The 70,656-nt window shown below is 34.7% G+C and overlaps 2 protein-coding genes across 2 annotated transcripts; both read left to right on the top strand.

The window, feature by feature from the left end:
• Nucleotides 1-14,904: 14,904 nt before the first annotated feature.
• On the top strand, nucleotides 14,905-20,831 carry LOC123267942. The gene is made up of 6 exons (XM_044732829.1): nucleotides 14,905-15,106; nucleotides 15,167-15,544; nucleotides 16,908-17,458; nucleotides 17,504-18,842; nucleotides 18,928-20,308; nucleotides 20,357-20,831. The coding sequence occupies exons 1-6, from the start codon at nucleotides 14,905-14,907 to the stop codon at nucleotides 20,829-20,831; spliced, it is 4,326 nt and encodes a 1,441-aa protein (XP_044588764.1).
• A 38,152-nt stretch (nucleotides 20,832-58,983) lies between these two features.
• LOC123267941 lies at nucleotides 58,984-59,823 on the top strand. Its single transcript, XM_044732828.1, has one exon. It carries the CDS (start codon nucleotides 58,984-58,986, stop codon nucleotides 59,821-59,823), a length of 840 nt encoding a protein of 279 aa, XP_044588763.1.
• Nucleotides 59,824-70,656: the final 10,833 nt, after the last annotated feature.

The following is a 70,656-nucleotide window of genomic DNA, read 5'->3' as shown; positions in this document are numbered from 1 at the left end:
GATAATCTGACTAGATACTAACAGCCCATTAACAGTGTAAGTAACTAATTTATTACAGGTGGGACATTTAATTAGGCCAATCTTGCTGAATATTCTTTTGCAGTCGAAGCATTTGAGTGAGGCAAAGATAAAATATTCAAAAAATTTTGCCGATTGCTTAAAATTCCAAACATCATTGGTATCACTATACATATAGACATTATGCCAAAAGCTGTCCACAGGATCATGGTAATTTTGATCTTAGCTGGTAATTCAAAATTGAGGAAATATTCTCCATTGATTATCAATGTCTTGAGCTTGAGATGAATTTGAATAATCAGGAGGCAATTTATTCATCAGAACTTGCAACAATGATGTTGGAGTAGTTTTAAAATTTTTTTTGAGCCATTGCTTCGGAGGGATTAATTAATGATACATTTTGCAGCAAAAAATCATCAAACTTAAATCTTTTTTTGATTTCTTCACATCCTTGTATCATAAAATTCCTGCAATTAGTTAGAAATTCTAATTTCTGTTCAAGAAGAAGGGATTTGACGAATTCAGGTTTATTAAAATAGTTAAAAGCTTCAATCCTAATATAAATGTTGTGGATATTTATGAATTTAGACTCATTTGACGGATTAATACTACTCAGAGCTGTTTTGTTTACATAGTCGCTATCCATATAAGTTTTTAGTAAATCTACGTAAACCAGAGTCATTTTTTTATGAATAGTAGCAATTAACGGCTTGTCAGATTGAAATAACTTGTTCAACTCAGTAAATTTCGGCAAAGCCCACTTTAGAAAAGTATAATATAATTTAAAATAGGATCTTGTAAATAGTTATTGATTTTCATGATTTCTGACTCCGCGTTTTCTTCTAAAACTTGTTTTTCAGTGGTATTTTTTCTTCTTAGTTAATTTCTTGCATTCTTCATCAAAATTTAAATCATTGAAATATAAAACCAAGGCATCCCATTGCTCAAAAGTCGTTCAACAACTGCTGAAATAGACAGCCAACGTATTTGTACAGGTCGTATAATCTTATGATTTTTGAGATCTAAAATTAATTGAATCCCTTTAAATGCAAATTGTCGCTTGGAACTTGATGAAAAATGGTTATAAATAAGATGAGGTAATTTTTCACAGTCTGATGGTAATTTAGAGCACGCTTTACCAGCGCAAAGGTGTAACGAATGACATATACATTTCATAATGTAGATGCCAGGACATTTTTGTTCGGAACGTGTACGCACAGAATTTTTGTCGCCCATCATTGTATTGCATTCATCTGATCCAAACCCAATGATGTTTGAGAATGGTACGGAGTATTTATCAAACGACTTTTTAATGCAATTGAAAATATGTTCTGCCGAAGCTTCAGTACAATTATCTTCATCATTAAAAATTTGATATAGCTCTAAAACGGCTAGTAACTTTGTCTTCAACGGAGTCATAAAATCTGACGATAATGCAAAAGATTCTGAGTTCGTGATATATCTGTAGATTCATCAATCATTACACTAAATAGCACATTTTTTCTATTTTATTTCCAAATCTTCTTTTCAGTCTTACCAATATCATTTAACACCATAGCGGCACATTTTGACGATTAAAGACGCATATCTTAAATAATTTTTGGAATCCGGGAAGCAATCTTCTAATAGCGGAATCAAATGGTCCATTAAGTGAAATGGAATGTTATGTTCCGCTAAAAAATCGCTCAAAAAGTTTTCTTTCTGCTCTTGTAGTATTTTGATCACATGGCAATTCCAAATTTTTTTGAGTGAAAGACTGAATTGATTTTTGGTGAAAAATAGAATTGATCGCATAATATGTAGCTTTTGCATTTAGCATGGTTTTGATAACCGTCAAATCCGCAGTCAATCCACAGATTCGGTAGAATCTGGCGCCAAGATTCCGTTCAAATCCGTTGTAAACGGAGCGCCGAACTACCGACTATGTTTACCGTAAGCAAGAACGGTATTTTGAGGTTGCAAAATTTTATTTAATTCTACGGTACTTCTTGTTCCTAAATTTTATATTATAACAGTAATTCATGCTTTATTTTACTGATATTAATTAATTATATTCAATTATAGTAATTAATCTACTTGAAATTATTAAATTTTATCAGCACAAACTATAACAAGCTCAAAAATTCCGATCCTGACTTTTTTTCTATGTAAAAAGTGACATGCCACAGACTGAATAATTCGAGAATGCATGGTAATCTTCCAATAGATGGGAAACTACAGTTAAAAATACATTTCACAGCTTGCATCTACATCCCGCCAGGGTGCGCTGGAATTGTTTTACATAAACTGTAGCTTCAAGAGGATAGTTTGCTATAAAAAATGCAGCCAACGCGAGATTTAAGTTGGTACCAATTGTAAATTTTTATTATAATTACAAAAAATACTAAAATCCGAACAAAAACAGTTTCACTGTAAGAAAAAATCGCGCCAAGTCAACTTTCATAAGACAATTAAGAAAAAAAAATTTCTTATTTCTTTACAAAAAGATATAAAATAAAAAAAAAGGCCATTCGGCATCCGAAATGGAAGTAGATTTCGTATTGAAATATAAAAAATAAATAAAAACGAATTCCATAATAAGATAAATGCTAAGGTATTCAACTCAAAAAAATTTTTCACTTTTTGTAAATGAGTCGTCTTTATCTTCCGATATTCTGACTACTAAGCGAACTCTATTGAGTTCTGATTGCATAAGCATGTTTGTTGTGGTCTTACTTACTTTTTAATCTTGTTTTATACTTGCTTAGTTTAAATAAGATATCTTAAGAATTGTAGACGCTATCGGTTAAATTGAATTAGTTGTAATTATAATAACAATAATATATTGATGAATGTATATATTAATTCTTCTTAATAATCTTAGAATATATAAACGAAAAATGTTCAATATTTTTATAATAATTTGAAGATCGTAATTACATATTGACGTATAAGCTAACAAAAATTACTAATACCAACATTTTATTATTTTTTAACCGTCAATTAAATATTTCGGCGAACCATTAACTATTGAGAAATAATTCGAATAATGTGAATTCGAAGTTTTAAATAATTTTTTAATCATGTTAAATTTAATAACTATATTCTTGTTGAAATAATATTCCTAACTTCACAGAAGAAGGACTAAAAATATAAAATTTTCAATTTTTCAAAATTATGAAATGCTGTAATTTCTAAACTAATTGACCGATTCAGCTCAAATTTGAACTCGACCTTCGTAATCGTCCATAAAATGAGTATGTTAAGTTTCATTAGGATCTCTTGAGAATTGTAGACGTTATCGTGCTGACAAGCCGCGTCATATCTAATATATATATATATATATATATATATATATATATATATATAGCATATATATATATATATATATATATATATATATATATATACTAGCTGACCCGGCAAACGTTGTTTTGCCATATAAATAATTTCCTAGTAATTTCTAGTGTAGACAAAAATAGCTTACTTATTGTAAGTATGTATGTATGTTAAAATGTGTATATTGTATGTATGTAAGAATATGGTATATGCGTGAAATAAGCATGGAGCGCTGTGAACGATGAGGGAATATAAAAATAACAAAAGGCAAACATTACTTTTAAGTTATTATAATTTATTCCTTAAAATTATATATCATTAATTAAACAATTACCACAGTAACACTATTAAACAATATCAATCTCTTAATGCTATAGCGTGAACAATATTTTTTGTTAGTCCATCTTTAGCTAACACAAACAAACTGGATGGTTTACCCACTCGAGAGCATGCCACGTATAATTGTCCGTGTGAAAAACATGGTGTTCTCAAATCTAATCCACAAACAGACATCGTTTGACCTTGGGATTTGTTGATAGTCATTGCAAATGCCAATCTAATCGGAAACTGAATACGTTTGAATTGAATTGGCACATCTGTAGGTATAATAGGAATCCGTGGTATGAGTATATTTTCATTGTTGGTCATTTGTTCTTCGTCTATTGACTGTGAAACGGCGTGATTGTCGTTGTTCTAATCTTCTGACTTCATTGCGTTCAGCTCGTGTATCTTCTGGCTCTTCTTGATGCAATTGCGCCATTCTAACACGTGCATCAGTATTTTGTTGCTGGATTTGTTCTTCTGTTGTAACGGGGTGGTTAGCCCTGTCCAATTGGTCACCCTTTCCTCTTTGAACAGGGCGCCACTGGGATTTTATACTCGGTGTCCCAGAAACCGGGGAACATGAGAAGGAAAGATCGGGTCGTGAGAAGTTGAGAAAGGCTGAAGAATTAATACTGAGAAACAATTATTAACAATTTAATTATTTATTCAATGTAAGCAATTTTATTTTAACAAAATTCCTTAATAATATTACCCTTAAAATTAACCTATCAATTACTTAATTGTGAGGACCTCTCACCTACGCAGGCACTTGCCAAAACTTTCAACTAAATATCCTCAAATTCTTTCAACTATAGATCATTACGCATCTATCTTCTTGATTTCTTAACTCTACATAGACCATTACGCATCTATCCTTAATTTCCTAATTCAATCATAGACCATTACGCATCTAGATTCCTAATTTCTAAATTTAATCATAGACCATTACGCATCTAGATTCTTAATTCCTTAACCCTCGTCCAACTGACGGAATAACAAACAGCATATTTTACCCAATAAAAACTTCTCAATATTTCGTATTTTCCAAAATTCCAAAATTACGCCTAACAATTTCTTAACACAAAATTCCTGACCTTCGATTTTAATTCATTAAATTCATTAATATATCTTCTTAACTAAATTCATTTCCCAAATTTTCTTAAATAAAATTTTAACCAATTTTCCTTAAATAAATTTAATCTCCAGATTAACTAAATTTACCAAATTCACCAAATTTTCTTATCGAATTTATCTAATAAATTATCCTTAAATTCAATCAATTATTTAATAATTGATTTAGCACTTTTCTAACTTAAACAATTCAATTACATTTATCCACTGGCCTAAATTTAATTTTCCAAAACTTTACAATACTATCATAATCTACTAAATTTTACGCCAACACTTGTTTACTGCAAATAAATTTTACTACATTACATAATCACTAAATTTCTGTACTAGTTCACTTACTAAATTTTCTACTAATATTTTCAATTAATAAATTCTACTGAACTCATTACAGGATTTACTAAATTTAATCTTCCTAAACAAAATTCTAAACATCAACTATTCGAATCCTAAGCGTCTCAATACAACTCTTAACTACATACATTCTAGAATGACCTTCACTGACTTAATTACGCATTTTCATTTCTTATTCAAATTTACTTTTCTTTATATCTCGAAAATTCTTAACTAAAATTAATTTATCATAGCCAACAGGCCTATAATAAATTACTTATAAATTCTCTACAGTAAATTCACAAATAAACTATTAATCTCATTCTTTTTAAAATAAATATCCAATAACAAAAACTAGCTAAATGACCTTGGCGCATGAATTTCTAAAGTACAAAACTTGCTAATATAAAAATGACCGCTCGAGAAATTAATTTTAATTATTTCAGCCTCTTAATTAAATTAATAATCGATTTTGGCCTAAAAAAATCGAAAATACCTGGAGACTCAATTATTGTTTTATCCAACGACGACTGATACTCCGGTCCAACTTGGCTGGCTCCGCCGCTTGGCGTCTTGTCGTCTCAAACCACTATGTTAGCTTCCGGTCAGGGCTTGTCCAATTCCAAATACCGTAATAAACTCCTCAGTAGTTGCTTTCTATCATCAGCGTTCAAAACTGCACTCTCTTGACTTATCTAATGTCAACAAGGTCACTGATTCACAAAAGGCAAAAGGCCACTGGCTTCCAGAAGAGAAAAAGCCTCGATGTTTTTCGTGCTCGCTCTTTTATAACCCTCAGCTCAGGCTCTCGAACTTTCCTATTGTTACGCCCCGCTTCATTTTCCGGGAACAGTAGTGGGGAATCTTGATTAGCACGCCCGGTGACAAGTCGAAAGTCTTGTCAAAAATCGAAAAGTAAGGGAAAACCCTTACCTACCGTGCGTCAATTATCGGGGTCGATATAGACTCCGGGAAGTTCGATTTTCCCTGTTACACTGTTCTTTCGGATCTGCTATTTCGCAATTTTCGAGCTTTACTTGTACTGCGGCTCAAATCAGCCCCTTTGCGTTTTCTTGGCATTGCTCACTGTACAAAACATACATAAATAGAATTAATGAAATTATTTAATGATGAAAAATGTTAAAAGTATAATTAGGGCCAGGATTTTTGCCGCAGTTTTGAAATGATTAGTTTTAATTTATGAAATTATAACAAAAATATAAGTTTTATGGAAAAATTTTTCAAACAAAAGTAAAAAATTAAATTTTATGAAAACATTGTCTCTTATAATTTTTTCATACAACCAATATTTCCATTGACATTTCAAAATAAAGATTCATAATGATTGATTTTTTGGAAACTATGAAAATCTTAATTGTTCAATTACATTTTTTTAATAAAATTAAATTAAAATTACATTTTTATAAGATTGACAACATTTTCGATATAAATAAAAAAAAGTATACTTACAACACAAAATCCGTTGTTATTGGAAGCTCGTGTCACGTGTTGAGTACTTTTGAGGTTATAAAATCACTTGATTAACTAATCGTGCAAAATACACTCAAAATTGATAATTTAATTATTATTGATAAAATAGGAATGATTAAAAGTTAATATGAGAGTTACACTGAGATAGCAAAATAATAATTGTCAACGTTACTACTACACTTGATGCATAAAAATAATGATGGCCGACAACTGTGTGGGGAGTGAGAAAGAAAGGAGACCGGCTTCATTTTCATCCCTACTCCGTGCTGTTTACTGGGTCAGAAGTGACACCTGTAGACATCTGGCGGGGATAACTAATTAAATGACGATTGATCAGTTTTCGACCGGAGAGGAAAAATGATTAAATTACTAAAATGGCTATTAAAAAATAAGGGTTGATCGTAGAAGGGTGAAAATTGAGGATTGTATGTATTTTTGTATGTTGTATCATAAAAAAATAGAAATTAAAAATTTTGTCTAAAAAATAAAAAAAAAAAATTTAGGGGTGGACTACCCCTAACATTTAGGGGGATGAAAAATAGATGTTGGCCGATTCTCATAGATACCGGATAAGCACAAAAAATTTTATCAAAATCGGTCAAGCCGTTTCGTCGGAGTATGGCAACGAAAACTGTGACACAAGAATTTTATATATTAGATATATATATATATCTATATATATATATATATATATATATATATATATATATATATATATATATATATATATATATATATATATATGTATAAATACATACATAAACTTTTGAACTATATGTATTTTCTGACTCAGCTCGTCGAGTTAGGTCGGAATATAGCAAAATTTTTCAGAAGTTGCGGCATGAGAACGGTTACAATAGTTAGATTTTTATGAAATCTACTAAAAATTTAAAAATCCAAGTAACCGATATGATTGTATTTGATTTTTGGAAATTAAAAAAAATTTTATTGTAAATTTGAAAATTAAAAAAAAAATGTGGAACGTACTTGGTGTGCGTCATTGTGTATTTCAATTTTTTTAAAGTTCTAGTAAATAAATTTTATGAATTTCATTAAAAGTTAAATATTTTGCAACCACGCACACTAAATACGTTCCAAAATTTTTTTTTTAATTTTCAAATTTACAATAAAATTTTTTTTAATTTCCGAAAATCAAATACAATCATATCGGTTACTTGGATTTTTAAATTTTTTTATTTTATATCTTTTTGTAAAGAAATGAGAAATTTTTTTTTCTTAATAGTCTTATGAACGTGGACTTGGCGCGATTTTTTCTTACAGTGAAACTGTTTTTGTTCGGATACTGTATAACATACGCTGCATTTGGCTTTGTACTCATCTGAAGTATCTGGCATCAACCAATTATTCAAATTGGGATCTTTCAACCACTCTTTTAAAAATTATTGTTTCTTTCGTGCACTCAGTCTCGGTTTTTAAGCTTTTAAATTTCTAGGTGGAGTATTTTCATCTGAATTTATATCACTCATTTTGCACAAAGACTTGGGAACTTGAAAAATGTTTTTCCATGATTCCCGGATGTCAAAATCAGTTAAATGCTCATCATTTCAATATACTTCTTCATATGATATTTCAGATAATACAGTTGAGTTGATGCTGGTATTTGGACTTTGGTCTTCAACTTCGATTTTATTAGATGATAAAGGAACAATTACACCACCTGAATGAATAAATAAATTGTAATTAAAGGTTAAATATTAAATGTAACTATTCAAAAACATTCAATTTTTCTATTAACCGGTTAGTCGTAACCTGGGTGAATAACAAATAAATATTTTACTGATGAGCTTTTTTTTATTTCTCCGGATTCATTTCTAACAGGAGTCAGAGTTTTTTCTTCGCGGGCTTCTTTTTTTTTTATTGCTTTTTGAATTTCTGTCTGCCATTTACTTTATTCTATTTATCGATGAGCTAACATGTATTAAATGTGATTTCCAGTTGCACTTAAATATTCACAATAAAAAGAATAAAGCAAAGTGATAATTCATTTGAGAGATAAAACATTAAGCTAGGTTAGAGTAAATAAAACTAGGGAGTGTTATTTTATCATGGAAACTTATAAGTATAATTATACAAAGTGTATAAGTCTTTTATACATCATGTATAAAACATGCAGCTAAAAGCTGAAGACTCTAAGTTCACTGAAGAGGGTAGGATATACATAATACATATAAAAATTTCGGCGTTAATATTTGAAGAAAAAATTATCAGGAAATTATGTTGAGTTTACTAAATTATCATGAAATGGTGTCGTATCGTGCATATCATATGTTCAATCGTACAACACTCTGAATTATGTGTTTTGTACGATACGTATGTGACGAATGCTATCACTGGGGTTGAGCTGCTCCAACTTGTAGGTGAATACCGGCTGTTGGGGAAACAGCGCAGTAACAGTCAATTCTCTAGGAGCTGTGGACACGTAGGTGATGGCATTGGCTGGAATTTCAGGTGGGTCATAACCACCTTATACGGTCTGCCCCATGGATCTTTCTCTACTTCTGCGACCAGTCCCTTCCAGCAGCGTCTTTTGCTTCCTTTAATGGCTCTGTTTAGTTCTCGACGGGTCTTTTTATACTCTGCCAACAGCTCTGTGGAGTTAGGTTGTCTGTAGCCACGCTGAGACTTTCTTTTTTTTTTAAGACACTCTGAACGTAGAATGCTAATGTGATCGATCCACCAGTGCACCGAAGGTCTTGTATTCATGCCACGTTTTCGAGATATACTGGCGTCACAAACCTGGGTGATTCTTCTCATTAGGTCCTTGGTCTTCTCTTTAGCAGTTTCTATGATGATCAGATCGCACTATAGGGCTACTACTAAAGCAGTGAGGTCGAGAGATTTAACTTTCCACCCAATCGCGCTAGCGTTCCTGTTGACTCTTAGTAGATTCTGGCCAGTTGATATTTCCCATAGTATCGCACTATGGTCACTGGCTGTGTAGATGTTCAATAGTTTCCAAGAAAAACCTCATTAGCCGATCAAGAAAGTCTTCAAACTGTCCATTAGAGAGACTAGGTGGTACATAGCAAGTCTAGAAGCGGAGGCTATCTACCCATGCTGCTACGAAGCCGGCTTCTTTATTGTTGACTGTTCGCTGAAAAGGACATTTACCGCAGGACCAAATGACGGCTTTGTTAGTGCTGTAGAATTCCCAGGGTTGGTTACTCAGGTGTCTATAAGGCTCACTTATAAGTGCTACGTCTGCCTCTAATTCGTGCACAGTTTGCATGAGCAGGTCATGCGCGGCCTCACAATGATTGAGGTTGAGCTGCAATATCTTCATGTTCTTGGCTTTGTCATCTTCTGGTGCGCTTCTGGGAAGACGGGGCATCTGTTCGTGCCTGCATGGTGAGCCGCCTTTTCTACGCCGTGCTGTTCAACACACAGTGCACATTTAGCTAGATTTTTACAATCAGCAATTTTGTGTCCTTCTTTTTCGCACCTTATGCAGTGCTTAGACCGGTCGACTTCGCTTTTGCACTAATATGCGAAGTGCCCAAAGTGCCAGCATTTGAAGCATTGTATGGGTCTCTTCGTTGCTCTCATTCGGCAATTAACCCAGCCGATCCTTATTTTGCAGTTTCCTACCAGTAACTTTTGTGCTGCAGCTTCTGGTAGTAACACTGTGGCTGTCTGCGTACCCCTAAAGGGTTTACGGATCTTGATTGCCTCTAGTGGGATTTCACAACTTTCTCCAGCTTCCCTCTTTAGAGCGGTCTGAATATGCTCTTACGTCGTGTCGTCGATGGTCTCGGTTCTCGATGGTCTCCTGTGGCCCTTTGCAGATCACTTTGGCCTCCTCCTTAAGGATGTCCGAGATTGTCTTTTGCAGCGATTGCACTTTGTCAGTGCTTTTCCTCGAAATCGTAATCAACAAGTCACCACTTCTGGTCTTGTTGATCTTATCCACAGTTGAACGAACCTGCTCATCTGGGACGTCCTGTTTTATGCGACGCAGAATCTCGGCATACTTTGTTTTCTCGGCCGGGCGGATGATCAGTGCGTCGGGTCTGATCCATTTGCGTGGTTTTTTTTTTCTTAGGCTCTGGCCTGGGCTCCTTCGGCGGCTGCTTTGAGACTTGCTCTCTAGCTAGCTTCCTCTCCTCCTTCTCAGACTGTACTTTTTCCCAATCAGACGTCTTTTTAGGTTCGTCACTCTGCTCTGCTACTCGTTGCGGAGGGCTTTTTTTCAAGTCCTTCTTTTTTGTGACTTTGTCGGTTGGCTCCGGCAAATTTCGGTCCTTTCTCTTTTCAGGCCTTGTGTCAGTTTCACCTTTGTCCTCAGCAGCAGATTCACCGTCACCATCGGCTCCACTGTCCATTGCTTCTTCAGTCTCAACTTCACTTTGAATGCGTCGTCATGATGACTGCCATTTCTCGTCCAGTTTCTTGAATCTTCCAAGAGAATTGACTACACCGATTGTCTTGGTATTTATCTCCTTGTGAATATTGACCATTGTTTGGAAAAACTCTTGCAGCTCAATGGTCAGCTTTTCAGGGTGCTCCAGCGCTTGCGTTCTCTTCATTTCAGCGCTTGCTTCAATCGCTGCTTGTTGGGCATGGAGCCCGTTTCCACTCTTGTTTGTTTCCTGTAAATTACTCATACTTTTTGATTTACCAGCGCATCGTACGGAGTAGAGCGGGTTTTTATAACTCGGAATGGGTGTACCCTCGGAGATAGTACTCCTACCCCAGTTCCCTGAGGCCTAGTCGAGAGTTAGCCAGTCCCGGAATACACGGACGGACTAGACTCGCTCGGGGCGGTGGAGATTCCGATTTCTAACACTCACTGTCGTGCAATTAACTTTTTAATGCTCAAAATTACAATGCTATGTATCTGCATAACTTTACCTTTTTTAGAAGTTGCATAAAATAGAAAAAAAATTTTTTTTTTAATTAAAAAATTCATATTTTTGAAAAAACAAAAAACACAGTTCTAAAAATCTCAGGATCTTTTAAGATCAGTACAAGGTATTATACAAAAAAAATTTAGCGAAAATTTTAATGTCGACCGTCATTTTTGACCATTTTTAAAAATTAAAAATTTGACAAATTTAACATTTTTCAAAATTTTTTTTTCAATAGCCCTAAGTGTCCCCTTTCAAACAAATGAAAGGCCATTCCTATATTTATAATAGCGTTCGAAATATTAGAAAAACAAAATTGAAAAACTGGAAAAATCGCAAAATTTTGAATTTGCATATCTTTTGAAAAAAATTTTTTTATATTTTTTCCTTTGGCAGAACTTTGTTATATGATAAAAGAAAACTTCTGACCAAAATTCATCTAAATTCATCCGATTAATCGAAGGGGATCGATTCCAAATATTAGTTGATTTGACATGGAATGACCCAATGGAATAAAATACAATTTTTTGATTAGTATAAAATAAAGCTTAATTAATTATAGATCGTAATTGTTAATAATTTATAATTTATACCTATAAGAAGACTTGACAAATTTCCAAATCGAAGTAAATAGTAAATAGCAGAATATTTGAGAAAGCCCAAGACCAAGACTAAGTACGCAAAAACAAGACCAAGACCAAGACAAAATATGCAAGACCGAGACCAAGACCAAGATAACAAGTATTTGAGGAAGACCAATACCAAGACTGGACAAGCAAGACCAAGACCGATATCAAGACTGTCCTGGTCATGGTCTTGGTCTTGTTTTGCTCATCACTAATTAACAATGAAAATTTTTAATTTTCAAGCTATGACTCTTACAGATTCTAAATTTTGTAGGAAAATTTTTGTACGTGATATAAAAATAATTTATGAACGAATTTTACAATATCCTACCTCAAAAAGGATTGCAGGGGCGTTAACAATAAAAACTTCCCGTTTTCAAACTATAGCTCCCATAGACTCCAAATTGGTTAGGAATTTTCTGTAAGAGATGTAGAAATAATAAAGAAACGTATTTTACGATAGCTTACCTCACAAGAGTTTGCGGGGGTGGGTATTAACAATTAAAATTTTAAATTTCCAAGCTGTAGCTCCTATATACTTCAAATTTAGTAGGAATCTTCTATATGTGATATAAAAATGATCTAAGAACGGATTTTACAACGAATCACCTCCAATAAGTATCGCGGAAGTGGGTGTTGACAATAAAAAATGTTAATTTCCAAAATATAGCTTCTCTCACGGAGTTCAACGGAACTATCTCCGTCGCACTCCCAACAGCAGAGCAATCGCAGTTTCGATTGGTTTCTCGAAACGAATAAAATTTTTGAAAAAAACGCTTTGTGGTGAAATAGTTTATTAAATTATCTATTATCTCTAAAAACGTTTTTTCAAAATTTCCATTCGTTTCGCTAAGCCGATTGACACTGCAATCACTGGTCTTGGCTGTTAAGAATAAAAATCTCTCTTTTCAAAACGATAGTTTCTATAGACTCGAAGTTTTGTTAGAATATTTTATTTATAATATAATAATCATCTCGAATAGGATCTTACGAAATTTCTCTCTCAAATAGGAGTACGGGAGTGATAGTTGTCAAAAAATTCATATTCTTCAAATACAGTTCCTACAGATATAAAATTTGAAAGAATCACACGAGAAACAGATAATTACAGGGATGGCCTCCAAGGCCAACGAATTAAAATATTTTCTTTTTTTAATAATCATATTTTCTGAGAACAATCGTCTCTATGGCAGCGCCGAAAACGTCATTATGAGGTTTCCAAAATTTAACTTTACATGTAGCTATATAGTCAACGGACTAAGTATTTTGTATACATTTTATTTTTGCTGATCACTCTCTTAAAATAAATCAGTGGAATGCCACTGATTCAACCAATGAATGACAATTTTATTGGTGAATCAGTGGATTTCCACAGTAGTTAAACAGAGGAAGATAGCAACCAACCCCGAGCGACACCTAGCGGTGACCACCCGGATTTTCGATGAGTTGTTTACCCTCTGTCGGTACTTTATCTAGCGTTATCAGGTATATTGACGGGTGATTATTTGTTATCGATATCTCTGAGCGTGAATTAAGAGGGCGATTTTGGGCCTTATATGAGGTGGGGAGAGGTTGTTTTTGAATTTCGGTGGGGTTATTGGTGGGGGTTATATTATTAATTAATATTCTTATCTCATGAACAATTGTTATCTAATAAATTTTCTTATCTTATGAATAATTGTTATCTAATAAATTTTCTTATCTTTATGAGTCAGTAAATTTCTCTCCAATAATTTATTTAATCTATTATATTGATCAGCATACTTTTACAGTTAATCATCATTTATTTGAAAAATTAATTATTTTATCAAATTGTTGATCAGCTTATCAGCTTTGTGACTCATTTTTAGTAACAAATACCTCCAATTTTCATCTATTTTTGGTGGGGATTCGAGCTATAAGACCCAACAATACTCACTGCATATCTATAGTTCTAAAAATTTTTTCCTTGAGTGAAGTAGTTCAACGGATGGTACTATGTTTGTAGATTAGTTTTTTAAAGTGTTTGGTATCGAATTTCTTATTGAAAACCACGACTTGTTGGATGTTCTGAGAGACTTGACTGTTTGTCCCAGCACACTCCAACCCATAGACACCCTTGATGAGCTTATCGAATTACTCAAACATTTGAGAAATCATGAAAAGGATATTCTTAAGTCTCGCAGTTGTGTATATGATGCTATTAACGATTTAGTCTATCCAGACTACAGAATTAATGTTGACAACCACTCAGAACATTCAGACCCTTTTGAATTGCTCATTATTTATTCAACTGCGAGCATCTTTATTCATCAAGCTCGTGAATTTGCTCAAATTATTACGGATATTATAAAATTATCTGCACTGAAGAAGCGTATGACTCAACAGGAAATTATCAAACAGATTTCAAAATTGGAGCTATCGAAAAAACGATTAGCGGAGAAATAGACAAGATGGAGATCATCTTGGATATCACAGGGTTTGAAATATGTGGTGAAGAGTTTATAGTCAAAGAACTAATTAAGAGTTTATAGTCAAAAAACAATTAATATTTCTAACGTATAATTCTATATAAAATATATATATTAAATATGTCTATCGCCGAAGTCAATAATGTTCTTAAAACCATTGTTGAGGCATATGAATTATTGTCTCAGCTCGATTCAGTGAGCGAACAAACATTTTTAAAGTGGATTGATATTTTCGATTGTACTCGACAACAATTCAGCGATTTACTTCTTCACCCCAGAACTATGGTTTCTGAGAAGAAAAATCTCCAAGCTTACATTTCTCTCTTATGCTGATATAGTAATAAATTCATGCAATTAAGCCGAGCAGTGATTGGTGCTGCATTGAACACTAATAATTTAATCCACTGGCAAGATTTGGAGAATGCTTTTCAAAATCGCATAAAAACCGGAAGTATCATCAATGAGGGTCATATTGACTTACAAAACTTTCTATATGATGCTAAAAAAATACTTATCAATAAAATTCAAACTACTCTAAAAACTGAAGAGAGTATTAAAGTAAGCACAACTTTAATATTCAAATTTTAAAATTCAAAAAATAATCAACGAGTTGAGGAGAATAAATCTTTTAACACTCCAACTGTTGATATTTTACCCTCAACATCATTCGAAAATTGGTTCAAAGAAGATGTTTATAATACCGTTCTCCAAAAAATTGAAGAATTTAATGAAAAGGACTCCGGATGGAGTTTAAGTGAAGTTATAAACCTGGATGTTAATATCTCCCGGTTTGCTCCGATTCATGTTGGTTTTTCAAAGTTCATTTCATTACCAAAGAAGATAATGGATACAGGTGGTATAGTGAACATTCAGAATAAGAATATGTACTGTTTTTCATGGTGTATTAAAGCTGCGCTGTTCCCTGCAAAAGATCATCCGTATCGTGTTTCATCATACAAAAATTTAGATGATAAGTTTAATCTTAAAGGTATAAAATTTCCGATTTCTTTGAAAAACGTTGCAAAATTTGAAAAATTAAATAAATTAAAAATAAATGTTTATGGTATTGAAACGGAAATTTTTAAAGTTAAAAATAATCAAACTAATAAGAATAACGTAGTTCCATTATACTTAAACAATAATATCTCAGATAGAAAAACAATTCATCTCCTAATGGTAGCGTCTGGAAGATGCTTCTATGATGATAAAAATAATGATAATGATATAAAGTATGTGTTCGGTGAACAAGGCCCAGTAGCGATTAACTCGCTCCTGGGGGACTCCCAAATTCAAGAGACGCACTTGTCCACCGCTAGTTCCCGCAAAAATCGAACCGCCAATAGAAAATCAGCCTCTCGATCACGTCATGAATCGACCGCTTTATTGGCTGATCGCTCCCACTAGACATGCGCAATAGCCTTCTTCCCCAACTCAACGAGGAAGAAGACGAACTATTATTATTATCTTTCGCTTCTACGCTTTCGCTGCATCAAGTCGCCATTAGTTTTTCTTTACTTTCGCTTTTCGTTAATAAACCGCATTTCGCTTATTTAATAATTCAATTTGCTTAAATTAATTGTTAATAATTCGCTTTAGTTTGTTTCAGATAAGTTGTGTTATTTGTGCATTTTTTTCACCGCTTTTTTAGTGCCGACAAAGTGTTCAACCACGTGTCAACCGGCTTCGCTTTTGCTAACCACGCTGTAATTTATAAATTCGCTTTTATCTTAACAATCCGCTATTAAACATATTAAATATTGAGTGTATTTAATGTAAATAAATTCCTAGTGTTATTTTTGATAATAATTTACGCGTTTTAATTGAGATATCCAGACCTAAACCTGATCCCCGCTTTTCCGCTCTTTCAGTAATTATTCATTGGTCCCTCGAGCCGGATCAGGCTGGCTCTATCTCAATTAAATTAATTAATTATACCGCTAAAAATTGTGCTGTGTTAAGTGAAGTGTAATACCGCTAGGAAAGGTCGAGTGTCAGGAGCATCGCAGAGCACATCGGGTGCTGCTCCTGATAGTCATTCGTACACCGGTACGCTGAACTTTCCGTTTATTAAGACTGAAAACTCGACTTCGGGCCTTAAATAACCTCGCTATGGAGAATTACACAAGATAGTTGAAAAATGCAATTTGTGCTTCAACTTTCGTGTTCCGCACCGCGCCGCAGATTGCAAGACCACTCAAGATTGCCGAAAATGTGGTCAACGTCACTACATGTCCATCCATTTTGGATGCACCAACGAAACCAGCTTCACCGCAGTCTACATCTTCCGCACAGGCAACTAATCGTTCCCTTTAGACCGTTTACAACTTGAAATTAACTGTTGATTATTTCAGATTCGCTTTCCGCTCAAGTATTGCTAGCTACCGCTTTAGTCCAGGTCCGCCCACATCATGGTAATCCAATCACCGCCAGAGTGTTGATTGATCAAGGTTCAGAGCTCTCATTTATGAGACAGTCGCTCTTCAAAAAGCTTGGACTACCGCTACAGCGTGACATGGTCATGCTCAAGGGCATTGGCAATGTCTCCGCAGGAATCTCACTAGGTGTGAGCACAATTGAGCTTCGTTCGCTGTGTACGACCACATCATTGCATGTCAGCATGCATATTCTACCAACACTGACGGTAGATCTTCCATCGTTCGTGATCGCTGATCCGAAATGGCCGCATCTTGAGAATCTTAAGCTCGCTGACCCGCAGTATCTACAGCCACGCCCTGTAGATATTATTCTAGGTGCATCACCAGCCGCACAGATCATGAACGCAGAGATTCAACGAGGACCTCGCAATGCTCCTATTGCACAATCCACCACGCTCGGTTGGATTGTCTATGGAGCTGTCACCGCTAAACACGCTTCAACATCACACGCAGCACTCCATGCGTCAGTAGATACTGAATTACAAGACGCTATCGCTAAGTTTTGGGAATAGGAAGAAGTTCCATCAGGAAATTCATCGCTTAACACCGCTGAAGAAGACGAATGTGAAATTCACTTCCGTCAAACGCATTATCGACAGCCTGATGGACGCTACGTAGTGAGATTACCGCTTAAAGCCCTCGAGAGTCAACTTGGCGACTGTATCAACGCAGCTATGGGGTCACTCCGCAGATTAATAACTCGCTTGTCGCGAGAAAGAGAATATTCTGACATGTATCGTGCATTCATGGCAGAATACATTCAACTAGGACACATGGTACGAGTACCAGTCAACGAATTGCCCGCAAACGCTTACTTCTTGCCTCACCATGGGGTATTGAAGCTTGATAGTGCCACTACGAAGCTCCGCACAGTGTTCAATGGTTCCTGTGCAACATCTACAGGAATTTCATTGAATGACATTCTCCACGCAGGACCCAAAACGCAAATTGACATTTTTGATATGATGTTGAGAATCCGTTGCAGCAGGATTCTATTCGCTACTGACATCACCAAGATGTTCAGACAGATTGAGGTCGACTCGCTTGATTGGCCGCTTCAGTGCATTCTCTGGATAGATGAGAATGACTTAATAGACGCCTACTGTCTCAAGACAGTCACATACGGAACCGCTAGTGCACCTTTTGACGCAGTACGTGTGCTTATCCAACTAGTAAAGGATGAAGGACACCGCTTTCCGCTAGCTGTTGCTCCAATGTTGAAAACACGCTACGTAGATGATATCTACGGTGGAGCAGACAACGAAGAAGACGCTATCAAGGCTGCAGTACAATCAAAAGCTCTGTGTGCAGCAGGCTGCTTCCCACTTGCCAAATGGGCTAGCAATAGCCCACGGTTACTCGCTGAAGTCGCTCCAGAAAAGCAGCTGGATACACCGCTTAAAGAAATCAGTGATGCACCAGTAAAAGTCCTGGGCATGTACTGGAATTCACGCACTGACGCTCTCCAGTTCAAGTACACGCTACCGCCAGAGACGCCCAAGACAAAAAGAGCTATTTTGTCTGAAATCGCTAAGCTGTATGATCCGCTAGGACTTCTCGCACCAATAGTCGTCAAAGCCAAGATCTTTATGCAAAATCTGTGGCTAGATAGAGTGTCATGGGATGAACAATTGTCACCATCACTCATTCACAAATGGACTGGATACCGCGAGGATCTTCGAAACATCGAATCCATCCGCATTCCACGCTGGAATAATATAGCACCTGGAGCAACTATGGAATTGCACGGGTTCTCAGACGCTTCGCAAAACGCTATGGCTGCCGCTGTTTATTTGAGAGTCACTGACGCTGATGGGAACAAAGGTCTCACTTTTGTGTTCAAAAACGCAAGTAGCACCGCTGAAGACCATGACAATCCCACGCTTGGAATTATCTGCCGCATGGTTGCTAATACAACTGATACTTCATGTTAAAGAAGTTCAGTCACTTAAAAATGTCAGGATCAATCTCTGGACTGACTCCGCCGTGACTCTCGCATGGATTAAAAGTCCAGCAATCCGCTGGAAGACATTCGTCCGCAATAGAGTGGGAAAAATCCAAGAAACGCTTCGAGATGTCTCCTGGAAATTTATTCCAGGAAAACAAAACCCCGCTGACTGCGCTTCAAGAGGTATACCTACGCTAAAACTGAAACAACACGCTCTCTGTTGGCAAGGACCAACTTGGCTTCATGAACCAGAATCCTCTTGGCCCACTCTGGAGCCTCCAACCGACAACGCAACGCATCGAGAAGAACGCCAAGGTCTGACACTAGTAACTTGGAAAGCAGAAAATTGCCTGCTCCAACAATTACTGTCGCATTACACGCAGCTGTTTCCACTGCTACAGAAGCTTAGCATCTGGCATCGTGCCATCGACCGCTTTAAAAGAGTTCCACAATCTTCGCTGGCCTACCCGCTTACTCCATCAGACCTGGAGCGCGCTAAATTGACCTTGATTAAGTTCACTCAAGGACAATACTTCGCTAGAGAGATTCACACGCTACAAGATGGTGATGGTCTGCCTAAAAATAACAGCATCACTAAGCTGACTCCGTTCATCGACCATCAGGGGGTCCTGAGAGTCGGTAACCGCTTGAAAAACGCATTGCTGGACCCAGAAGAGAGGCATCCAGCGATTCTACCGCGACAATCACCGCTTACATCAATTTTGATTGATGATTCGCACCGCAAAACGCTTCACGGAGGTACTCAGCTTACGCTCGCTGACTTACGCAAGAGTGTCTGGATCATTGGAGGCCGTGTTCCAGTCAGATCATTTATTTTACGCTGCGTTATCTGCACGAGACACCGTGGAGAACGCGCTCAACAGTTGATGGGTCAACTACCCGCCGCACGAGTACAGCCAACTCGAGCCTTCTTGCATACAGGACTCGACTACGCTGGACCTATCACGCTGAAAACGTTTCAAGGACGTGGAGCAAAAACATACAAAGGCTGGATTGCAGTCTTTGTATGCATGTTCAGTTCAGCTGTACATTTAGAGCTAGTAACTGACTACACCGCTGCCGATTTCATCGCCGCTTATCGCCGCTTCACTAGTCGCCGAGGTATCTGCCACACGCTATATTCAGACTGTGGAACCAATTTTGTAGGAGCAGATAAAGAGCTGAAACGACTATTCGCTGCAGGATCCCGCACATTACGAGAATTATCAACCTTGATCGCTCAAGATGGAACGAACTGGAAATTCAATCCGCCTGGAGCTCCATATTTTGGAGGAAAATGGGAAGCCGCTGTGAAACCTATCAAATTTCACTTTCGAAGAACAATCAGAGACTCGCTGTTGACGCTTGAGCAATATTCAACGCTACTGGCTTAAATTGAAGCCATATTGAATTCCAGACCGCTCACACCGCTGAATGAAGATCCTGCTGACCTGGCTGTACTGACTCCAGGTCACTTCTTAATCGGACAGTCACTGACCGCTATCCCAGAGCCATCGCTGACAGATTTACAACCTGCTCGGCTCTTGCACTGGAAACAAGTCCAGCAAATGGTTCAAAATTTCTGGAAACGCTACTACCAGGACTACATCCACCGCTACCAGGCCATTTCAAAGTGGCATCATCGACGCAACCAGATCAAGGTGGGTTCAGTTGTACTGATCACCACTGAGGATCTCCCGCCAACCAAGTGGCCATTAGCCAAAGTAATTGCTGTCCATCCAGGTGAAGATGGACAAATCTGCGTGGTAACTGTTAAGACAGTTAACACAGAGCTGGTACGTCCAATTACAAAGCTCTGTGTCCTGCCACTAACGCATGAAGAAGATGATCTTGTCGACGCAGCCGCCAACCCGGGGGAGAATGTTCGGTGAACAAGGCCCAGTAGCGATTAACTCGCTCCTGGGGGACTCCCAAATTCAAGAGACGCACTTGTCCACCGCTAGTTCCCGCAAAAATCGAACCGCCAATAGAAAATCAGCCTCTCGATCACGTCATGAATCGACCGCTTTATTGGCTGATCGCTCCCACTAGACATGCGCAATAGCCTTCTTCCCCAACTCAACGAGGAAGAAGACGAACTATTATTATTATCTTTCGCTTCTACGCTTTCGCTGCATCAAGTCGCCATTAGTTTTTCTTTACTTTCGCTTTTCGTTAATAAACCGCATTTCGCTTATTTAATAATTCAATTTGCTTAAATTAATTGTTAATAATTCGCTTTAGTTTGTTTCAGATAAGTTGTGTTATTTGTGCATTTTTTTCACCGCTTTTTTAGTGCCGACAAAGTGTTCAACCACGTGTCAACCGGCTTCGCTTTTGCTAACCACGCTGTAATTTATAAATTCGCTTTTATCTTAACAATCCGCTATTAAACATATTAAATATTGAGTGTATTTAATGTAAATAAATTCCTAGTGTTATTTTTGATAATAATTTACGCGTTTTAATTGAGATATCCAGACCTAAACCTGATCCCCGCTTTTCCGCTCTTTCAGTAATTATTCAGTATGAAAATCTTGAAAATTTTCAAACGGTTTTCCACTTTGCTCTTATCAGAAATGTAGCTCGACTTTTAAAATCACAAATTCCTAAAGGAAATGCAAAATTATGGTTCTGTGACCGTTGCTTGTGTCATTTTAAATTTCAAAAGTCACTTCAGAAACATCAGCTGGACTGTATAAAATTAAATAATGTTAGTATGAAATGACCTCAGACAGATGAAGAAAAAATCTTAAGTTTTGAAAATTACAAATACAAAGATCCAGTACCTTTTATTGTCTATGCTGATATTGAATGCATTCCTGTGAATGATAATACAGAAAAACATATTCCATTCAGTGCTGCATATTATGTTCATTGTAATTATGATGATTCTCTCTCTAAATTTGCACTCAATCGCTCACCAGATTGTGTAAACTGACTAGTAAGCAAATTAGAATGCTCAGGTAAAAAATTAAATAAATTATTAAAAAATATGATCCTAATGAAAAAACTTACTCCAGCAGAAGAGAATTATCATAAAATTGCTGAAAATTGTCATATATGTAGAAAAATTTTTAAATCTAAAGATGAAATACGATGCAAAGATCATAATCATTTTACTGGTAAATGGAGAGGTCCGAGTCATCAGTCGTGTGACATTAATTATAAACAGTCTCATACAATTCCTATAGTATTTCATAATTTATCTGGATACGAGTTACATTTCATTATAAGCTCATTAGCAACAGCCTATAAAGGTAACTTAAATATTATACCTGTGAACAAAGAAAAGTATATTTCATTTTCTAAATCTATAGGGGGCACCTCTGTAAATTTACGGTTTATAGATTCTTTTCGCTTTATGGCATCGAGCATTGATAAGCTAGCGTCCAAACTTACCGATAATGATAAAAGCATTACTCAAGAACATCTATAAATCTGCCGAATTGTAAAAATTTCGATAGAAGATATATTATTTGTCGGTAATGATAAAACAGTTTCGAAAAATTCTCAGAGATAGCGTGACGAGTATTAGAAATGAGAAAAATCAGATTTTAAGCTACGAGATCCAGACTGAGTCTCGGACTAAGGTAGATGTTCCGATTCCAACCAGGTTCGATGCACCAGGTATATAACATTAAATTCCACAGGAATAAAATATGAAATTATATCCCTATGGTTGAGACCAGACTAACCTGATAGTTGGGGTCAAGGTCAGCAGGTACGGGTCACCCTGGCAGGATGTCTAGGTCAAAAATCATCTATTCTACAGGAATAGAAAAGATCAAAATAATCCATAGTGTACAAGGATCATACCTTAGCTGGTGCCGAATCGATTCTAACCTAAACCACCGTACCTCAATAGATCCAAGTGCTATGGACGAAATTCTACAGGTACAAATGTATGTTTTTAATACATTTACATTTCCGGGACCTAATTGAAATTGACTCGAAGATCTTAGGGACTATTGACCAGCTAAGGGAGATACCCAGGTACTTGAAAGACAAGATTGGTAGAAAGATAATTCTTCTCCGGTGTAATAAATTTTCTTCTCAAGGTAAGATAGGCAATTATTATGTGTCCGTTCACTCGAAAAAACGGGCCATGACTAAGTTGAAGAGCCAGGTGAGTAGGAGAATATTTCTCCACCGAAGAAATCAAATTTTCGTCTCGGGGTAGGATGGGCATCTATTATAAGTGCCCGTTTTTCCCAAAAACGGCCCATGTCTAAATTGAATAACGTGGTTGGGTAAGAGGATATTTCTCCACGATAGGAACCGTATATTTTTCTCGGGGTAGGTTGGGCATCTACTATGAGTGTCCATTTACACGGGAGAACGGACTGTGTTTAAATTAAAGAAAAAATGAGTGAGCCTCACAGACAAAAGTTCACAATAGAAGTGAAACTTTTTTAAGCCGCTTTAAATAAATAAACAGATCAATATATATAAATATATATTATAGAATTTCATTTATTCTCAAACAAAATAAATTTATTGGATTAATTATTCGGTTTTTAAGAATTAAAATAATTACACATTTTTTAATTAAAATTTAAATGAATTGATTTCTAAGAATATTATGTTTACAACAAATGTAAGTTTTATTTTTCCTTTTTATTTTTTAGAATTATCATCTTATTTATTCTTTATTATTACTTGAATTATCAACAAATGTTATCAGCGGCTTGTGATAGCTCAAATGTGAAATAAATATTTTTGTCTGTATTCTATTAAAGTGTCTCGAAAAAACCGCATCTATTGTTGTCCCATGTTTTGTCGTTGGTTCATTTGGATTATTATTTATCGCTAAATCAAATTTGGTCTTTAAAAAATCAACCAAAACGGCCGATGACTCCGATGAAAAATTTACGTTAAAATCTCCACTAAGGATTATAGGTTTTTTTTCTAAGTCTTGATTAAGTTCTTCCGCAACAGCAGCCGTAAATGGAAGTAGTGCACGATGAATAAATTTTATTATGTCTGTGATATACTTATTCGGTGATATATAAATTGATACTAGTAAAATTGACTGGCCATTTTCCGTTGTACATTCAGCGGCACAGATTTCTCCTACAGCACTGAGTTGTACTCCAGCTGGCTCTGTTCGCCCATGATTAAAAGTAGCCGTATTATTTTTTGTAACGATATATAATTTTTCAATCGTAGTAACTCTCAATAAAGCAACCTACAATAATTATCATTTACTTACCAGGATTAAGAAAATATAATGATGAAATTATTAACACGAATGTATAAACAGGAATTGAGAAATTTATATTTGAGTCAACACGTGTAAATATATATACACCCCACTATACCCCAAAACTATTTACACAAAATAATTAAAAAATATGATGAAAAATAATTTTCCAGGAATAAATTTTAATATATATATCAAATAAGTGTATTTTTCATGTATTTATAAGTATTTATGCATATATCTGTACTAAAACGTATTAAATAAGAACGGTTTGCAACAGCTGATATACGCATATACATATAATATATACACACACATTATATATATATATATATATATATATATATATATATATATATATATATATATATATACATATATATATATTAGTAACGTAGTGGAATTACGACGCACGCGCACTGCACTCGTCCACTCTACTTGACTCTCCTTAACTCTCCCCACTCTTTAGAATATATAAGGCTTGCTCGGCTTGCTATGCAAGCGATTCCCCCACTCGCCTACTCTAAACTTTCACTCAATGCTTCTCCTCTAGCGCTACTTCCCCTTTTCCGCCTCAAATCGTTCAATTTTACCCTCCGTATAGAAGTTTCACTTTAAAACCAGGTTGGTAAAAAAATATGTCTCCTCCGGCGTAGCCAATTTTTTTCTCGGGGTAGAAGGAGCACTAATTATAACTGCCCGTTTTTCCCAAAAAACGGGCCATTCTGGGATTGGACAACTGGAGTTACGAGAGGATATTTCTTCTCCGAAGTAGTTGAACGTTTTCCTAGGGGCGGGTTAGGCACTAATTACAAGTGCCCGTTTTTCCGAAAAAAACGGGCCATGTCTAAATTGAAGAACTGGGTGGGTCTGAAGATATTTCTTCACTAGAGGAACCAAATGTTTTTATCGGGGTAGGTTGGGCATCTATTATAAGTGACCGTTTTTCAAAAAAAAATGGGCCATTTCTAATTTAACAACTGGGTTCGTAGGAGAGTCTTACATCTCCAGAGTAGTCAAATGTTTCCCAAGGGGTATCTTGAGCATTTTTTATAAGTGCTTGATATTCCAATAAGAAACGGGCCTGTCTAATTTAACAACTTGGTTCGTAGGAAGGTCTCACACCTCCAGATTAGTCGAATGTTTCCCTAGAGGTATCTTAGGCACGTTTCATGAGTGCCCGTATTTCAAAAAAAACGGGCCATGTCTAATTTAACAACTGGGGTCGTAGGAGGGTCTTACACCTCCAGAGAAGTCAAGTGTTCCCCTAGGGGTATCTTGCGCATCTATTATAAGTGCCTGATTTTCCAATAAAAAATGAGCCATGTCTTATTTAACAACTGGGTTCGTAGGAGGGTCTTACACCTCTAGAGTAGTCAAATGTTCCCCTAGGGGTATATTAGGCACATATCATAAGTGCCCGTTTTTCTGAAAAAAACAGGCCATGTCTAAGTTATACGACTAGGTTCGTAGGAGGGTCTTACACCTCCAGAGGACGTAATATTTCTCTAGGAGTGACTTGGGCATCTATTATAAGTGCCCGTTTTTCATAAAAATAGGCCATTTCTAATTTAACAACGGGGTTCATAGGAAGGTCTTACATCTCCAGAGTAGTCAAATGTTTCCCAAGGATTATCTTGAGCATTTTTTATAAGTGCTTGTTATTCCAATAAAAAACGGGCCTGTCTAATTTAGCAACTGGGTTCGTAGGAGGGTCTCACACCTCAAGAGTAGTCAAATGTTTCCCTAGAGGTATCTTGGGCACGTTTCATGTGCCCATATTTCAAAAAAAAAAAAACGGGCCATGTCTAATTTAACAAGTTGGTTCGTAGGAGGGTCTTACACCTCCAGAGTAGTCAAATGTTCCCCTAGGGGTATATTAGGCACGTATCATAAGTGCCCGTTTTTCTGAAAAAAACGGGCCATGTCTAAGTTATACGACTGGGTTCGTAGGAGGGTCTTACACCTCCAGATTAGTGAAATGTTTCCCTAGAGGTATCTTGGGCACGTTTCATGAGTGTTCGTTTTTCTGAAAAAAACGGGCCATATCTAAGTTATACGACTGGGTTCGTAGGGGGGTCTTACACCTCTAGAGTAGTCAAATGTTTCCCTAGGGGTATCTTAGGCGATTTTAATAAGTGACGTTATTCCAAAAAAAAAACAGGCCTTGTCTTAGTTAAACAACTGGGTTCGTAGGAGGGTCTTACACCTCTAGCGTAGTCAAATGTTTCCCTAGGGGTATCTTGGGTATCTATTATAAGTGCCTGATTTTCCAATAAAAAACTAGCCATGTCTAATTTTACAACTGGGTTCGTAGGAGGGTCTTACACCTCCAGAGTAGTCAAATGTTCCCCTAGGGGTATATTGGGCACCTATCATGAGTGCCCGTTATTCCAATAAAAAAAGGGCCTGTCTAATTTAGCAACTGGGTTCATAGGAAGGTCTTACACCTCCAGAGTAGTCAAATGTTTCCCTAGGGGTATCTTGGGTATCTATTATAAGTGCCTGATTTTCCAATAAAAAACTAGCCATGTCTAATTTTACAACTGGGTTCGTAGGAGGGTCTTACACCTCCAGAGTAGTCAAATGTTCCCCTAGGGGTATATTGGGCACCTATCATGAGTGCCCGTTATTCCAATAAAAAAAGGGCCTGTCTAATTTAGCAACTGGGTTCATAGGAAGGTCTTACACCTCCAGAGTAGTCAAATGTTTCCCTAGGGGTATATTAGGCACATATCATAAGTGCCCGTTTTTCTGAAAAAAACAGGCCATGTCTAAGTTATACGACTAGGTTCGTAGGAGGGTCTTACACCTCCAGAGGACGTAATATTTCTCTAGGAGTGACTTGGGCATCTATTATAAGTGCCCGTTTTTCCAAAAAAAATGGGCCATTTCTAATTTAACAACTGGGTTGGTAGTAGGGTCTTACATCTCCAGAGTAGTCAAATGTTTCCCAAGGGTTATCTTGAGCATTTTTTATAAGTGCTTGTTATTCCAATAAAAAACGGGCCTGTCTAATTTAGCAACTGGGTTCGTAGGAGGGTCTCACACCTCAAGAGTGGTCAAATGTTTCCCTAGAGGTATCTTGGGCACGTTTCATGTGCCCGTATTTCAAAAAAAAAAAACGGGCCATGTCTAATTTAACAACTGGGTTCGTAGGAGGGTCTTACACCTCCAGAGTAGTCAAATGTTCCCCTAGGGGTATATTAGGCACGTATCATAAGTGCTCGTTTTTCTGAAAAAAACGGGCCATGTCTAAGTTATACGACTGGGTTCGTAGGAGGCTCTTACACCTCCAGATTAGTGAAATGTTTCCCTAGAGGTATCTTGGGCACGTTTCATGAGTGCCCGTATTTTACAAAAAACGGGCCATGTCTAATTTAACAACTGGGGTCGTAGGAGGGTCTTACAACTCCAGAGAAGTCAATGTTTCCCTAGGAGTGACTTGAGCATTTATTATAAGTGCCCGTTTCTCCAAAAAAAACGGGCTATGTCTAATTAAACAACTGGGTTCGTAGGAGGGTCTTACATCTCCAGAGTAGTCAAATGTTACCCTAGGGGTATCTTAGGTGATTTTAATAAGTGCCCGTTTTTCCAAAAAAAAAACGGGCCTTGTCTAAGTTATACAACTGGGTTCGTAGGAGGGTCTCACACCTCCTGAGAATGTAATGTTTCCCTAGGAGTGACTCGGGCACCTATCATAAGTGCCCGTTTTTCCAATAAAAAACGGGCCATGTCTAATTTAACAACTGGGTTCGTAGGAGGGTCTTACACCTCTAGAGTAGTCAAATGTTACCCTAGGGGTATCTTAGGTGATTTTAATAAGTGCCCGTTTTTCCAAAAAAAAACGGGCCTTGTCTAAGTTATACAACTGGGTTCGTAGGAGGGTCTCACACCTCCAGAGAAGGTAATGTTTCCCTAGGAGTGACTTGGGCATCTATTATAAGTGCCCGTTTTTTCAAAATAAACGGGCCATGTCTGATTTAACAACTGGGTTCGTAGGAGGGTCTTACATCTCCAGAGTAGTCAAATGTTTTCCAAGGGGTATCTTGGCCATTTTTTATAAGTGCCTTTTTTCCGAAAAAAAAACGGGCCTTGTCTAAGTTATACAACTGGGTTCATTAGAGGGTCTTACTCCTCCAGAGAAGTCAAATGTTTTCCTAGGAGTGACTTGGGCATCGATTATAAGTGCCCGTTTTTTCAAAAAAAACGGGCCATGTCTAATTTAACAACTGGGTTCGTAGGACGGTCTTACACCTCCAGAGTAGTCAAATGTTACCCTAGGGGTATATTGGGCACCTATCATAAGTGCTTGTTTTTCCAAAAAATCGGGCCATATCTAATTTAACAACTGGGTTCGTAGGAGGATCTCAAACCACCAGAGTAGTCAAATGTTTCCCTAGGAGTGACTTGGGCATCGATTATAAGTGCCTGTTTTTTCAAAAAAAAACGGGCCATGTATAATTCAACAACTGGGATCGTAGGAGGGTCTTACACCTCCAGAGTAGTCAAATGTTCCCCTAAGGGTAGGTTGGGCACTTGTAACCAGTGCCCGTTTGTCTTAAAAACGGGTCATGTCTAAATTGAACCACCGGTTTTGGTGGGAAGATATTTTTTCTCCGGAGCGGTCAAATGTTTCTCTCAGTGCAGGTTTGGAACTAATTACAACTGCCCGTTTTTCCGAAAAAACGGGCCATGTCTAAATTGAACAACTATGTGGGTGCGAAGATATTTCTCCACCAGATCAATTAAATTTCTTACTTTAGGTAGGATGGGCATCTCTTATAGGTGCCTGTTTTTTCAAAAAAAAGAGCTATGTCTTAATTGAAGAACTGAGTTAGTCAGAGAATCTTATACTTCCGGAGTCATCAAATCTTTTTCTCGGAAAAGGATGGGTATTCACTCCACACAGTAATTCATTTTGCGTCATTGCGTCAAAAAACTTAGTGTTAAAAATTTTTAACACAAAATTTCTTGACGCAATGACGCAAAATTTTTTACCGTGTAGTCACAAAAATTAGGGATATAAAAAAAATTTCGAATTTTAGGGTAATTTTCAACGAACCGTAATTCCAAGAAAAATGATCGTACACCAAAAAAAAGCAAATTGTAGCTCCAAGTGTCTAGTTGTAAGATGTGACCATGAAAATTTTTCATCATGTTTGGGTCTGGAGTAATCCTACGAAAACTACAAAAAAAAATTTCAAATTTGTTCTTACGTATAATAAGGTCTAAGGGCTTAAAAAATTTTTTTCATTGTTTCCTTCGAAATATCTTTTAGCAAATTTAATGCCCTTTAATTCTACCTAATAAAATCGCCTGTACGATGATTTGCCTCGAAGTTATCGTCAATCGAAGCAAAAAAGTTATTTTTAACTTTGATAATCAATAACTCTGGAAATAATTCTCGTATAGAAAATCGAAGGAGGGTTTTGAAAAGCACACAAAAAGCCGCAAAACGGAGGGAATAGTAGGTGGGACGTAAAAAATCCCATATGTCGAGGCCTTGAAGGCTGACGCGTGAGGTCCTGCTGAAGAAGAGGAAAGAAAAAAAAAAAGCGGAGGAATAGCTACATGATTATATAGGAGGAATAGCTGCAGGAGGAAATAGCTACAGGAGTTGCTTGGGGGGGGGGGGGCAGAGATTTTTACTCACTAAAACCCTCCCCTCTCTTGTACCTGATACTGCGGGACCGCGTTAGCATTACTTCGTAGTACCAGGCCCCCTCCAAGCTACTCCTGTAACTATATTCTCCTGTAGCTATTCCTCCTTTATAATCATGTAGCTATTCCTCCGCGTTTTTTTTTTCTTTCCTCTTTTCCTTAGGTCGAATTAAAGGGCATTAAAATTTCTAAAAGTGATTTTGAAGGAAACAATGAAAAAAATTTTTTAACAACTAGACACTTGGAGCTACAATTTGCTTTTTTTTTGGTGTACGATCATTTTTCTCGGAATTACGGTTCGTTGAAAATTACCCTAAAATTTAAAATTTTTTTTACATCCCTAATTTTTGTGACTACACAGTAAAAAATTTTGCGTCATTGCGTCAAGAAATTTTGTGTTAAAAATTTTTAACACTAAGTTTTTTGACGCAATGACGCAAAATTAATTACTGTGTAGTGTGAATACCCATCCTACTCCGAGAAAAAGATTTGACTACTCCGGTAGTATAAGATTCTCTCACAAACTCAGTTGTTCAATTTAGACATGGCCCATTTTTTTCAAAAAACGGGCACCTATAACAGATGCCCATCCAACCTCGAGAAAGAAATTTAATTGCTCTGGTAGAGAAATATCCTCGCACCCACATAGTTGTTCAATTTAGACATGGCCCGTTTTTTCGGCAAAACGGGCAGTTGTAATAAGTTCCAAACCTACCCTGAGAGAAACATTTGACCGCTCCGGAGAAGAAATATCTTCCTACCAAAATCGGTCGTTCAATTAAGACAAGACCCGTTTTTAAGAAAAACGGGCACTGGTTACAAGTGCCCAACCTACCTTTAGGGAAACATTTAGAAAATCCGGAGGTGTAAGATTCTATCAATATCCCGGTCGTTCAATTAAGACATGGCCCATTTTTTCGGAAAAACTGGCACTTGTAATTAGTGCCAAATCGACCCCTAGAAAAACATTTGACTACCCCAGAGAAGAAGTATCCTCTCGTCAACCTAGTTGTTCAATTCCAACATAGCTCGTTTTTTGGGAATAATTGATACTCATGATAAGTGCTCCTTCTAGCCCGAAAGAAAAAATTGGGTACGCCGAAAAGACATATCCTCTCACCAACCTGGTTATTTAATTTAGACAGGGCCCATTCTCCCGTATGAACAGAGACTCATAGTAGATGCTCAACCTACCCCTCGAAAAGCATTAGACTACTCGAGAGATGTGAGACCCTCGCACCAACCCAGTTGTATAACTTAGATATGGCGAGTTTTTTTCCAGAAAAACGGGCACTTATACAAAATGCCCAAGTCAAGCCATGGGAAACATTTGACTTCTCTGGAGGTGTAAGACCCTCCTACGAACCCAGTTGTTAAATGAGACATGGCCCGTTTTTTATTGTGAAAATAGGCACTTACAACAGATGCCCAAGATACCCCTAGGTGAACATTTGACTTCTCTGGAGGTGAAACACCCTCCCACGAACCCAGTTATTCAATTAGACAGGGTCTGTTTTTTTTTTTGGAAAAACGGGCACTTATGATAGATGCCTAAGATACCCTTAGGAAATATATTTGACTACTCTAGAGTTGTAAGACCCTCTTACAAACCCAGTTGTTGAATTAGACATGGCTCGTTTTTTATTGGAAAAACGAGCACTTATAATAGATGTCCAAGATAACCCTAGGAAAACATTTGACTTCTCAGGAGGTGTAAGACCCTTCTACGAACACAGTTGTTAAATAAGAAATTGCCCGTTTTTTTTTTGGAAAAACGGGCACTCATAAAAAATTTCCAAGTCACTCCTAGGGAAACATTTGACTTCTCTGGAGATGTCAGACGCTTCTACGAACCCAGTTATGCAATTAGACATGACCCGTTTTTTTTTGGAGAAACGGGAACTTATAAAAAATGCCCAAGATAACCCTAGGTAAACATTTGACTACTCTGGAGGTGTTAGACTGTCCTACGAAACCGGTTGTTGAATTAGACATGGCCCATTTTTCTTTTTTAAAAACGGGCTCTTATAAAAAATGCCCGAGTCACTCCTAGGGAAACATTTGACTTCTTTGAAGGTGGAAGACCCTCCTACGAACCCAGTTGTTGGATAAGACATGGCCCGTTTTTGATTGGAAAAACGAGCACCATTGATAGATGCCCAAAATACTCCTAGGAAAATATTTGACTGCTCTAGAGGTGTAAGACCCTCCTACGAACCCAGTTGTTGAATGAGACATGGCCCGTTTTATATTGGAAAAACGGGCACTTATAATAGATGCCCAAGATACCCTTAGGGAAACATTGAAATTCTCTGGAAGTGTGAGACCCTCCTACGAACCCAGTTGTTAAATTAGACATGGCCCGTTTTTTTTTTTGGAAAGCGGGCACTTATAATAGATGCCCAAGTCACTCCTAGGAAAACATTTGACTTCTCTGAAGGTGTAAGACCTTTCTACGAACCCAGTTATACAACTTAGACAAGGCCCGTTTTTTTTTTTGGAAAAACGGGCACTTATAAAAAATTTCCAAGTCACTCCTAGGAAAACATTTGACTTCTCTGGAGATGTCAGACGCTTCTACGAACCCAGGTATGCAATTAGACATGACCCGTTTGTTTTTTGGAAAAACGGGCACTTATGAAAAATGCCCAAGATACCCCCAGGGGAAAAATTGGATTCTATCGACGTGTAAGACCTTCCTACGAACCCAGATGTATAACTTAGACAAGGCCCGTTTTTTTTTTGGAAAAACGGGCACTTATAAAAAATGCCCAAGATACCCCTAAGGAAACATTTAACTACTCTGGAGGTGTAAGACCCTCCTACGAAGCCAGTTGTTAAATTAGACATCGCCCGTTTTTTATTAAAAAAACGGGCACTTATGATAGGTGCCCAATATACTCCTAGGGAAACATTTGACTACTTTAGAGGTGTAAGACCCTCCTACGAACCCGGTTGTTAAATTGGACATGGCCCGTTTTTTGTGGAAAAGCGGGCACTTATAATGAATGCGCAAGTCACTCCTAGGGAAACATTTGACTTCTCTGGAGGTTTAAGACCCTTCTACGAACCCAGTTGTTCAATTAGACATGGCCCGTTTTTTTTTTTGGAAAAACGGGCACTTATAAAAAATGCCCAAGTCACTCATGGAAAACATTTTGTAGGAAGTGTAAGACCTTCCTACGAACCGAATTGTATAACTTAGACGAGGCCCGTTTTTTTTTGGAAAAACGGGCACATATAAAAAATGCCCAAGATACCCCTAGGGAAATATTTGACTACTCTAGTGGTGTAAGACCCTCCTACGAACCCAGTTGATAAATTAGAAGTGGCTTGTTTTTTATTGGAAAAACGAGCACCAATGATAGATGCTTAAGATACCCCTAGGGAAATATTTGACTACTCTAGAGGTGTAAGATCCTCGTACAAACCCAGTTGTAAAATTAGACATAGCTCGTTTTTGATTGGAAAAACGAGCACTTATTATCGATGTCCAAGATACCTTTTTGGAATCATTAGACTTTTCTGGAGGTGTTAAACTGTCCTACGAACCCAGTTAATAAAGTAGAGATAGCCCGTTTTTTTTTTTTTTTTTAAACGGGCACTATAATAAAAAATTTCCAAGTCACTCCTAGGGAAACATTTGACTTCTCTGGAGGTGTAAGATCCGCCTACGACCCCGGTTGTATAACTTAGACAAGGCCCGTATTTTTTTTCAGAAAAACGGGCACTCATGATAGGTCCCTGTCATACCCCTAGGGGAACATTTGAATACTTTAGAGGTGTAAGACTCTCCGACGAACCCAGTTGTTTGATTAGACATGGCGCGTATTTATTGGAAAAGCGGGCATTCATAATAGATGCCCAAGTCACTCCTAGGAAAACATTTGACTTCTCTGGAGGTGTGAGACCCTTATACGGACCCAGTTATATAACTTAGACAAGGCCCGTTTTTTTTTGGAAAAACGGGCTCTTATAAAATTTGCCGAAGGTACCCCTAGGGGAACATTTGACTTCTTTGGAGGTGTGAAACCCTCCTACGAACCCAGTTGTTGAATGAGACATGGCCCGTTTTTTATTGGAAAAACGGGCACTTATAATAGATGCCCAAGATACCCCCAGGGAAAAAATTGAATTCTCTGGAAGTGTACGACCTTCCTACGAACCGAGTTGTATAACTTAGACAAGGCCTGTTTTTTTTTGGAAAAACGGGCACCTATTAAAAATGCCCAAGATACCCCTAGGGAAACATTCGACTACTCTGACGGTGCGAGACCCTTCTACGAACCCAGTTGTATAACTTAGACATGGCCCGATTTTTTTTCAGAAAAACGGGCACTTATGATAGGTCCCCAATATAGCCCTAGGGGAAGTTATGAATACTTTAGAGGTGTAAGACCCACCTTAGAACCTAGTTGTTAAATTAGACATGGCCCGTTTTTTTTGGAAAAGCGGGCACTTATAATACATGCCCAAGTCACTCCTAGAGAAACATTTGACTTCTCTGGAGGTGTAAGACCCTTCTACGAACCCAGTTGTATATTTTAGACAAGGCCCGTTTTTTTTTGAAAATACGGGCACTCATGAAACGTGCCCATGATACCCCTAGGGAAACATTTGACTACTCTGGAGGTGTAAGACCCTCCTACGAACCCAGTTGTTAAATTAGACATGGCCCACTTTTTTTTGGAAATACGGGCACTCATGAAACGTGCCCAAGATACCCCTAAGGAAACATTTGCCTACTCTGGAGGTGTAAGACTCTCCTACGAACCCAGTTGTTAAATTAGGCATTTCCCGTTCTTTATTGAAAAAACGAGCACTTATGATAGGTGCCCAATATACCCCTAGGGAAACATTTGACTTCTCTTGAGGTGTAAGACCCCCCTATGAACCCAGTTGTTAAATTAGACATGGCCCATTTAATTTTCGAAAAACGGGCACTCATGAAACGTGCCCAAGATACCCCTAGGGAAACACTTGACTACTCTGGAGGTGTAAGACCCTGCTACGAACCTAGTTGTTAAATTAGATATGGCCCGTTTTTTTTTTCGAAAAACGGGAACTTATAATAGATGCTCAACCTACTCCGATAAACACATTCGGTTCCTTTAGTGAAGGAATGTCTTTAGACCCACCCAGTTGTTCAATTTAGACATGGCCATTTTTTTGGAAAAACGGGCACTTGTAATTAGTGCCTAAGCCGCCCCTAAAAAAATTTTCAACTTTTCCGGAGAAGAAATATCCTTCCGTAACCCCAGTTGTTCAATCCCGGAATGGCTCGTTTTTCGGGAAAAACTGGCAGTCATTATTAGTGCTACATTCTACCTTGAAAAAAAAAATTGGCTACGCCGGAGGAGACATATTCTTTTACCAACCTGGTTTTTTAATTTAAACACGGTCCGTTCTTCCGTGTGAATGGACACTCATTATAGATGCACATCCTACCCCTAGAAAAATATCCGTTTCCTATGGTGGAGAAATATCCTCTCACACAACCACGTTATTCAACTTAGACATGGCCCGTTTTTGGGAAAAATGGGCACTTATAATAGATGCCCATCCTACCCCGAGACGAAAATTTGACTTCTTGGTGAAGGAATATTCTTCTACCCACCTGGCTTTTCAATTTAGACATGACCTGTTTTTCCGAGTGAACGGACACATAATAGTTGCCTATCTTACTTTGAGAAAAAAATTTATTACACCGGAAAAGAATTATCTTTCTACTAATCTTGTCTTTCAAGTACCTGGGTGTCTCCCTTAGCTGGTCAATAGTCACTAAGATGTTCGAGTCAATTTCAATTGGGTCCCGGAAATGTAAATGTATTAAACACATACATTTGTATCTGTAGAATTTCGTTCATAGCACCTGGATCTATTGAGGTACGGTGGTTTAGGTTAGAATCGATTCGGCACCGCCTAAGGTATGATCTTTGTACATTGTGGATTATTTTGATCTTTTCTATTTCTGTAGAATAGATGATATTCGACCTAGACTTTCTGCCAGGGTGACCCGAACCTGCTGACCTTGACCCCAACTATCAGGTTAGTCTGATCTCAATTATAGGGATATAATTTCATATTTTATTCCCGTGGAATTTAATGTTATATACTCGGTGCATCGAACCTGGTTCGAATCAGAACATCTACCTTAGTCCGAGACTCAATCTGGATCTCGTAGCTGAAATTCTGATTTTTCTAATTTGTAATACTCGTCACGTCATTTCTGATAATTTTTCGAAACTGTTTCATCATTACCGACGAATAATATAACTTGTATCGGAATTTTCACAATTCGGCAGATTTGAAGATGCCCTTACTCAAAAATATTATAGAAATATTGATTTCAAATTAGTTACCCGCAAAGGTGTATTTCCCTATGAATATATTGACTCAATCAATAAATTAAACTATAATCGTTCACCAAAAAAAAAAAATTTTTACTCGAAACTTAATGATGACAATATTTCTGATGCAGATTATCAGCATGCTCAACATGTATGGGATAATTTTAACATAAAAACTTAGGTGAATATTCGGATCTATACTTTGTGACATGGGAAAAATTTTCTAAAATTTGAAATTCCGAGTTTTAAAATTATTAGGTTGGCTAAGCTGAGGAAAAGCAGAGATTCGACGCGCCTGTGTCGCCCCAAGCAGCCTCCCGATCAGAATGACAAGCTCGAGGTAAAATTAGTAAAAGAAAATGCGCCGAATTTAAATTAAAAATTCAAATAAAAAGAATACCGGAATGAGTGTGAACTATTGTTGAATGCATGAGTGAGTGAGTCTAGACTATAGCGATCAGACGACCCTCGAATTTCTACGAGCCATCGACGATCAACGTGACATCTGGCCGCGAGGATGGAACGACGAGAAAATTTGAATGGACCAATGACGACGGAGAGCGATCAACAACAAGTATGCGAGGCGCCATCTGAACACGAGGCTGATCACTAATCGAAGTATCGACCAATCATCGATCGCAACGGAATACTGGACGCATCCCGTAATACAACGGCCGGCTAGAAGAAGCTGTGAGCTGATTGGATGCGAGTTTTTGGAACGAACCGAAAAGGAAAAGAGCATGGGTTGCCGAGGAGGCAGCCATATTAACAATTAATTATGATCTGGACGCCGTGACTGTGGCATCGTGCAGTTCTCTTTTTGATTATTTTTGCTGTTTAATTTTTTTTAAAATTTGTCGCTGACGTGAGTACAATTGTGTACATTATTGTGAAATATTTCGCCGAATTGTTTTGGACACTACGACCCCGGACACGCCATCGCCGAGATACCGACGCTCTTCCGTCAGTTTTGCCGCCAACTTCGCCTACTTAGCCCGCATCGCCCGGGACGTCTACGGTAGCTGCAGGGTAAGTCTGGTCGCTGTCTTTATTAGCCCCAGGGTGTCATCACCGCGAATTTCGTCGTGTTAAAATAATTTGTTTATAATTCGAGTTGCACGGAATTAAATAAATTCCGTGCGGTATTTTTGAAGCTTAGTGACGACACTCTGCGGCGCGGTACCGTTGAGTCACGTGTTTGTGTGTGTGGAATTTTTGGTCGGGATTATAAGTACTGTTTACCTACCTCGAGCTTCAAATACCCGACAAAGCGGCTTAGTAAATTGCTTTGTAAAATAAGTTGACTAATTCGAATACTTCGCATAATTTGTTTTTTTTCTTGTCATTGTTGAACCATTTGGCGATTTGAATTATTTTGGATAATTTTGAAATCCTTATTAAAGTTTTGCGATTGAGATTTTGTTATTAAATTTGGCCATTGAAATTTTTGATAAAATTTTGTGATTGAAATTTTTGATAAAATTTTGCGATTGAAATAATTATTTCCTTTTTAATTTTTGAATAAATTTGGCGAGTTGAATTAATTATTTGTTTTGAATATCTTGGAATAAATTTTGCGAGTTGAATTAATTATTTGTTTTGAATATCTTGGAATAAATTTTGCGAGTTGAATTAATTATTTGTTTTGAAAATTTTGGAATAAATTTTGCGAGTTGAAATAATTATTTGTTTTAAAATTTTTTTGAATAAATTTGGCGAGTTGAATTAATTATTTGTTTTGAAAATTTTTGAATAAATTCGGCGAGTTGAATTAATTAATATTTCTTTTTTTATTTTTTTGAAAGAAAAGACTTAGTAATTTTTTTTTGGTTACTCGAATATTTTTTTTTGTGTAATTTGTTTTATTTTGAAATGTTGAATCATTGCGTTAGTACTAGTTTTGCGTTAGAATTATTTTTGCGTTAAAATAATTTTTGTTATTGATGCGACATTGCCGACAGAATATATTTGTTGTTGAATAAACCGTTGCTGGATTAGAATTGCACGCCTCAATTATTTTTTTTAATTGTTGTTGCTCTGATTAACCGATCCTATCGTCCAATTTCGATTTCTTTGTCCGTCGATTGCCGTTATTCGATTTTTGAATCTCTTCAACACCGACCCGCCGCCCAACGAAGATCAACAGCGAGATCGACCCGTGGAACATTGAGTTCCTGGCGCCCAACCAAATCTACGAACGAGTGCCGGAAAAGGCATCACAACTTAAAGACGGATGTATTGTTACTTGCGGATATTTTCGAGAATTTTCGTTATAATTGTCATAAGACCTATGAATTAGATCCAGCACATTATTATACAATTCCTGGATTAGCTTTCGATGCGATGCTAAAGCATACAGGTGTTAAATTAGACTTATTAGATGATGCTGAATTTATACTCTTCTTTGAGAAAGATATTCGTGGCGGTGTTTCGCAGTGTACAAACCGATATGCTAAAGCAAATTATCGATTTATGGGTGAAAATTTCAATAAAAATGATCCAAAGTCTTATATAATGTATTATGATATGAAGAATTCATATGGAGCTGCGATGTGCTCTTCTCCACCATATTGATTTTTTGAGTGGGTTGAAGATTCAGAATTCAAGAATGTTAATAATGTCAATAACTTTTTGAATGATAATGATGATGTAGGATACATTTTAGAGGTAGATTTAGATCACCCACTTGAACTTCATGATAACCATAAAGATTTACCTTTATGTTCCGAACATTTCGTTCCACCGGGAAGCAAACAATCCAAATTAGCTACAACACTTCATTCAAAGAAAAAATATATAATTCATTATAAAAATTTGAAGCAAAGTCCTGAGCTAGGTTTGAATGACGATGGAAAATGTCAGGAAACATAAAGATGTAAAAATGACTAGTTAATGGCTTGGAAGATATGGAGCAAGAAATATGATTTCATCTCCAAACTTTTATAGCTTTATGATTTTTAATGAGAACTTAGTTATTATTGAGTTAAACAAAGTTAATGCATATTTTAATAAGCCAATTTATATTGGTTTTAGTATTTTATATTTATCAAAAACATATATTTATGGTTTTATTATAACTATATAAGAGAAAAGTTTAGTGGTGATAAATCAAAATTACTATATACAGATACCGATAGTTTAATATATCAATTTAATGTTCTCACTCATTCTGGAAGTTACTCCTGAAACTTACTTATATCTCTCAAACAATAATTTTAAAATTTATATAGGTCATCAACGATGTCGTGTTTTCAACTTTTTCAACATCAATTTGTGTAGTAAATGTGGTAGACTGAATCATAATCATAAAAAATGTCTAAACTCAGTTAAGTGTATAATTTGTGCTGATGATCATCTAACTAGTGAATGTAAACAACAAGAAAAAAAGGCGTAAATTGTGTTTTTTACAATAATAAGTATCAAATAAACAGACCAACTAACCACTGTGCAAACGAAACATGCTGTCCTTATCTCACTTACAAATTTAATAATCTGATAAATAATTGTGACTATCCAACTAAACCTGAAATTCAAATATCGATAAGGTAGGAAATAAACTAAAATTAGCTCTCTACAATCCTAATGAGTGATAATTTTGATATTTAAATTGAAAATAGTTATAGTGATTTGGATAGTTTAAACAGTTCTTTTAACATTGAAAATTCATTAATACTGCATTTAAACGTGAGAAGCATAAATTCTAACTTTGAAAAACTAGAAATATTTATTGAAAACTTAACCATAAAACCTGATGTCATTGTATGTTCGGAAACCTGGTCACTTATGTGTTACTCTTTCTATTCGCTTAATAATTATGATATCTATTACAACCACAGCCATATTAATAGAGCTGATGGTGTAATTATGTATGTGAAAAAGTCATTACAATATACACCAATGACGGAAATAGTTGGTGATTTAAAAATTGTCTCAGTCAAAATAAAACTAAATAACTATAAATCCATCAAGGTATCGGGTGTATACAGATGTCATGATGTAAATAAAGAATCTTTTGTTAATCTACTATCAACATATTTATCGGATAAACACGGAAAAAATCATGTTATTGCTGGGGACTTTAATTTTAATCTTCAAAGTGTTGATCAAATAACAAATTTATTTATGTCTACTCTTCTTGATAATGGTTACCTCCCTTATTTCAATGGGACTACTAGACCTCATGATTTAGGAGGATCATGCATAGACAACATATTTATAAAAACTAGTTTTAGTGATATTAAATCTTTTACCTATACTAATGTATTTACAGACCACTACCCGATCTTTGTATCTTTAAGTGTTGATACGCATCATCTTAAAAATAAACACGAGTGTTATATCTTAGATTATACTAGACTAAAGAATTTAAGTAATCAAGCTAACTGGTCTACACTATTAAATATACAAGATCCAGAAGAATTTTTTGATATCTTCATCAATAAATTAAATCTGCTAATTAAAGACTCTACAAAGATAGTGAATAATAAAAAGTGCAATACTGTAGCTAGAAGCAATTGGATAACAAAAGGTATCATGATCTCTTGCAAGACCAAAGAGCTCTTATATAACGTATGGAAACGTGATAAAAATAATATTAAGCTAAAAAATGAATATCATAATTATAATAAAATTCTAAGTAAATTAATCAAGGCTGCTAAAAATTTGTATGAGACTGATAGAGTTAAAAAGTTCTGTAAAGATAGTAAAAAAATATGGAAATTTGTTAACAGTAAATTAGGAAAAAATGTAATGAACAGGAATGAGATTGACAGTATTGTATGTAATGATGAAATTATTAATGATAAGAAAATTATTGCTGATAAGTTTGCTACGTTTTTTACTGACATTGGTGAAAATTTAGCTAAGGAAATTGAAGTTAAAAAATGTAATATTGAATCGCGTATACAACAAAACTGTAATAGTCTTTTCTTAAAACCAACCAGTCAAACTGAAATTGAAAAAACTATTCTAGAACTAAAAGATAAAAAAGAAGGTGTTGATTGTATTCATAGTAAAGTACTTAAACATATTTCAAGGGATATTAGTCGTCCCTTAGAATATGCTTTTAACATCTGTATAAGTGAAGCAATTTGGCTTGAGGCTTTAAAAAAAGCTGATGTTATACCAATATTTAAATCTGGTAATAAGCATTTAATGACCAACTATCGACCAATATCACTTATCTCTAATTTGGCTAAACTCTTTGAGAAAATTATACATACTAGATTAATAGAATTTTGCTCTAAAAATAACATTTTATCAGACAAGCAATTCGGTTTTGTTAAAAATAGAGGTACAATAGATGCTCTTACTTTTACCACAAAAAGAATATATAATAATGTAGAGTCATTCCATCTAAAAATGTCTAATCAGCAAAGTCGACTCATTTTAGATTTTGGTGTAACTTTGAGAAACTCTTCTCTAGGGTCCCAAAGAACAAAATTTACACAAGTTTGATTTTTACAAGCGCTTGTTTTCGCCTATTTAAATAAAGACTTTTAAAAATCGATATTTTTAAGGCTTATTAACTTTTACTGTGAAATTTTTCTGTTTGAAGCTATCTGCATGATCAAGATGGAATTTACAGTGGGAAAGATAGTAGTTTAAGGGTAAATGAAGATAATTGGCTCGGACGAGTCCTTTAAATATAAGCAGCGTGCTGAAAATGAGTGTTTTTTAGTCATTTTTCGTGAATTTCAATCAACTCTAGCGTCTTAACTGTTGAGAATTAAAAACTCGTGCTCCGCGGGAATTAAGTATATATATCATAGACAAAATTCAGCCACAAGTTGACTTGAGCTGCCCACTCTTCATAGAAGAAAACTTTGCTCGAAGTTTTGAAATTAAAAAAAATTCCAATTTTCAGGTTATGAAACGAGCTTGTTGACTGCGCGATAAAAATCTGATACTCACAGAATCTATTGTTCTTACCTTCAACTTTAAAGGACTACATCACTTGTTTTGTTATTTTCATTTTTAGTGCATGTGCGAGCCGTTTTTTTTACAGCAAAAATCTGGACGTTTTTACAAATGGATTAAAATTACTTACCATCAGAAACAACTATAAATATCTAAAATTTTTCTAGTCTCAATAAAGTTATGGATATTTGGGGTGTAAAATTGTCTTTAGAAGTAATTATTATCGAAAATGACAGTAACTGTGAACAATTTTTCAACAAGAACATTATTTTTTAATCAACCGTTTACGGTTTGGTTTTACAATATTAACAATATCAAAATTATCGGAAGCTGAATACTTCCGCGCTTGTAATTGATTTTGAGAAATTGGTATAAAGCTATGATATGATCTTGTATTTTTTATTGTATTTATATTTATAAATCTTTCAGATAAAAATGTCTCAGCAGCTTCTACATCCTGGCTTGATACAAAAAAAAATTTTATACCAGAAATTTGATTAGAACAAAAGTCGTGCATTGCGATTGGAGTTAAAATATGGTCATCGGTAGATCGTTGCAAGCTTGCTCTTCTTACGGTCCTTTTGATCGTACCACCTGCTCCATCGCATGGACTTTTACCATGAGAAGTGGCAAAGAAATGCCACTCTGCTTTTAATCCAAAATCCGCTTCATGACGACATATATTTATAAAATTTTTTTTATTTTTGTATTGAGCGGCTGCTCCATCACTGAAGTAATAAATTTTTTTAAACTCCGGATAACTGTTTTTAATGTAATCGAGAAAAATTTTTTGAAATGCAAAAAACGATACTGTATTGTGAGTAAGATAATCACTAATCACACATAAAGTTTTTGTCTTAAGTAAACCGTCTTCTTTAAAATAAATTACAAAGGGATGTAGAGTAGCTTGATTATTTGTCCAATGAAACGATTGTACTTCATCTTGTACCATGAATGCATAATTTTCTGAGAAATCAACTAATGCTATACACTCTGAATTGTCTTTTAAATTTTCTTTCAGGTATCTCAAATACTCGGATTGTTTTTTTGAAATAAAATGATGAGGTTTTAAAGTTGTCAATTGTATTTTCAAATCATCTCTAAATTCATCGACATTCTTAACTACAGTTAATAAATTGCAGCGATCAGTAGAAACCCATTGCTTAAAATTAATTTCAGATGACAATTCACATTCATTACATATATCGGAATCAATAACATCAGTGCCTGGACATTCTTTACAGCTATATAACATACATTGTTCACTGCTATCATTACAAACTATCTTTTTCAGTAATTCTTTATAGGTAAGTTTAGTTTTACACGCCATTAACATTAACTTCATATTTTGATGGATCAAACAAACACATACTGAATGTGTACCACTAGCCCCAGCCAAAACACAGTTCTTCGATCGAAGTGAAGCAAACGACGAGAATCCTATGGCTAAGTTTGGATGAATTTGCTTGAATTTTTCATAGGCTTCTTTCAAATTAAATAAGATTAAACGTTTTTGTTCTTTAGACTTTCCGTTATTCTTATCGCGTACAGTTACACAATCTCTTTGACCTGGCATCAATCTACTAATATCATCATCTTCGAAAAATTTTATAACAGCTTCAACAATTTTTGTTTTCAACTGACGTCCACTTTCTTTTTTTGGAACCTTCGCTAATACTCCATATTGTGCCCTCAGTGTTTTAGCTTTTTTTACAAGATATTCACTACATTCAAATTCTGACTGTATTTTAGAAATTGTCCATTTTTTCGGTAATAAACTTAAAATTTCATATTTCTCGTCAAACGTTGTAGATGCTTTAAATTTCATTTTCAATTCATCGATTAACTCTAAATAGTCTGCATTATAACAAATATGATCATTGTCTTTTTTATTATTTTCATGTTCCACAACATCAAAAGTAGCTTCTAATTTTTTTCGTATTTTACTTGATATTTGATTTACTTTTTCATCAATTTTTCGTTTTCTTTTTGATATACTTAATTTTTGGATAGGTGGGATTGGTGACTCTTCTACGATTGAACAAATTTTATTAAGTGAATCTAAAACTTCGTACTTAGGATCAAAAGATACCCCAAGATCATCAAAATTTCACGATAATGTATCGGTAATATCATCATAATTTTCATTTGTTTCGGTTTTTCGTAAATTTTCCATACAACGTGAAAAAAGTGCTCGGCCTGGTATAAGGTTAAGATTCTCATTTGCTTCACAAAACTCTACAGTTATTTCCCGCAAGGACTTAAGAATAAGTTTTTTATGAGCACTTGATGGATCACAACATTTTTTTCCAAACAAAGAAAAATAATAAGTCACATATTTTTTATAATGATAGGTACAGATATCTGTGAAAGATACTGCCTGAATTCGTTTAGTTAATAAGTATTTCTCATGTTCATTCAGATTATTTCGATCGATCAACTCTGATGATCGTGAAAACGTTAATTTATGGCAATCTTCTTTCAACAATAAACCAATCGAACACTCCATTACTTTTTTTAAGAATTGAGAAATCACAATACACATCAACTTACTAAAACAACCGAACTGAACAAAAGAACGCTCTCTGAAACAATGACAATTGAGCTTTTATAGACAAAGAGTTAAAGTTCTTCAAAAATCCGCCACGGCCAAATGTCGCTGCTCTCCCGCTTGATTACTACCATGCAACCTAACTTGGTCGGGGAAAGCACGCGACAAGCGAAGAGTGAGTGAAACAATAGCGTTAAGCTGATGCGTGAAATTTGACACCGATAATCTAAGAAGTTTGTTTACTTTTCCATTTTGCTTACTTTTCCAATCGACGGCATCGAATCACAAAAAAATATATAAATTGGAAAGTGACAGAGATTAAGTTATTAGTAATTTAATTGATACTTATGAACTCGAATTTACTTCTCGAGTATACTTATATTGTTAATAATTAATAATATTTCTAATTTTTCATTTGAATTTACGTCTATTCTCACTTACTTTTCAATGCAATGCAGTCAAATATTGAAAATAAGCTTATCTCTATACGCATGCATGAAAATATATAAAAATTCTGTTGTGAAGACAGAATTTTTATAGACAAAAAATTGAGATAAAAACTACCAGTTATTTAAAAAAAAAAAAAAATTGAGTTGATTTTTGCTATAAAAAAAACGGCTCGCACATGCACTTAAAATGAAAATAACAAAACAAGTGATGTAGTCGTTTAAAGTTGGAGGTAAGAACAATAGATTCTGTGAGTATCAGATTTTTATCGCGCAGTCAACAAGCTCGTTTCATAACCTGAAAATTGGAATTTTTTTTAATTTCAAAACTTCGAGAAAAGTTTTCTTCTATGAAGAGTGGGCAGCTCAAGTCAACTTGTGGCTGAATTTTGTCTATGATATATATACTTAATTCCCGCGGAGCATGAGTTTTTAATTATCAACAGTTAAGACGCTAGAGTTGATTGAAATTCACGAAAAATGACTAAAAAACACTCATTTTCAGCACGCTGCTTATATTTAAAGGACTCGTCCGAGCCAATTATCTTCATTTTTCCTTAAACTACTATCTTTCCCACTGTGAATTCTATCTTGATCATGCAGATAACTTCAAACAGAAAAATTTCACAGTAAAAGTTAATAAGCCTTAAAAATATCGATTTTTAAAAGTCTTTATTTAAATAGGCGAAAACACGCGCTTGTAAAAATCAAACTTATGTAAATTTTGTTCTTTGGGACCCTAGAGAAGAGTTTCTCAAAGTTACACCAAAATCTAAAATGAGACGGCAACAATTTTTTTTTTTTTGAGACGATTTCATATGGAATGACTCTGTAGGTAAAAACATTCCAACTGTGTTAGCTTTTTTAGATTTGGCTAAAGCCTTCGACACGGTAAATCATAACATCTTACTTGATAAGCTTTGGAAATACGGTATACGTGGTATACCACACCAACTTCTGAAAAATTACTTGAGCAATAGAACACAATGTGTTAAATTAAATAACTATACTAGTGAAACTAAAACTATTAAAGTTGGGGTTCCGCAAGGCACGATTCTTGGGCCTTTGCTGTTTTTATTATGCATAAATGATATTTTTAAAGTGATACCAAGCAATGCTATAGTTTCCTATGCTGACGACACAGCTATTTCTTGTACTGGAAATAGCTGGAATGAAGTCCAATATAAATTAACTGAGTGGCTTAATAAAATAGATATATGGCTCAGGGAAAACCAACTATCTCTTAATGTAGAAAAATCTACTTTTATTACCTTTGGAAGCTACATAGACAGAATCCCAAATAAGTTTGATTTACAAATAAATGGTAAGCCTCTGACAAGAGTTGATAATTGTAAATATTTAGGGATATATTTTGATAAACACTTGAAGTGGGATAAACATGCCTATAAATTATCTAAGAAGGTCAACTATTTCACTTTCCTTTTTTACAAGCTTAGCCAGGTACTTAATTCTTCTATTTTAAAAACTATTTATCATGGACTGTTTGAAAGCATAATAAACTATGGCATTGTTGCATGGGGAGGAGCCTATAACAATTCAATTAAACCTGTCACATCTCTTCAACATAAAATAATTAAAAAGCTATGTAAAAATAATTACAACAATATCCCCTTGACAATTAGAAACTCATTTATAATAAATGCATTAACTTACTACTATCAAGAATGTAAAAGCCTATTCTATGAAAAATGTACAAATACAAGATCTAAGTTGTTAGTTCTACCAAAAATAAATAAAACTATTAGTACTCAGAATGCTTATTATGTAGCAATTAGATATTATAACAAACTCCCTGCTGATATGAAAACTATAGTCTGTAGTAAAAAATTGTTAAAAAAAAAGTTAAGTTACTGGATAAGAAACCTTAATGGTTAACATGCTTGAAAAATGTAATGGAAAATGCGAGTATTTGATTGGATATTTCTTTTTATGATAATTATCTATAATTTTGTATTTCTTTCTATATAAATTTATTACTTTTGTACTTATTATCTCTTTGCATTGTATTATCGACAAAAATTTTGTAAAAATTATATATATTGTAAAATTGGTATTTTTGTACTGGTTCTATAAACAGGTGTCTTTACACCTCGATAGAATTCTTTATTAGATAAATAAATAAATAAAATGTACCTAATGTATATGAACATATCAAACAAGATATAGATAGATTTGATACCTCCGACTATCCTCCTGATAATATTTATAATATTCCATTAAAAAATAAAAAAGTATTAGGCCTCATGAAAGATGAGAAAAATGGCAAAATTATGACTGAGTTTGTTGGTTTAAGAGCTAAACTCTATGCTTATAAAGTTCCTGATTGTTCTAAGCCTGCGGATAGAATTAAAAAGAGAGCAAAAGATGTGAAAGGCTCAGTTGTACGGAAAATTAAGTTTGACGATTATAAAGAGTGTCTAATGAATCATATTAATATTAGACGAAATCAATATATTATCAAAAGTAGCAAGCATAAAGTGGAAACAATTAAACAAGAAAAATTAGCATTAAGTTGGGAGGATAATGAAAGAAAGTTAATCGATGATTCAACCGATACTTTACCACGGGGGTATAAAGAAACTCCTAATAAACGAGCTAGATATAATTAAGAATTTTATAAATGTGTAACGGGTGGTTTAATTCCCGCTCATTTGGCCCTTAGTAAAATTTAACAACAACAATATATTCAACAATTGACTCTAAGATTTACCAGGGCGCCACCAGGATTATTTTCTCGGTTCCTGGAACCGGATACCAGAGCTGATTCTATTAATCTACAGGGAGAGAGAGTGGAGGAAGGTTGTTCTGAAAATGAATAAATTTTTATTTAACAAATTAACCGGTTTTTATTCAACAACAAAATTAACAACTCGTGCGCTTGCACGTATACACACTCACTTACAACTAACTCACTTACAACTAAACTTATTACTACTCTCCTCAACTCCACGCTACCGCTTTGTCACCCCGCAAAGAGACTAATCGTATGCAAAGGCTCGTTAACTCGGCTCACGAAAGTAGTCGACCCAGTGACTAAACGTAGACCGATGTCCTTCCGCGAGCTTACAAAAAATTGCTTAATCCCACAGTACCCTCTTATGGAGCGACTATACTGTGGTTTCTACCTTACTACCGCTGTACCCCACTTGGCGTCTATACAACGGCTTCTAATTCGGCTCACGAAAGTAGTCGACCCAGTGACTAAACGTAGACCGATGTCCTCCCGCGAGCTTACAAAAAAATTTACTTAATCCCACAGTACCCTCTTATGGAGCGACTATACCGTGGTTTCTACCTTACTACCGCTGTACCCCACTTGGCGTCTATACAACGGCTTCTACGCCAGCGAAACACCTCGCAAAGAGACTAATCGTATGCGAAGGAACGCTGGTAGCACTCACCCACTCACAACCCACTCTTCTCCACACACACTGACTCTACTTTACTTTTGACTAATTAAAATTTTACAAAATTAACTCCAAAATTTACAACGTTAATTTTCACTAAAATTGTTCAGTCATTAGCTTACAATAAAACCATAAATTATTCATCACGAATTAACAAAATTTACTTCTTAAAATTCCGGCTTAAAACCGACGCTTCTTTTATTCCAAATTTAACACGAGCTTAACTCTGCGCATTAACTTAATTCTTTCGAAGAACATTCTTTATAAAATTAACTAAATTTTTACTCGGACGTAATCTCCACAATAAATGGTTTTATAACAATTTCTACCGGAACAATGATATTAACTTATTGACAATTTTCCAATACACGACTTCAATATATAAGACAACCCAAGTAGAAATTGGCAATAAAATTAGATAATTAATTAGTAATTTCTCGATATACAAATTATTTGCCGAAAGTTTATCTACGGGTACATCAGTCTTATCTGCTCCGAAATTTAGTAAATTAATTCTCAATAAATTAATAACACGTGGAATAATTGTTTTCTAGTAATTTGAGAATGACGATTGGATAATTAATAATTCGCCTCGGTGTAAAATAATTACAGAAAATTATCCACGACGTTCAATTACTAAATGCGTCGCAGTTTTCTCAATGATTCAATTTCCGGTAATTAAAATTGTTTCCAATAAATAATTAAGTAATTTTCAATAAATGATAAAAATATAAATCCATAAAAAAATGATTAATGTAAAAATAATTAATTACGTGGTAATTCAATTGCTAAAGATTATAAAATAGTCCACGTATTGATTTTATAAATTTACTGCGTCATCAAATTCTCAAGGAATTTGCGCGCTCAAAAATGGACGCCGTTGTTCGTTATTAACTTGACCTCGGATACTAATGCTTGACTGGTCGTGAGCTGCCGACTCGAATATTTCCCGATGTTCAGAAATTAATTAAATTTGATTAATCAAAAGATGAATTTAATTTAGCCAATCTTAAGATGTTAATAATTATTAACGAGCTGAATTAACAAATTAGATACTCATGACCTAAACCCAGGAGGTCTAGAACATTCCTCGGGTGTAAAATCCCCAGGAGGAATTGTTCACAAGCTAACAAATTGAATTGATTAAAATAATTTTACAAAATATTCTTAAACAAATTGAATTACCAAAATTTAATTAAAATGAGAAGTAGATCGGTAAATTGAGCCGGGTATAAACCCCTAGGCTCAATAGAGAGACAAAATTTTTAGAATACCTTTGTAGTCTTAATCTGAAGAAAACTCTCGACTTGACTTCCTTCCTGCTGTTGTGGTGGTGATGTCACTTGATCAAACACTTCACTACTTCTGCTCGCTCCACGTTGAGCGATCAGCCAAGTAACCTCTGCTTATCCCCTCCCTTAATGCTATTGGGGTCTAGTCGGGTCCCGAAGACCGAGACGCCAGTGCTGCGTCGAATCATTACCGCACGCAATCGATTTTATCGATCAAGGGCAAAGTGCCCTGTTACAAATGTGTATAAATCTATTCAATATTTATATTTAACGCTAATAAATGTAATTAGATTAAGGATTTTTTCAATAAAAGAACAAAACTTGAAATTATTTCTTTTGTTTAACAATTTATTTATCCGTTACATATCAGATTTATCCATTACATATGAGATTTATTCATTACATATCAGATTTATTAATCCAGCTGTTATGTGAATTGTCAAAACCTAACCACTTAACATAAGCCTTGTTCCCACGTTCCTTGATAATTTGCTCAACTAAATATATATCATCATATTTTACTTTGCTAAGTTCTTCGGTATGAAATCCTCCCTGAATCGGTTGATCCTGGTTGTCAACCCTTTTATGAGTTGTAGGATTTGTATTTTGCACAGTCTTGATAGTAAAAATTTCTGTTTTCCAGTTTGGTGTGTATCTCTTCTCAAATATATGTTTATATTTACTGATATGAACTTTATCCCCAACTTTAAATTTAGTTTTCAGCATGGGAGTTTTCTTTTTAAGAGGTTCATATATCATTTGCAGCAGTTGTTTTTCTTTATTAGCAGTTACATCGACTGGTTTCATTTTAATTGTTCGATGTTTGGTGTTATTATAAGTATTCACCAAATCAGGAAGCATGTCAACCCATTTATAAGTACCTCGACTGGTAAATTGCTGTCACATTTTATTTTTGAGTTTTCGATTGAATCGTTCACATATTGAAGCTTTTAAATTGCTGAATGTTAAGTACATGTTAATTTTGTATTGTTTCATAAGGTTTTTGAATTCTTTGTTATAAAACTCTTTCCCATTATCAACATGTAGATTTATTGGTTTGCGGCCTTTTTGAAGTACACTTTTTATTGCATTTTTAACATCATCAGCACTTTTACTTTTAATGAGGACTACCCATGCATACTTTGAAAAAATATCTATTATTATAAGTAAATATTTATACCCATTATTTAATTTAGAATATGGAATCATCTCAACCAAGTCAGCTTGCCATGTTTCATCAATCCCACGTATGCGAACATGACGACGGGGATAATTTCTTCGAGCTAATCGGTGAAGCTCTCTAGCAATAACTTCTTTTTTATCAACCATTTTTAGCAATTTCAGATATCTTTTTTGCGTTTTCTTTTATCCTTTCCTCATCACGCAACAATGACCTTACTACTGAACTAAGACGACTTTCCAATTTATTTATCTTATTTTCTTGATTGTGAAGAAAGTATTATAAGCGGAGAGGCGGAAGGGTGTGACGAGCGACGGCACCGCGGGCCTTATCGACGGAACGAGCAAGCTACCACTACCGCGACCGCGTCGACTGCCCGTGCTACAGCATTTATGTATTTAGTTTTAGTTTTGTTTATGAGGAATTATTTTGTTAATTATTAATTATTATTGGTTATTATTATTTTTATTTGTTATTAATTAATTATTAATAATCATTGGAAACGACGTTGAAAAGTAAAAAAAGGAATTTGTTAGTTCGCCATCGTCGTGATAGATGGCGTCGCTTGTTCGCTCACAGTGAAAATCGCCGAGCTAATATAAGCGAAACCGCGTCGTGATAATTTTTGTTCTTTCAAAGAATAAAAATTGACTTTATCTGAAATTAATAATTGATTAAAATATTTCGAATAAATCCGAAATATCCAATTAATAATTAATTTCTAAGTCCCAGCGACTATTTAGTATGGGAAAATAATTTTACGAAAATTATTTATTTCGTATAAAAATTATTTTCTAAGTGTCGTGGATGAATTAGTATGAAAATGTAATTAGAATGAAATTCAGTAATCTGTTGAATTGTATTGAATGAATTTAATATTTAATTTCGAAAATTTAAATAAAAACTTAGAAACTTTCGGGGATTTTCCGAAGTTCAACGGCGAGCGATAGGTGGCGATAATTCGCCAATAATTTTCGCTGTTAGTAATAATTTTCGGGTTGATAAAGCCCGAAAATTATCCGCCGTTGAGCAACCTTTCTCTGGGGTTAATTTCTCGTCTAGAGACTTCTGGCCGAGGAATTAGCAGAGGGTCCACTCTACCTGGTGCGGACTACCACAGGTAAGTGAAATTGATCTCCTACGAGAAAAGGCGACTCTCTACCTGGAGGCCTTCAGCCAAAAGGTAGCAACTACAGTCGATTAGGTGGGGCGAGGTGGATTTTATTCACTCTCCCCTTGGGAATCGCAAAGTAGGACCTGCGGGGCGGCAGGTTTATTTTGTAAATAACGGGAGTATGATATTACCGAAGTCAATAATGATATTAGTAAACGCCGTATATGTATGGGTTTTGTTTAATTAATCGCCGTTATTGTAAAATGTATAAATTTAATGTTTTGTTCATTATAATAAAGAGGTTCTGTTTTTTTTTTGATAATTATAATTAAATTTTTGAGTTTAGTTAATTTAGATTTACCCTCGTTAGAATCCTGGACTCCGGCGAGCTTAAATCGAGCCGGGGGTAAAAATACGTCAAAAAGTACCCGTTACATGATTATTAGTAATATTAAATAAATTTTTTATCTCAGGAATGTGGACAAGATAAGATCATAATAACAAATTACATTATTATTTCTGCAACGTTTCGGTCATTTATTTGACCTTCTTCAGGCATCTGAAAATTTCATGCAATTAACAATTTTTATAAGTGTCGTGTTGACTTTATTTCTGGAGTTTGTAATTAATTAATAAATTTACCAGTTTTATTAATTCTGTAAAGATTTATATGACTAAGGCAACTGAGCAATGTAAGATAGTGATTGTTAGAATTCGTATTATGGTAAATATTGTATTTGTAACAATTGTTATGTTATGTTGTTGGTTATTAATATGTGAAATTTTCAGATGCCTGAGAAAGGTCAAATAAATGACCGAAACGTCACAGAAATAATAATGTAATTTGTTATTATGATCCTATCTTGTCCACATTCCTGAGATAGAAAAATTTATTTATGATAACTATGGACGACAATATTAACTATAATTAGTAATACTATTCAATGTGTTCACTTTAGCTTCCGATTCGTGAATGATGTTATTTATTACGGTAATTGATTTAAAAGACTTATCATTCTCAGCTCCTATTGTAACACCAACCACATCAACATCTTTGAGACCCCCGGATTCAAGATCAGCAATACGTTTTTTATTTTGATGTATTATAGTTTTAAGCTTTGCTATCTCTCGATTGACAATTGAATGCATGCTAGATAATATAACATCATTTTTATCTATAGGTTCAGCAACATTACACATTCTTATTCCATCCAAATAAAAATGGCCATCACTAGTTAACTTAAAACCAACTCCTGGTGCGCCCGGGATACCTTTATTATACTGAATGTCATTTTTAGATGATGACGTACGTCCAAATATATCAATCATCATTTTTATGATCCACTTGACTTGATGGTTTACTTGTAAATTATGATATTATAAAGAAAACTTTAATAATAAATCTGAGCTTCACGCAATAATTGATATTATTTCGTTAGAGTGACTAGAATTACCGGCTGCTTGAGATGCCATAAGTAATCGTAATCTATCAACAAGCTCATTAGGATCATCCCAGTAAACATAATCAATATTTTTCCGTTTTCTTAAAGCAGTCATAAAGTTAGGTAACCCATGACCCTCTATTGATGACTGAGTTAGCTTGGATATATATTTGCTATATTTGATATACTTTTCAGTGTAAAGACTTCGGTCCAGCTCGTAATGTTTTCTATGTGTATTGGTTGAAATCACAAGGTCTTTATAAACATCCAAATCATTTGAATTTATTAATTTCTCTTTAGGTTCACTTTTGAATAATAACTCAATCAGTCCTGGAGTTAATGAAATAGTTTTGTTTTTTACAATCAAAGTATTATTTTCATGAAACTGCACTGGTGAATCACCCATAAAAAGCTGTTGGCCTCTTCGTCGAATCTCGAATCTAGTGTCTTGTCCTTTAGGATTTTTGTTTCTAGTCAACGCTGATACATATTGTCATACAGAATCTCGCTCATTTAAGAGTGTACTGGTTATTCCTGGAGACAATGGGTGCATAATAGTTTTATTTATTATGCTTGATTGATCTAAATCAGAATGTTCACCTGATATTTGAGGGGTATCACTGTAGAACGTTTGATATTCACTTATTTCAGGTTTCTTCAAAGAATAATTTTGTGTGCTCTCTTTCACCTCCTGTTTAATTTCATATTTTATAGCTTTAGAGTTTTCGACTAAAGCTTGTATTGGTGTTACGATTGGTTTAAATGCTTCATTTTCTGCTTGTTCAGAAGAATCCCTCCCAATTTTCAATATTTTACGTTTTTGTTTGATTGCATCACTAACTTTGGATATTTGATTCAGCATCACAGTCTGTTGGGGAATATTTTTATATGCCATGTTTTCACACTTAAAAGCACTATACAACTGTCCAATTTCATATATAACGATCTAATTTATACTTATGAAGCAGTCAAAACCTTTTCTATAACGGCCATTATTTACTTCACTATCTTTATCAACCACCACAAATCCATGCTTATTATCACTGTTTTTATCATTCCAACATGCTGAACACAAGCTTCTGAATTCATTATAAGGCATATCAGTATTCACATTATCATCGTAAATATGTTTTAAGTTCATTTATTCTTGACGAAAAAGTACTAAAAAGTTGGTATTATCCCTAATTAAATGTTTTGGAATTTTCGAATAGGTTTGCGATAGATAGAAACTATCGATATTTTTATGTCACCCCATACAAAAATAAGCTCTGATATGATCCTGTTTCTTGCAAGCTACATCATCGAATATCATGAGTGAGTTTGATTGAGCCTCATCAGGATTGATAACTGATTCATGATCACTGAATGGGTGATAACCTACCCCCTCCACAGGTTTTAATATAGATTCCAAAAACTTATACTTTGGTTGGTTTAAGGATTTAGCATAAACATAAATATTCTCGAATCTCAAACCATTAGGATGAGTGACTAGAGCTAAAAGAGCGTTAGTCTTTCCACAATTTGATGGCCCACAGATAATTGCTCGGACAGTATTTGGTAAGAGCGCTTATATTATTACGCTCCATGTCGCTTTGGAACTTTTTTCTCATTACCTCGTACAATCGCATCAAAATTTATAACAGTTAATTTAGCACTTTGTTTTTCAAACTTCATCTTGATTTCCTATAGATACTAATTAATGCTACCAAGGCGACATTCAAATCATAACTCATCAATTTGACTATAAATATCGCATATTTATACATTTTGAGTCAGTGATTGATTAATCATGGTGAAGATCAGAGGTACTGTTAAAGCTAAAATTAAGCGTGGTAGGGGTATTGTTAATGGTATTATGAATAAACTACCAATAGAATTACATGTACCAGGATATCAATATTGTGGGCCTGGCACAAAATTATCAAAGAGACTAGCTCGAGGAGATCCAGGAATAAACCCGCTAGATAAAACGTGTAAAGAACATGATATTGCTTATTTAAAAAGTAAGGGTAATATATAGGCGCGTCATGTAGCTGATAAGAAGCTGGCAGAACAGGCTGCACTACGTCTTCATGCAAAAGATGCTAGTATTGGTGAGAAAGCTGTCGCTTGGGGTGTTAACAAGACGATGCGAATTAAGAGAAGTCTGGGTATGGGCTCGCATATGAAAAATAAAAATTTAAAGAAAAAAATCAGAGGCCGTAACTTGAATAAGTCTGTATTAGTACGAAAAATTATTTGTTCAGCTAAAAAATCGATGTCTAAAAGTATTGAACCGATTAAATCAGCTTTACATGCAGCTCGAAAAGCTGTTAAGAATGATGGTGGTAAAAAAAATGTTAAATTACCACGGATATTACCAGTCCCATCAAAAATTGGTGGGATGCTACCATTTCTAATCGCAGCTTTTGCAGCACTTAGTGCTGTAGGTGGTTTAAGTGGAGGTGTGGCGTCAATCGTTCGTACTGTAAATGCAGCTAAATCAGCTAAACGAGAGCTGGAGGAAAGTAAACGTCATAATAAGACTATGAAAGCAATAGCTTTAGGTAAAGGGTTATACTTGACACTGTATAAACAAGGGATGGGATTGTATTTGAGACCTAGTCCAAAAAACTGATAACGCTACCACATCGAGCACTCTCAAATTATGATTTAATGAAATATGCAAAGGATTTAAAAAGCCCATATTTTCGAGGTGTTTTCATGAAAAATGATTTACCAAAGTCTAGACCATGGATGAATGAATCTGCAATCATAAATCTGGATGATAAAAATGGGAATGGGACACATTGGGTTGCCTATAAGAAAAATAATAATGATGTTAATTATTTCGATAGCTTTGGGAATCTTCAACCACCTAGTGATCTCATGAAATATCTTGATGTGAGTAGCGTTAAGTATAACCATCAAAAATACCAAGATTACAATACAGTTATATGTAGGCACTTATTCTTAAATTTTTGAGTGATCAACTATAAATTCACATGTTAAGTTTAATTAGCTATCAGTCATGGATGAGTCATTGTCGTTGATACTATCAGGAAATAACTCTGTATTGGAGGCTCAATATTTTCCATCAATTGAGTTATCACCTACAAAAACGTATATTTTGGGATTAGTGGAACTGTTAACATATAATTCAATACCTAATATTGATGATGCTAATAAAATTTATATTGGAAGTGGTCTTGAACGGGCTGATAAAGTAATAATGATACCAACTGGAAGCTACGAGTTGAAGAATGTCGAGGAATATATATTAAAACGTAAGCCAGAAAATATTGAATTCAGTTTAAAAGCGAACCATAATATATTGCGAAGTGAAATAAAATGTAATAAGACTATTAATTTTAAACCAAGAGATTCAATTGCATCATTATTAGGATTTAAAAATCGTGAACTGAAAGCAGATATTCTTCATCAATCTGATTCACCAATCAAGATTCTGAAAATTAATGTCGTGAGGATTGAATGTAATATTACAACTGGTGCATACATAAATAGTCAAAAAGTTCATACAATCCATGAGTTTTTTCCGAGTGTTGGACCAGGATGTAAGATCATTGAGGTTCCATCACACGTCATTTACCTCCCAATCGCCGTTAAGTCCATACATACTCTTCAACTAAATATTGTTGATCAGGATGGTGAATTAGTTAATTTCAGAGGTGAAACGATTACAATCAGACTCCATATTAAGTCTATAAGCAATGGGAATAGTATTTGATAAGAAGGTTGGTGGTAGCTATATAACCTCATCGCCTCGTCGGAAAGCAGACAGTCATCGCTCAACATCACAAGTGTTGACAGCTCAAAGCGCACGGTTCCTCAAAAGCCTTGGATTAAAATTACGTAAAAAATCGGCAAAATAAAGAAGATCGATTTGTGCTGCGTTGTATTACCATGGCGGAAATCTTAGGTATTTAAAAACCAATAATTTTCGATGAATCAGTTTCTCACTATGAAGTTCATTCTCATTTACCATATACATCATCATAATTAAATAACAGTGATGAAATGAGAATCAGTATTCAACATCAAGATCTGTGTATTCTACCAACCAAAAGTTCATTACACATCTGTGGGAGCTTTGTTAAAGAAGATAATACAGCTGTAACGGAATCTATGGAATCCGAACAAAAACAGTTTCACTGTAAAAAAGTCGCGCCAAGTCCACGTTCATAAGACTATTAGGAAAAAAAAATTTATTTTTTTCTTTACAAAAAGATACAAAATAAAAAAATAAAAAAATCCAAGTAACCGATATGATTGTTTATGATTTTCGGAAATTAAAAAAAATTTTATTGTAAATTTAAAAATAAAAAAAAAAATTTTAGAACGTATTTAGTGTGCGTGGTTGCAAAATATTTTACTTTTAATGAAATTCGTAAAATCTATTTACTAGGACTTAAAAAAAATTGAAATACACAATGACGCACACCAAGTACGTTCTAAAATTTTTTTTTTAATTTTTAAATTTACAATAAAATTTTTTTTAATTTCCGAAAATCATAAACAATCATATCGGTTACTTGGATTTTTTAATTTTTTTATTTTGTATTTTTTTGTAAAGAAAAAAAAAATTTTTTTTTCCTAATAGTCTTATGAACGTGGACTTAGCGCGACTTTTTTACAGTGAAACTGTTTTTGTTCGGATTTTAGTATTTTTTGTAATTATAATGAAAATTTACAATTGATAACAACTTAAATCTCGTGTTGACTGCATGTTTTACTGCGAACTATCCCCTTGAAGCTACAGTTTATGTAGATGTAATTCCAGTGCAACCTGGCGGCCATAGATGCAAGCTATGAATCACTTTTTATTACTGTAGTTGCGTGTCTATAGAAAAGATTACTACACATATTCATTTTATCTAGTCTGTGGCGCTAATGTTCCCCATCGAAAAAAATTCAGGATCGAAATTTCTGGGCTTACTATAGTTTGTGCTGATAAAATTTAATAATTTTAACAGGCGAGACCATCTTTTTCTCGCTTTGCTCTCACGGAGTTCAACGGAACTATCTCTGTCGCACTCCCAACAGCAGAGCAATTGCAGTTTCGATTGGTTTCACGAAACGAATGAAATTTTTGAAAAAAACGCTTTGTGGTGAAATAGTTTATTAAATTATCTCTTATCTCTAAAAACGTTTTTTCAAAATTTCCATTAGTTTCGCTAAGCTGATTGAAACTGCAATCACTGGTCTCGGCTGTTAAGTGAATTAAGTGTTATAATTGATTATAATTAATTAATATCAGTAAAATAAAGTATAAATTACTTTCATAATATATCATTTTGGAAAAAGGAGAACCATATAATTAAATAAAATTTTGCAACCTCGAAATACTGTTCTGCTTACAGTAAACACAGTCGGTAGTCTGGCGCTCCGTTTACAACGGGATTTTTGAATGGAACTTGGCGCCAGATTCTACCGAATCTGTGGATTAGTCAACATGGCTATTTGTCATATGTTTGAGGAGATACGCTATGAACTGAATGTTGTAGAGATTGATAGATGTAAAAATGTTGGTATTACAAGTCTTATGAAAAATTATATATCGCAGAGTCCAGGACGAGGAAATATTATAGAGAACGCGCGTTGGCTAACACAAGCAGCTAATAAATTAACCGATGCTGATGGTTATTTCGATATATCTATACCGCTAAGTTTCATATTTGGATTCGCTGAAGATTACAATCGCATTACTATTGATGCTAAACATGAATTGATACTTATAAGATCAAATGTTGATACAAATGCATACATTCATAAGCCTGCAAATGCTCAAGCTGTTGCTGATAGAGTAAAAATTGTGCTCAATAAAGTGGAGTGGAATATTTCATACATCACCATGTCTGATAAGCAGAAAATTCAAACATTAAACTTTATCTCTCGTGATCCAGCGATCCCATTGAGTTTCCAAACATGGCAATTATATGAGTACCCACTGCTACCAAAAACTACCAAGCATGTTTGGCCAATTAAGACTTCGACTCAGCTGGAAAAACAACGATACGTAATTTTAGGATTTCAAACCGCAAGAAAAAACCTTGCAACAAAAGATGCAAACAAATTCGATCATTGTAATATTAGAGATGTGAAGCTATTTCTTAATTCTCAGAGTTATCCTTATGGAAATTTAAATCTTAACACAAGTAGAAATCAGTATGCATTAATATATGATATGTTTACTAATTTTCAAGTTTCATACTATAATAAAGATCCAGAGCCTCTATTAACGAAAGCTCAATTTTTAACTGACGCACCACTCTACATTATAGATTGCTCATAGCAAAATGAATCAATCAAGTCGGGACCTGTTGATATACGAATTGACTTTGAATCGGAAAATCAGTTTCCTGATAGTACAGCTGCATACTGTCTAATTGTATTATTGAATATAATCCTATAAGTAGTAATGTAAGGAAAATAATATAAATTTGTATTGAAATGCAAATAAAATAAACAATCTAAAATTTAATAAACGTTTATTATTATTTAATTTATCCCATATTAAATAAGTATTTATTTATTATAATTATTATTATTTAACGCTAATTATGATAGATCAGTTATAGAAATTATTTTTTTCGTCTACACTCATAACAATTTTTCTTAATTGGGTAGAGCCAGATGCCACAAACATCTTGATCAGGTTTTTCTTCTTCAATTCGATAATGCTCCATGCAGTATTTATAATCCTCAATCAATTTATTCTTCTGTAGATGACTTGGTAGTTTATCCCAAATATCTTTGATTTGCTTCGGAGCCACTTTGAGGAGAAATTTCTCATCTAAGCATGTGATATCGATAGCATGTATTCTGGATAAGCTGTTGAGATTATAAAAAATTTCAATAGACTTTTCATATGAAGCTCCAGCATCCCAAAATTCTATGATCCATCGTTTAAATCGTTGAGCAGTTTCGTACGCGCAAGCGTAATTGAAATTTATTGAATGATTCTCACAGCGATTCTCACAGCGATAAATTTTATAAGACATAACAGCTTCAGAAGAATACAAACGCATATTTTCGATATTAATAATTAGAAGCGTGGTATCAGTCATCAGATCGAGCCAATTTACCTTCCATGCACCATGCACATAATAGTACGCGCATTATCTGTTAAGCTTTTTATAACATTTTTTCGCATATCATATGGTGTAGCACCAGTATCCCATTGTATTCCATGTTTGTAACCCTTATAATCGTTGGTTTCTGAAACCCACCCTTCATTAGGATTATCAAACGGTGGTTTAAAGATGTAATATCTGCACTCATATGCTCCTCTATTGATAATGTCACCAGAAATATTAATTGCACATAGTTCTTTGACTATAAACTCTTCACCATATATTTCAAACCCTGTGATATCCAAGATGATCTCCATCTTGTCTATTCCTCCGCTAATCGTTTTTTCGATAGCTCCAATTTTGAAATCTGTTTGATAATTTCCTGTTGAGTCATACGCTTCTTCAGTGCAGATAATTTTATAATATCCGTAATAACTTGAGCAAATTCACGAGCTTGATGAATAAAGATGCTTGCAGTTGAATAAATAATGAGCAATTCAAAAGGGTCTGAATGTTCTGAGTGGTTGTCAACATTCTGTAGTCTGGAGAGACTAAATCGTTAATAGAATCATATACACAACTGCGAGACTTAAGAATATCCTTTTCATGATTTCTCAAATGTTTGAGTAATTCGATAAGCTCATCAAGGGTGTCTATGGGTTGGAGTGTGCTGGGACAAACAGTCAAGTCTCTGAGAACATCCAACAAGTCGTGGTTTTCAATAAGAAATTCGATACCTAACACTTTAAAAAACTAATCTACAAACATAGTACCATCCGTTGAACTACTTCACTCGAGGAAAAAATTTTTAGAACTATAGATATGCAGTGAGTATTGTTGGGTCTTATAGTCCGAATCCCCACCAAAAATAGATGAAAATTGGAGGTATTTGTTACTAAAAATGAGTCACAAAGCTGATAAGCTAATCAACAATTTGATAAAATAATTAATTTTTCAAATAAATGATGATTAATTGTAAAAGTATGCTGATCAATATAATAGATAAAATAAATTATTGGAGAGAAATTCACTGACTCATAAAGATAAGAAAATTTATTAGATAACAATTATTCATAAGACAAGAAAATTTATTAGATAACAATTGTTCATGAGATATTAAGGTTATTGTAGCCATAACGTGCATCCACCCGATTGGCTAGTGCGCTTCCGGAGTCCTCGCCACCCATAAAGTAGATTTGTAAAAATTTATGTGGTTCGTTTGGCATTGACAGCAATGAGCCTATTTTATGATAAACTTGGCCTCTGATTTCAAATGTAGAATTGTATTGTTGACCATTTGCATTAGTATTTTGAACTATTTCTGTTGCTCCGAACGATGTCATTTGAAAGCATGAGTTGAATGTTCGAATGGACTTCAGGAACACGTTAGAATCTGGATCTGTGCCGATAAGCAAACCGTTCAATGGTTCCGGTGGTGTTTCAATTACAGGTAGTTGTACCTTCCCTGACGCGCAACACATCCCGGCTAGTTCATTTTTGAATTTCAAAGCATGACAATACGGGCATTATTGTCCATAGCACCAATTACTAACTTAATACAATTTATAATAAAAGTAATACTACTTTTGAATGAGCATAATATTCAATATCGGGCTCATACTGGAATGCTAGATGCAGAAATGATGTAGCTACAAATGCTCGATGTGCCTATTGGCGTTGTTGGTCATTCGCTCTGCGTCTATTGACAGTAAAACGGTGTGATTGTCGTTGTTCTAATCTTATGACTTCATTGCGTTCAGCTCGTGTATCGTCTGATTGTTCTCGACGCAATTGCGCCATTCTCACACGCGCTCCAGTATTTTCTTCCTGAACTTGTTCTTCGGTTCTTTGGGCTCTTCTATTTCGAATGCTTCTAGATTTATTTGTTTCACGGCTCAAATTGGCTCCTTTGCGTTTTGTTGGCATTGTTCACTGTACAATACAAAACGCACATGAATAGAACTGATTGAATTATTTAATTATTATATTAATCATTTATTTTATCTTTGATTACATTAAATATACATGTAAAAATTAGATAGTTTCACGAAAGCGAAAAATTTTATGTTTCTTAATTATATCGAAAATACATATTGTTAGAAATAGTGAAAAAAAAAAATTCTGTCGAAGTTAGAGCTCTTATAAGTAAAGACAAAAAAAAATTTCCCAATTGTAATAAAAATCTAACTTTCAACGAATTCGTTTTTCACCATTCCTAACAATATTTTCGTTATAAATAAGAAAGAATAATTTTTGATTTTATAATAAACGTAAAAAATAATTTATACTTACAACTCAATAGCCGTTGTTTGCGGGAACTCGTGACACGTGTTGAGTATTTTAGAGGTTATGTAAGTCACTTAATTAACTGATCGTGCGATTTACACTAAAAATTAATAATTTTATTAGTTATTAATAATTAATTATATTCAATAATATTAGTTATTAATAAATAAATAATAAAGTTACTCGAGAATATATTTGATATGAGAGTTACACTGAGATAGTAAAAATGTTTAACTACTACGCTTGAAGCATAAACACTAATAATAGCCGAAAACTGTAGAGGTAAAATCCTTACTCCGTGCTGTTTACAGGGTGAGAAGTGACACCGCCAGACACATGGAGGGGATAACTTACCAAGTGATAATAATTGATGTTATCGAGCGGGATAGAAAATGATAAAGTTATGAAAATGACTATTCAAAAGCAAGGGTTGGTGATAAAAAAGTGCAAATTTAGAGTTGTATGTATTTTTTGATGCCACATAATAAAAAAATAGAAAAAATAATTTTATCAAAAAAATAAAAAAAAAAAACTTTCGAGGTGAACACCCCTTATCACTTAGAGGTTAGAAAAATAGATAGTAGCCGATTCTCAGGCTTACTGAATATGCATAAAAAATTTCATGAGAATCGGTCAAGCCGTTTCGGAGGAGTATGGGAACGAACATTGTGACACGAGAATTTTATATATTAGATATATATATTTATTTATTTATATATATATATATATATATATATATATATATATATATATATATATATATATATAAAAGAAAAGCGAAAAAAGTCTTTTTTTGAAATTACTCCAAAATTTTTACTTCGATCAATAAAAACCTGACGATTCTTTATGAGGCTGATAAAACTGCGTCGAATGCCGCCAACTGCGTGGAAATCGGTTGATCCATTTAAAAGTTATTGTGGTTTGAAAATTCCAAAAGTAGTGTTCTATGAAACTTCTATCAGACTTTTGAGCTCGAAGAGCTCAAATGCATAGAAATACGATTTATTTGAGCTCAGCGAGCTAAAAATATCACATAAATTGTATTTTGAGCTCAAAAATCTCAAAAACGTCAAAAGTATAATTTTAAGCGCTCAGGTATGGAATTAGCGGGAAGTTGCAGGGATGGCCTTTAGGGTGAACCGTTTTACTGATTTTTTTATTTTAATTTTGATGCAGTGCGAACGCAAGTTTAGACCGTTTGACTCTTTATTTAGACCTAACATTCGCTAATTATAGAAATAAAGTGAAAATCGCATTTGCCTTAACCGAGATTCCAACTTGAGCCGCGCGTTTGCTAGACCGATAAGTAACCCCTATGCCGTACGACCGATTAGTTAATACACATCTCATAATTCTCATAAGCTAAATCTATATGGTGACGGAGTGCGACGTTTTATTATTTATATAATTTATGTTATTTAATATTGTGTTTTGATGTAAATTAACTATTTTTTACAAATCCTTATTAATTAAAAAAATGCAAAAGTCAAGTCCTTACATTACTTTAGACTTTGTACATCGTTCTGTATATTTTTAATATTTTTTTATAGATTTTAATGTTTAAAATTATCAATATCAAAAATTCAACTGTAAATTATTATATTTTAATTTTTTTAATACCATATAAATCTTGATGATATGTAATTTTTTTTGTTAAATAATAAATTTTTGATTGTAGCATTAGCTAACAAATATTCGTTAAATAATAAATATTTACTGTTCAAAATTCTATTACTTCATGATCAATTAAGTTTAGATTTCCCATTGAATGACCAAGGCTAGGTTATCCAATTCTGGATCAAGTCAGGGTTGCCATTCAACGGCCATGGCTGGGGGACCTAGTTCTGGCCCGAGTTTGGGTCGCTACTCAGGTAAAAATAAAGCAATCTACGGTAGAGGTATAGAAGATCTACCACAGATCTTTCGCTTATAGATCTGCAAAAGGTCTACCGAAAGTCTGTTTGAGGAGACAAAATTCGAAAAAACAAAAAAAACATCAGAGACTTCTGAGAGATCTCTTGCAGATCGGTGATAGAAATGTGATAGATCCCCGGTTAATCTGCAATTGATATATTTGTGATAGATCTCTGGTCAACTAGTAGAAGACTGATTAGTTAGCTTGGAGTTTCATTCATAATCTTAGGACACTCGTAAAATTTTTAGATAATTTAATATACACTTCAATATTTCTAAAGAATTATATATTCAAAAAGAAATTTTAACTTACATGGCTAGAAAAAAATTGAGAGTTGTAATGCCTTATCAATTTTCATAAATTTTTATTTGGGTTGACTAACCCTTTAACGGTTGACCTTGAATCCCTACTCCCAATTTCAATCGTCCGTCTTCTCCTTTAAGTGAGAGAGCTATAGTCTGTTTTGTAGAGAAGGGGCTCCAAAAATAGTAGAAGAGGGCGCACGGACACGTTATACAGTCAAGCCGCTACTCACACAGCCGTATAACGCGTTATGATTGGTTTTGCCCTTTCCAGGCTCACACCTAGATTTCTCGAGACTCCAGAACGTTCAAGGATTAATAAATGAAGTCAAAACATGAAAGAGATAAATGAACTTTAGCGAATAATAAAATTAATGAGCACTATTAAAGAGAAATTGTATTTGTTTTAAATGGAAAAATAGTAGATAAATAGGTAAAATTATGAATTGAGCATTAATAATATTTATCACGGCGGTAAGATTGTTTACTCTGGCTTTGACGTACATGATGTAATTTTCGGTACGAGTGATTAGGAGACAGAAGCGGAGAGTCACATCTGGCTTCTATAGTATTGGCAGTACTGATTGGCATCGATGACGGAACCAGGGAAGAGTGGTGAAACGGTGAGCTTGTTAATGGATTCTTTGAACAATTACTTTTGTTTGCGGCATTTGAATCTTGATTGAACCGCCTGAGTGAAGTAAACATTTGAGTTATAATCTGTTCGAATTTTTCACAGGACAATTTTGATTTTGCATGCAATCTCACGTAATCTAGAAAATAAACGCATTCTTGGTAAGGTATTTAAGTCGTGGTAATCGATACTAAAAATTTGAATGGAATTAAAGTCTATTCAAGTTTCTATTAAAATTTAGAATATAGCAGAATTTATTCTACTTTCATCAAACATTCAACTATCACGTTTTTGAGCAGAAAACTAGCTGCTACGACAATTTTATATAAAATTCACTACCAACACAACAGCGATGATTTTTGTAGAGTATAAAAAAGACCTAAGGAATCTTTAAGATTTCACCACAAATAAATTTTTGAAGTCATAATTTTGCAGGCACACAGTTGTTAAAGAGAGAACTAGCTTTTAAGACAACTCAGTATAAATTTCAGTCTAGACAAAAATAAAATCTGTAAAGCATAAAAATAGTGTAAGAAATTTTTGGGATTCGAAAATTTTGATGATTTCATCCCAAATAAATTTTTGAAAACGTAATTTAGCAGGAACACTGTCGTTGGGCAGAAAACTAGCTTTTGGGACAATTTTGTAAACAAGTCACTGAGTGAACAACAAAATTAAAATCTCTAGAACACAAAAATAATTGAAAACCATTTTTGAAATTGAAAATTTTAAAGATTTTATCCTAAATAAATTTTTGAAATCATAATTTAGCAGGAACACAGTCGTTGGGCAGAAAACTAGCTTTTGGAACAATTTTGTATACAAGTCACTGAGTGAACAACAAAATTGAAATCTCTAGAACATAAAAATAATCTCAAACTATTTTTGAAATTAAAAATTTTGAAGATTTCACCATAAATAAATTTTTGAAGTCATAATTTTGCAGGCAAACAGCTGTTGAGGAGAGAACTAGCTTTTAAGACAACTCAGTAAAAATTTCAATGCCTAGACAACAAAAATAAATTCTGTAGCGTATCAAAATAGTGTAAGAAATTTTTGCGATTCGAAAATTTTGAAGATTTCGAGCACAAATATATATTTGAAGTCATAATTTAGCAGGAACATAGTCACTGGGCAGAGAACTAGCTTTTGACACAATTTTGTACGAAATTCATTGCGTAGACAATGAAAATGAGTTTCATAGAGCATAAAAATAGTCTAAGAAATTTTTAGAATAAAAAATTCTGAAGATTTCACCACAAATAATATTTCGAAGTCAGAATGTAGCACGCACACAGTCGTTTTGTAGAGAACTAGCTTTTGAGACAATTTTGTATTAAATTCATTAAGTGAACAACAAAAATAAAATCTGTAGAGCAAGAAAATAGTTAAGAAACCAACAGAATTAAAAATTTTTAAAAATTCATTAAATTTAATTCTTACTATGATTTTACGATTCCATATTTACCATAGACCGATTGATAAACATCTAAAGGCAATGGTTTCCATCCGTTTCCACCGGTTCTGCTCATTGTCTTTAAAAGTTCTTCGCCAATGATGTACTTGAATAAATGTCGTGCTATTTCAGGAGAATCCTCTTTGAATTTAGTTTTTACGTACTTTAAATTCACACTGTTAATGAAAACGCCAGACTTTTCCCCAAGTTGTTCCTAAGTGAATAGGTTAGGTTTAATTATTTTTCAGATAAAATCGATACACCTTATAGTCTAATAAATTTTCAATGATTAAATTACAGGATGAAGTTTAACATTTTGACCAACTTTTTTATCTGATGCAACGTTCCATGGAGGTAGAGAGTCTTTGTCAACAGTTTTTTATTAATTATTCTTTTAACAGGATATTTGTTCAACGATTCTTTAGGCTGTGGATTCAATGTCATTCCAGTACTTGGTGACGGAGAAATAATGATTTGTTCTTGTGTCGGATGAGAACGATAAGGAGACAATTTTTCAGGACTAGGAGAATTGTAAGTAATAAGATGAGAATCAGCAGCCTTCTTGGGTTGTTTTAGAGGTCCGTGGTTGTTCGGTAAAAATTTTCTTGAGTGTTGAGAACTAGATTGTTTACGATATCCACTGGAACAATCTTTAGGCTTGAGCACTAATGTCGGATATAGAATGCGAGAGTATTGATTAAACTCCAAGTCATGATGTTCAGCGTGGTTTGAGACATCTTTGATCTTAGTCGAATGGAATTGAGAAGGCTGAAAAATACTTCTGGAATATTTTGGAGTTGAAATCGTAGACTGAAGAGACTGAGACGGTGGCTTCAAATGGTCTGTTTGCTGTGTACCAAATTGGCTTATTTTTTACCGGAAAAAAATCCATTAACTCTATACTTATCTCATAGCCTCTTGTAAAATCTTTGGACAAAAAAAATTTTGTATAAAAAAAAGGTTTGGAACATCGATTAAAAATATTATTACTTTTCGGTTAATTAAGGAAATTTTGAATTGCATTTAATTATGTCAATATTATGAGAAAACAAATACAAAAATTCAAATAAAACAATACGTAATTAAGAACATTTTACAGTTAAAAACGATAGAATAAAAGATAAGAAAACTAATCAGAAATATTTTTTAATCTATTAAAAAATGTACCTTTTTGAGAAGCTTTACAAGTACTGCAAACAAATTTGTTTTCAATCCGTCTATCATACTCAATATCAGTCTTTACGATTCTGACTCTAGATCCAGTGCGAGGATCGACTATTTTCTCCTCCTGAGTTGGTGAATACCCACGATCCGAAAGATCACCGTCAGAACTTAACGACTCAGCAACCTTCGATGATGGAAAAATATCACCAAGGATATTTTCTACGCCGTCTATAGAGCTTTTTCCCTTAGCATTGTTTAATGGGGTTTTCATTTTCTATGCGCCGTTCTCTTTCTCTTTTCCCGTTTTTTACCCCGACGTCTGTTGTTTTACCCCGTTTTTCGAGAATCGAGTTTTCATAAGATCTCGACGTTTTGAGGTCCTAGGAAGCTTTCCAGACTATTCCCGCGAGGGTGTCACTATGTATGTATGTATGTATGTATGTATGTATGTATGTATGTATGTATGTATGTATGTATGTATGTATGTATGTATGTATGTATGTATTATAACCAAATTTTCAAGGGGGGTATACGGGAACTTGACTAAACTTAATTCTAAAAATAAAATCTGGGTTATACTTCGTCTTCTTTCCGATTCTGGATCTCTGGTATCGATAAAGTTAGGGCGTAAGGTAATTTTTAATCACTGGAATCACCAAACCTAGGAATTCTAAAACTAGCCAAAAGTAAACTTAAACTTTACGGAATCAGAACTCGAACTTAAACTTAAACGGAATTAGATAATTTTTATTTGCTAGAAATTATCGAAACTAGCCAAAACGTAAACTTAATCGAGAACACAGAAACTGAACGTGAAACAAAGGCCAAAGAACCCAAAATCGGAAAGATGACGGAATACCTCGGGGTTGCTCAGTGTGCTGGTTTGTAGAGAAAGGGGGTGGTTCGGGTAGAAAGGATCCATACTTGTAATAATTCTATTCACAACACCAAAAAGTTATGCTTAAAACAAAATCCTTATTTATTCAATAAACCGTAAGCTAACTTAACAAACTTGATCTCAAATCACTATAAAATTACTAGAGCGATACAGTTAACAATAATCAACGCTATAGTCAAGTTATGGACGCTTACTTACACAAGTATATAAATAAATCTTAATGACTCGAATGAAAATTTCAACTAAATCTGTCAACGAAACTCTGAATACAAAATTTATCATAAACGAGACTATCCAATATCTCAAGACCAAAACTCAATTATTAATGCTCAAATTACAATAAATAAAATAACCTCATACCTGATACAAACAATGTCGATGCTAAGTAACTTTTTATAATAATTTAAATAAACTTCCTAACTGTATTCATTTCTGTAGCTCAAACAAAAACGTAAAGACTAAAATCTTAACCTGTAGGCGCAACGGTATGCACGTACGATTACCAGAAGTGATCAGAGGCAATCTACAACACAACTGTCCTCTACGGAGTCTAAAACTCAACTGTTCTTAACGAAATCCCAAACTCAACTGTCTTAAACGTGACTCACTCACAACTAAAATTTCTATGTGCTATTAATCCCTATAAAATATTTTAATCCCTTAATCAAACAACTAAAGCTCTGAGTACGGATATTCCTTTGGTGGATGCTCTTCAGGAACTGACTACGACTGGGATCGAAACCAAAAACGTAACTCAAAACGTAACTTAAACTCAAAATCAAAATAGCAAAAACGTAACTTAAACTTTAACTGAAACTTAACGAAAAACGTAAACGTAAACGTAACTTGAACTGATCCCATATGCTTTCGTCATGTTCCTCTACATCAGAGCGCTGGCATCTCAACTAGACCTAGGCATTCCACCTGGAAGTCTCAAAGGGTTAGACTGGCGTCTAGCATCAAACGAAACCGGGTGACTTATAGTCCCGCTCCACGGTAACGCTGATTTACCCACATACTCTGCAGCCTCAAAACCCAAAACTTAAAATTCGAAACTCAAAACTCAAAATAACTCAATAAAAACCTTAAATGACTCAACCTCAATATTTTCCAAAACTTTACTCTAAAACTGACTGTAATCTCAAAAATCTCAAAATCTCAACTGTAACTGTAACTCTCTAAATTCACACTAAAACTGTAGCTCCTCGTTACTCGGCATCTACACTCAGACCCTGCTCACTAAACTCTAATTTTTAATCCTCACAATTATTTTCTATAAAATTTTTGCTTTGAAATATCGACTTAGAATCACAAAAATCCGTTGGCGCTAGTGACGTTCATTTTAAATAGACCCCGGTCGATAAAATAACGTCACAGTATGTATGCATGTATGTTAG

The sequence above is a fragment of the Cotesia glomerata genome, linkage group LG6, assembly GCF_020080835.1.
Source record: "Cotesia glomerata isolate CgM1 linkage group LG6, MPM_Cglom_v2.3, whole genome shotgun sequence".
Classification (NCBI taxonomy): Eukaryota; Metazoa; Arthropoda; class Insecta; order Hymenoptera; family Braconidae; genus Cotesia; species Cotesia glomerata.
The sequence above is the reverse complement of the archived record's forward strand: the minus strand, read 5'-3'. Positions and strand labels throughout refer to the sequence as shown.

What these genes read in the sequence shown, in the direction of transcription:
- LOC123267942 (XM_044732829.1), top strand. Translation starts at nt 14,905, where the DNA reads ATGCAATTAAGCCGAGCAGTGATTGGTGCTGCATTGAACACTAATAAT. An exon ending in TTTTGTGTTCAAAAACGCAA is followed by an intron (nt 18,843 to 18,927) that starts GTAGCACCGCTG and finishes TTCATGTTAAAG; the next exon opens with AAGTTCAGTCACTTAAAAAT. An exon ending in GACTCGCTGTTGACGCTTGA is followed by an intron (nt 20,309 to 20,356) that starts GCAATATTCAAC and finishes ATTGAATTCCAG; the next exon opens with ACCGCTCACACCGCTGAATG.
- LOC123267941 (XM_044732828.1), top strand. Translation starts at nt 58,984, where the DNA reads ATGGCTATTTGTCATATGTTTGAGGAGATACGCTATGAACTGAATGTT.